The sequence below is a fragment of the Argiope bruennichi genome, chromosome X2 (assembly GCF_947563725.1).
Source record: "Argiope bruennichi chromosome X2, qqArgBrue1.1, whole genome shotgun sequence".
In the NCBI taxonomy this organism is placed as follows: Eukaryota; Metazoa; Arthropoda; class Arachnida; order Araneae; family Araneidae; genus Argiope; species Argiope bruennichi.
In genome coordinates, this window is record NC_079163.1 from 136,644,206 (window position 1) to 136,705,153 (window position 60,948).

Here is a 60,948-nt window from a genome sequence, read left to right on the forward strand (position 1 = left end):
GAATTCATTCCTATTCAAAACATTGTGCTTTTAGACCAGAATGACACCACGTTGAAACTTTTATTGGATAATCATAATGAGAGTCTTAGACCTTTCAGACGCGCTGCGGGTACGAAACTTCGTGGCCAGATCGGCAGCACGAGCTATCTAGTTTTTCTGATCTTCAGTTCGAGTCTCGAAACTGAGAACTTTTTCAATATATTTTTCTTTTCTTTTTTTTAAGTTTTATTTTAGATATTTTTATCCTTTATTCCCACACTTACTACGAACTTTTCCAAATCTTATACTACTAAAATAAAATTTTATGTCAAAATATTTCTATATTCAAGAGAAATTTTAGGAGTCGAGTTCACGCACATGCGCAGAATTCATTCCTATTCAAAACATTGTGCTTTTAGACCAGAATGTGCTTTTAGTTAGACCAGAATGTTAACACTTTTAGTGGATAATCATAATGAGAGTCTTAGACCATTCAGACGCGCTGCGGGTACGAAGCTTCGTGGCCAGATCGGCAGCACGAGACATCTAGTTTTGCTGGTCTTGAGTTCGAGTCTCGAAACTGAGAACTTTTCCAATATATTTTTCTTTTCTTTTTTTTAAGTTTTATTTTAGATATTTTTATCCTTTATTCCCACACTTACTACGAACTTTTTCAAATCTTATACTACTAAAATAAAATTTTATGTCAAAATATTTCTATATTCAAGAGAAATTTTAGGAGTCGAGTTCACGCACATGCGCAGAATTCTTTCCTATTCAAAACATTGTGCTTTTAGACCAGAATGACACCATGTTAAAACTTTTTGTGGATAATCATAATGAGAGTCTTAGACCATTCAGAATCGCTGCGGGTACGAAGCTTCGTGGCCAGATCGGCAGCACGAGCTATCTAGTTTTGCTGGTCTTCAGTTCGAGTCTCGAAACTGAGAACTTTTTAAATATATTTTTCTTTTCTTTTTTTTACATTTTTTTTAGATATTTTTATCCTTTATTCCCACACTTACTACGAACATTTCCAAATCTTATACTATTAAAATAAAATTTGATGTCAAAATATTTCTATATTCAAGAGAAATTTTAGGAGTCGAGTTCACGCACATGCGCAGAATTCTTTCCTATTCAAAACATTGTGCTTTTAGACCAGAATGACACCACGTTAAAACTTTTAGTGGATAATCATAATGAGAGTCTTAGACCATTCAGACGCGCTGCGGGTACGAAGCTTCGTGGGCAGATCGGCTGCACGAGCCATCTAGTTTTGCTGGTCTTCAGTTCGAGTCTCGAAACTGAGAACTTTTTAAATATATTTTTCTTTTCTTTTTTTTACATTTTTTTAGATATTTTTATCCTTTATTCCCACACTTACTACGAACTTTTCCAAATCTTATACTACTAAAATAAAATTTTATGTCAAAATATTTCTATATTCAAGAGAAATTTTAGGAGTCGAGTTCACGCACATGCGCAGAATTCATTCCTATTCAAAACATTGTGCTTTTAGACCAGAATGACACCGCGTTAAAACTTTTAGTGGATAATCATAATGAGAGTCTTAGACCATTCAGACGCGCGGCGGGTACGAAGCTTCGTGGCCAGATCGGCAGCACGAGGCATCTAGTTTTGCTGGTCTTCAGTTCGAGTCTCGAAACTGAGAACTTTTTCAATATATTTTTCTTTTCTTTTTTTTAAGTTTAATTTTGATATTTTTATCCTTTATTCCCACACTTACTACGAACTTTTCCAAATCTTATACTACTAAAATAAAATTTTATGTCAAAATATTTCTATATTCAATAGAAATTTTAGGAGTCGAGTTCACGCACATGCGCAGAATTCATTCCTATTCAAAACATTGTGCTTTTAGACCAGAATGACACCACGTTAAAACTTTTTGTGGATAATCATAATGAGAGTCTTAGACCATTCAGAATCGCTGCGGGTACGAAGCTTCGTGGCCAGATCGGCAGCACGAGCCATCTAGTTTTGCTGGTCTTCAGTTCGAGTCCCGAAACTGAGAACTTTTTAAATATATTTTTCTTTTCTTTTTTTTTATATTTTTTTAGATATTTTTATCCTTTATTCCGACTTTTACTACGAACTTTTCCAAATCTTATACTACTAAAATAAAATTTTATGTCAAAATATTTCTATATTCAAGAGAAATTTTAGGAGTCGAGTTCAGGCACATGCGCAGAATTCATTCCTATTCAAAACATTGTGCTTTTAGACCAGAATGACACACTTTAACACTTTTAGTGGATAATCATAATGAGAGTCTTAGACCATTTAGACGCTCTGGGGGTACGAAGCTTCGTGGCCAGAGCGGCAGCACGAGCCATCTAGTTATTCTGGTCATCAGTTCGAGTCTCGAAACTAAGAACTTTTTCAATATATTTTTCTTTTCTTTTTTTTTAAGTTTTATGTTAGATATTTTTATCCTTTATTCCCACACTTACTACGAACTTTTAAAAACCTTATACTAGTAAAATAAAATTTTATGTCAAAATATTTCTATATTCAAGAGAAATTTTAGGAGTCGAGTTCACGCACATGCGCAGAATTCATTCCTATTCAAAACATTGTGCTTTTAGACCAGAATGACACCACGTTGAAACTTTTATTGGATAATCATAATGAGAGTCTTAGACCTTTCAGACGCGCTGCGGGTACGAAACTTCGTGGCCAGATCGGCAGCACGAGCTATCTAGTTTTTCTGATCTTCAGTTCGAGTCTCGAAACTGAGAACTTTTTCAATATATTTTTCTTTTCTTTTTTTTAAGTTTTATTTTAGATATTTTTATCCTTTATTCCCACACTTAATACGAACTTTTCCAAATCTTATACTACTAAAATAAAATTTTATGTCAAAATATTTCTATATTCAATAGAAATTTTAGGAGTCGAGTTCACGCACATGCGCAGAATTCATTCCTATTCAAAACATTGTGCTTTTAGACCAGAATGTGCTTTTAGTTAGACCAGAATGTTAACACTTTTAGTGGATAATCATAATGAGAGTCTTAGACCATTCAGACGCGCTGCGGGTACGAAGCTTCGTGGCCAGATCGGCAGCACGAGACATCTAGTTTTGCTGGTCTTCAGTTCGAGTCTCGAAACTGAGAACTTTTTCAATATATTTTTCTTTTCTTTTTTTTAAGTTTTATTTTAGATATTTTTATCATTTATTCCCACACTTACTACGAACTTTTTCAAATCTTATACTACTAAAATAAAATTTCATGTCAAAATATTTCTATATTCAAGAGAAATTTTAGGAGTCGAGTTCACGCACATGCGCAGAATTCATTCCTATTCAAAACAGTGTGCTTTTAGACCAGAATGACACCACGTTAAAACTTTTAGTGGATAATCATAATGAGAGTCTTAGACCATTCAGACGCGCTGCGGGTACGAAGCTTCGTGGGCAGATCGGCTGCACGAGCCATCTAGTTTTGCTGGTCTTCAGTTCGAGTCTCGAAACTGAGAACTTTTTAAATATATTTTTCTTTTCTTTTTTTTACAATTTTTTTAGATATTTTTATCCTTTATTCCCACACTTACTACGAACTTTTCCAAATCTTATACTACTAAAATAAAATTTTATGTCAAAATATTTCTATATTCAAAAGAAATTTTAGGAGTCGAGTTCACGGACATGCGCAGAATTCATTCCTATTCAAAACATTGTGCTTTTAGACCAGAATGACACCATGTTAAAACTTTTTGTGGATAATCATAATGAGAGTCTTAGACCATTCAGAATCGCTGCGGGTACGAAGCTTCGTGGCCAGATCGGCAGCACGAGCCATCTAGTTTTGCTGGTCTTCAGTTCGAGTCTCGAAACTGAGAACTTTTTAAATATATTTTTCTTTTCTTTTTTTTTATATTTTTTTAGATATTTTTATCCTTTATTCAGACTTTTACTACGAACTTTTCTAAATCTTATACTACTAAAATAAAATTTTATGTCAAAATATTTCTATATTCAAGAGAAATTTTAGGAGTCGAGTTCACGCACATGCGCAGAATTCATTCCTATTCAAAACATTGTGCTTTTAGACCAGAATGACACCACGTTAAAACTTTTAGTGGATAATCATAATGAGAGTCTTAGACCATTCAGACTCGGTGCGGGTACGAAGCGTCGTGGCGAGATCGGCAGCACGAGACATCTAGTTTTGCTGGTCTTCAGTTCGAGTCTCGAAACTGAGAACTTTTTAAATATATTTTTCTTTTCTTTTTTTTACATTTTTTTTAGATATTTTTATCCTTTATTCCCACACTTACTACGAACTTTTCCAAATCTTATACTACTAAAATAAAATTTTATGTCAAAATATTTCTATATTCAAGAGAAATTTTAGGAGTCGAGTTCACGCACATGCGCAGAATTCATTCCTATTCAAAACATTGTGCTTTTAGACCAGAATGACACCACGTTAAAACTTTAATGGATAATTATAATGACAGTCTTAGACCATTCAGAATCGCTGCGGGTACTAAGCTCCGTGGCCAGATCGGCAGCACGAGCCATCTAGTTTTGCTGGTCTTCAGTTCGAGTCTCGAAACTGAGAACTTTTTAATTATATTTTTCTTTTCTTTTTTTACATTTTTTTTAGATATTTTTATCCTTTATTCCCACACTTACTACGAACTTTTCCAAATCTTATACTACTAAAATAAAATTTTATGTCAAAATATTTCTATATTCAAGAGAAATTTTAGGAGTCGAGTTCACGCATATGCGCAAAATTCATTCCTATTCAAAACATTGTGCTTTTAGACCAGAATGACACCACGTTAACACTTTTAGTGGATAATCATAATCAGAGTCTTAGACCTTTCAGACGCACTGTGGGTACGAAGCTTCGTGGCCAGATCGGCATCACGAGCCATCTAGTTTTTCTGATCTTCAGTTCGAGTCTCGAAACTGAGAACTTTTTCAATATATTTTTCTTTTCTTTTTTTTACATTTTTTTTAGATATTTTTATACTTTATTCGCACACTTACTACGAACTTTTCCAAATCTTATACTACTAAAATAAAATTTTATGTCAAAATATTTCTATATGCAAGAGAAATTTTAGTCGTCGAGTTCACGCACATGCGCAGAATTCATTCCTATTCAAAACATTGTGCTTTTAGACCTGAATGACACCACGTTAAAACGTTTAGTGGATAATCATAATAACAGTCTTAGACCATACAGAATCGCTGCGGGTACGAAGCTTCATGGCCAGATCGGCAGCACGAGCCATCTAGTTTTGCTGGTCTTCAGTTCGAGTCTCGAAACTGAGAACTTTTTAAATATATTTTTCTTTTCTTTTTTTTTACATTTTTTTTTAGATATTTTTATCCTTTATTCCCACACTTACTACGAACTTTTCCAAATCTTATACTACTAAAATAAAAATTTATGTCAAAATATTTCTATATTCAATAGAAATTTTAGTAGTCGAGTTCACGCACATGCGCAGAATTCATTCCTATTCAAAACATTGTGCTTTTAGACCAGAATGACACCACGTTAAAACTTTTAGTGGATAATCATAATGAGAGTCTTAGACCATTCAGACGCGCTGCGGGTACGAAGCTTCGTGGGCAGATCGGCTGCACGAGCCATCTAGTTTTGCTGGTCTTCAGTTCGAGTCTCGAAACTGAGAACTTTTTAAATATATTTTTCTTTTCTTTTTTTTACATTTTTTTTAGATATTTTTATCCTTTATTCCCACACTTACTACGAACATTTCCAAATCTTATACTACTAAAATAAAATTTTATGTCAAAATATTTCTATATTGAAGAGAAATTTTAGGAGTCGAGTTCACGCACATGCGCAGAATTCATTCCTATTCAAAACATTGTGCTTTTAGACCAGAATGACACCGCGTTAAAACTTTTAGTGGATAATCATAATGAGAGTCTTAGACCATTCAGACGCGCGGCGGGTACGAAGCTTCGTGGCCAGATCGGCAGCACGAGACATCTAGTTTCGCTGGTCTTCAGTTCGAGTCTCGAAACTGAGAACATTTTCAATATATTTTTCTTTTCTTTTTTTTAAGTTTAATTTTGATATTTTTATCCTTTATTCCCACACTTACTACGAACTTTTCCAAATCTTATAATACTAAAATAAAATTTTATGTCAAAATATTTCTATATTCAAGAGAAATTTTAGGAGTCGAGTTCACGCACATGCGCAGAATTCATTCCTATTCAAAACATTGTGCTTTTAGACCAGAATGTGCTTTTAGTTAGACCAGAATGTTAACACTTTTAGTGGATAATCATAATGAGAGTCTTAGACCATTCAGACTCGCTGCGGGTACGAAGCTTCGTGGCCAGATCGGCAGCACGAGACATCTAGTTTTGCTGGTCTTCAGTTCGAGTCTCGAAACTGAGAAGTTTTTCAATATATTTTTCTTTTCTTTTTTTAACATTTTTTTTAGATATTTTTATCCTTTATTCCCACACTTACTACGAACTTTTCCAAATCTTATACTACTAAAATAAAATTTTATGTCAAAATATTTCTATATTCAAGAGAAATTTTAGGAGTCGAGTTCACGCACATGCGCAGAATTCATTCCTATTCAAAACATTGTGATTTTAGACCAGAATGACACCACGTTAAAACTTTTAGTGGATAATCATAATGAGAGTCTTAGACCATTCAGGCGCGCTGCGGGTACGAAGCTTCGTGGCCAGATCGGCAGCACGAGACATCTAGTTTTGCTGGTCTTCAGTTCGAGTCTCGAAACTGAGAACTTTTTAAATATATTTTTCTTTTCTTTTTTTTACATTTTTTTTAGATATTTTTATCCTTTATTCCCACACTTACTACGAACTTTTCCAAATCTTGTACTACTAAAATAAAATTTTATGTCAAAATATTTCTATATTCAAGAGAAATTTTAGGAGTCGAGTTCACGCACATGCGCAGAATTCATTCCTATTCAAAACATTGTGCTTTTAGACCAGAATGACACCACGTTAAAACTTTTAGTGGATAATCATAATGAGAGTCTTAGACCATTCAGACGCGCTGCGGGTACGAAGCTTCGTGGTCAGATCGGCTGCACGAGCCATCTAGTTTTGCTGGTCTTCAGTTCGAGTCTCGAAACTGAGAACTTTTTAAATATATTTTTCTTTTCTTTTTTTTTTTACATTTTTTTTAGATATTTTTATCCTTTATTCCCACACTTACTACGAACTTTTCCAAATCTTATACTACTAAAATAAAGTTTTATGTCAAAATATTTCTATATTCAAGAGAAATTTTAGGAGTCGAGTTCACGCACATGCGCAGAATTCAGTCGTATTCAAAACATTGTGCTTTTAGACCAGAATGACACCACGTTAAAACTTTTAGTGGATAATCATAATAAGAGTCTTAGACCATTCAGACGCGCGGCGGGTACGAAGCTTCGTGGCCAGATCGGCAGCACGAGACATCAAGTTTTGCTGGTCTTCAGTTAGAGTCTCGAAACTGAGAACTTTTTAAATATATTTTTCTTTTCTTTTTTTTACATTTTTTTTAGATATTTTTATCCTTTATTCCCACACTTACTACGAAGTTTTCCAAATCTTATACTACTAAAATAAAATTTTATGTCAAAATATTTCTATATTCAAGAGAAATTTTAGGAATCGAGTTCACGCACATGCGCAGAATTCTTTCCTATTCAAAACATTGTGCTTTTAGACCAGAATGACACCATGTTAAAACTTTTTGTCGATAATCATAATGAGAGTCTTAGACCATTGAGAATCGCTGCGGGTACGAAGCTTCGTGGCCAGATCGGCAGCACGAGCCATCTGGTTTTGCTGGTCTTCAGTTCGAGTCCCGAAACTGAGAACTTTTTAAATATATTTTTCTTTTCTTTTTTTTTATATTTTTTTAGATATTTTTATCCTTTATTCCGACTTTTATTACGAACTTTTCCAAATCTTATACTACTAAAATAAAATTTTATGTCAAAATATTTCTATATTCAAGAGAAATTTTAGGAGTCGAGTTCACGCACATGCGCAGAATTCATTCCTATTCAAAACATTGTGCTTTTAGACCAGAATGACACCATGTTAAAACTTTTTGTGGATAATCATAATGAGAGTCTTAGACCATTCAGAATCGCTGCGGGTACGAAGCTTCGTGGCCAGATCGGCAGCACGAGCCATCTAGTTTTGCTGGTCTTCAGTTCGAGTCTCGAAACTGAGAACTTTTTAAATATATTTTTCTTTTCTTTTTTTTACATTTTTTTTTAGATATTTTTATCCTTTATTCCCACACTTACTACGAACTTTTCCAAATCTTATACTACTAAAATAAAATTTTATGTCAAAATATTTCTATATTCAAGAGAAATTTTAGGAGTCGAGTTCACGCACATGCGCAGAATTCATTCCTATTCAAAACATTGTGCTTTTAGACCAGAATGACACCACGTTAAAACTTTTAGTGGATAATCATAATGAGAGTCTTAGACCATTCAGACGCGCTGCGGGTACGAAGCGTCGTGGTCAGATCGGCTGCACGAGCCATCTAGTTTTGCTGGTCTTCAGTTCGAGTCTCGAAACTGAGAACTTTTTAAATATATTTTTCTTTTCTTTTTTTTTTTTTTACATTTTTTTAGATATTTTTATCCTTTATTCCCACACTTACTACGAACTTTTCCAAATCTTATACCTCTAAAATAAAATTTTATGTCGAAATATTTTTATATTCAAGAGAAATTTTAGGAGTCGAGTTCACGCATATGCGCAGAATTCATTCCTATTCAATACATTGTGCTTTTAGACCAGAATGACACCACGTTAACACTTTTAGTAGATAATCATAATGAGAGTCTTAGACCTTTCAGACGCACTGCGGGTACGAAGCTTCGTGGCCAGATCGGCATCACGAGCCATCTAGTTTTTCTGATCTTCAGTTCGAGTCTCGAAACTGAGAAATTTTTCAATATATTTTTCTTTTCTTTTTTTTAAGTTTTATTTTAGATATTTTTATCCTTTATTCCCACACTTAATACGAACTTTTCCAAATCTTATACTACTAAAATAAAATTGTATGTCAAAATATTTCTATATTCAAGAGAAATTTTAGGAGTCGAGTTCACGCACATGCGCAGAATTTATTCCCATTCAAAACATTGTGCTTTTAGACCAGAATGTGCTTTTAGTTAGACCAGAATGTTAACACTTTTAGTGGATAATCATAATGAGAGTCTTAGACCATTCAGACGCGCTGCGGGTACGAAGCTTCGTGGCTAGATCGGCAGCACGAGACATCTAGTTTTGCTGGTCTTCAGTTCGAGTCTCGAAACTGAGAACTTTTTAAATATATTTTTCTTTTCTTTCTATTACATTTTTTTTAGATATTTTTATCCTTTATTCCCACACTTACTACGAACTTTTCCAAATCTTATACTACTAAAATAAAATTTTATGTCAAAATATTTCTATATTCAAGAGAAATTTTAGGAGTCGAGTTCACGCACATGCGCAGAATTCATTCCTATTCAAAACATTGTGCTTTTAGACCAGAATGACACCACGTTAAAACTTTTAGTGGATAATCATAATGAGAGTCTCAGACCATTCAGACTCGCGGCGGGTACGAAGCTTCGTGGCCAGATCGGCAGCACGAGCCATCTAGTTTTTCTGATCTTCAGTTCGAGTCTCGAAACTGAGAACTTTTTCAATATATTTTTCTTTTCTTTTTTTTAAGTTTTATTTTAGATATTTTTATCCTTTATTCCCACACTTAATACGAACTTTTCCAAATCTTATACTACTAAAATAAAATTTTATTTCAAAATATTTCTATATTCAAGAGAAATTTTAGGAGTCGAGTTCACGCACATGCGCAGAATTCATTCCTATTCAAAACATTGTGCTTTTAGACCAGAATGTGCTTTTAGTTAGACCAGAATGTTAACACTTTTAGTGGATAATCATAATGAGAGTCTTAGACCATTCAGACGCGCTGCGGGTACGAAGCTTCGTGGTCAGATCGGCTGCACGAGCCATCTAGTTTTACTGGTCTTCAGTTCGAGTCTCGAAACTGAGAACTTTTTAAATATATTTTTCTTTTCTTTTTTTTACATTTTTTTTAGATATTTTTATCCTTTATTCCCACACTTACTACGAACTTTTCCAAATCTTATACTACTAAAATAAGGTTTTATGTCAAAATATTTCTATATTCAAGAGAAATTTTAGGAGTCGAGTTCACGCACATGCGCAGAATTCATTCCTATTGAAAACATTGTGCTTTTAGACCAGAATGACACCACGTTAAAACTTTTAGTGGATAATCATAATGAGAGTCTTAGACCATTCAGACGCGCGGCGGGTACGAAGCTTCGTGGCCAGATCGGCAGCACGAGACATCAAGTTTTTCTGGTCTTCAGTTAGAGTCTCGAAACTGAGAACTTTTTAAATATATTTATCTTTTCTTTTTTTTACATTTTTTTTAGATATTTTTATCCTTTATTCCCACACTTACTACGAACTTTTCCAAATCCTATACTACTAAAATAAAATTTTATGTCAAAATATTTCTATATTCAAGAGAAATTTTAGGAGTCGAGTTCACGCACATGCGCAGAATTCATTCCTATTCAAAACATTGTGCTTTTAGACCACAATGAGACCACGTTAAAACTTTTAGTGGATAATCATAATGAGAGTCTTAGACCATTCAGACTCGCTGCGGGTACGAAGCGTCGTGGCCAGATCGGCAGCACGAGACATCTAGTTTTGCTGGTCTTCAGTTCGAGTCTCGAAACTGAGAACTTTTTAAATATATTTTTCTTTTCTTTTTTTTTTTACATTTTTTTAGATATTTTTATCCTTTATTCCCACACTTACTACGAACTTTTCCAAATCTTATACTACTAAAATAAAATTTTATGTCAAAATATTTTTATATTCAAGAGAAATTTTAGGAGTCGAGTTCACGCATATGCGCAGAATTCATTCCTATTCAATACATTGTGCTTTTAGACCAGAATGACACCACGTTAACACTTTTAGTAGATAATCATAATGAGAGTCTTAGACCTTTCAGACGCACTGCGGGTACGAAGCTTCGTGGCCAGATCGGCAGCACGAGCCATCTAGTTTTTCTGATATTCAGTTCGAGTCTCGAAACTGAGAACTTTTTCAATATATTTTTCTTTTCGTTTTTTTAAGTTTTATTTTAGATATTTTTATCCTTTATTCCCACACTTAATACGAACTTTTCCAAATCTTATACTACTAAAATAAAATTTTATGTCAAAATATTTCTATATTCAAGAGAAATTTTAGGAGTCGAGTTCACGCACATGCGCAGAATTTATTCCTATTCAAAACATTGTGCTTTTAGACCAGAATGTGCTTTTAGTTAGACCAGAATGTTAACACTTTTAGTGGATAATCATAATGAGAGTCTTAGACCATTCAGACGCGCTGCGGGTACGAAGCTTCGTGGCTAGATCGGCAGCACGAGACATCTAGTTTTGCTGGTCTTCAGTTCGAGTCTCGAAACTGAGAACTTTTTAAATATATTTTTCTTTTCTTTCTATTACATTTTTTTTAGATATTTTTATCCTTTAATCCCACACTTACTACGAACTTTTCCAAATCTTATACTACTAAAATAAAATTTTATGTCAAAATATTTCTATATTCAAGAGAAATTTTAGGAGTCGAGTTCACGCACATGCGCAGAATTCATTCCTATTCAAAACATTGTGCTTTTAGACCAGAATGACACCACGTTAAATCTTTTAGTGGATAATCATAATGAGAGTCTTAGACCATTCAGACTCGCGGCGGGTACGAAGCTTCGTGGCCAGATTGGCAGCACGAGCCATCTAGTTTTTCTGATCTTCAGTTCGAGTCTCGAAACTGAGAACTTTTTAAATATATTTTTCTTTTCTTTTTTTTAAGTTTTATTTTAGATATTTTTATCCTTTATTCCCACACTTAATACGAACTTTTCCAAATCTTATACTACTAAAATAAAATTTTATGTCAAAATATTTCTATATTCAAGAGAAATTTTAGGAGTCGAGTTCACGCACATGCGCAGAATTCATTCCTATTCAAAACATTGTGCTTTTAGACCAGAATGTGCTTTTAGTTAGACAAGAATGTTAACACTTTTAGTGGATAATCATAATGAGAGTCTTAGACCATTCAGACGCGCTGCGGGTACGAAGCTTCGTGGTCAGATCGGCTGCACGAGCCATCTAGTTTTGCTGGTCTTCAGTTCGAGTCTCGAAACTGAGAACTTTTGAAATATATTTTTCTTTTCTTTTTTTACATTTTTTTTAGATATTTTTATCCTTTATTCCCACACTTACTACGAACTTTTCCAAATCTTATACTACTAAAATAAAGTTTTATGTCAAAATATTTCTATATTCAAGAGAAATTTTAGGAGTCGAGTTCACGCACATGCGCAGAATTCATTCCTATTCAAAACATTGTGCTTTTAGACCAGAATGACACCACGTTAAAACTTTTAGTGGATAATCATAATGAGAGTCTTAGACCATTCAGACGCGCGGCGGGTACGAAGCTTCGTGGCCAGATCGGCAGCACGAGACATCAAGTTTTGCTGGTCTTCAGTTAGAGTCTCGAAACTGAGAACTTTTTAAATATATTTTTCTTTTCTTTTTTTTACATTTTTTTTAGATATTTTTATCCTTTATTCCCACACTTACTACGAACTTTTCCAAATCTTATACTACTAAAATAAAATTTTATGTCAAAATATTTCTATATTCAAGAGAAATTTTAGGAGTCGAGTTCACGCACATGCGCAGAATTCATTCCTATTAAAAACATTGTGCTTTTAGACCAGAATGAGACCACGTTAAAACTTTTAGTGGATAATCATAATGAGAGTCTTAGACCATTCAGACTCGCTGCGGGTACGAAGCGTCGTGGCCAGATCGGCAGCACGAGACATCTAGTTTTGCTGGTCTTCAGTTCGAGTCACGAAACTGAGAACTTTTTCAATATATTTTTCTTTTCTTTTTTTAAGTTTAATTTTGATATTTTTATCCTTTATTCCCACACTTACTACGAACTTTTCCAAATCTTATACTACTAAAATAAAATTTTATGTCAAAATATTTCTATATTCAAGAGAAATTTTAGGAGTCGAGTTCACGCACATGCGCAGAATTCTTTCCTATTCAAAACATTGTGCTTTTAGACCAGAATGACACCATGTTAAAACTTTTTGTCGATAATCATAATGAGAGTCTTAGACCATTGAGAATCGCTGCGGGTACGAAGCTTCTTGGCCAGATCGGCAGCACGAGCCATCTGGTTTTGCTGGTCTTCAGTTCGAGTCCCGAAACTGAGAACATTTTAAATATATTTTTCTTTTCTTTTTTTTATATTTTTTTAGATATTTTTATCCTTTATTCAGACTTTTATTACGAACTTTTCCAAATCTTATACTACTAAAATAAAATTTTATGTCAAAATATTTCTATATTCAAGAGAAATTTTAGGAGTCGAGTTCACGCACATGCGCAGAATTCATTCCTATTCAAAACATTGTGCTTTTAGACCAGAATGACACCACGTTAAAACTTTTAGTGGATAATCATAATGAGAGTCTTAGACCATTCAGACGCGCTGCGGGTACGAAGCGTCGTGGCCAGATCGACAGCACGAGCCATCTAGTTTTGCTGGTCTTCAGTTCGAGTCTCGAAACTGAGAACTTTTTAAAAATATTTTTCTTTTCTTTCTTTTACATTTTTTTTAGATATTATTATAATTTATTCCCACTGTTACTACGAACTTTTCCAAATCTTATACTACTAAAATAAAATTTTATGTCAAAATATTTCTATATTCAAGAGAAATTTTAGGAGTCGAGTTCACGCACATGCGCAGAATTCTTTCCTATTCAAAACATTGTGCTTTTAGACCAGAATGACACCACGTTAAAACTTTTTGTGGATAATCATAATGAGAGTCTTAGACCATTCAGAATCGCTGCAAGTACGAGGCTTCGTGGCCAGATCGGCTGCACGAGCCATCTAGTTTTGCTGGTCTTCAGTTCGAGTCTCGAAACTGAGAACTTTTTAAATATATTTTTCTTTTCTTTTTTTTACATTTTTTTAGATATTTTTATCCTTTATTCCGACTCTTACTACGAACTTTTCCAAATCTTATACTACTAAAATAAAATTTTATGTCAAAATATTTCTATATTCAAGAGAAATTTTAGGAGTCGAGTTCACGCATATGCGCAAAATTCATTCCTATTCAAAACATTGTGCTTTTAGACCAGAATGACACCACGTTAACACTTTTAGTGGATAATCATAATGAGAGTCTTAGACCATTCAGACGCACTGCGGATACGAAGCTTCGTGGCCTGATCGGCAGCACGAGCCATCTAGTTTTTCTGATCTTCAGTTCGAGTCTCGAAACTGAGAACTTTTTCAATATATTTTTCTTTTCTTTTTTTAAGTTTTATTTTAGATATTTTTATCCTTTATTCCCACACTTAATACGAACTTTTCCAAATCTTATACTACTAAAATAAAGTTTTATGTCAAAATATTTCTATATTCAAGAGAAATTTTAGGAGTCGAGTTCACGCACATGCGCAGAATTCATTCCTATTCAAAACATTGTGCTTTTAGACCAGAATGACACCACGTTAAAACTTTTAGTGGATAATCATAATGAGAGTCTTAGACCATTCAGACGCGCGGCGGGTACGAAGCTTCGTGGCCAGATCGGCAGCACGAGACATCAAGTTTTGCTGGTCTTCAGTTAGAGTCTCGAAACTGAGAACTTTTTAAATATATTTTTCTTTTCTTTTTTTTACATTTTTTTTAGATATTTTTATCCTTTATTCCCACACTTACTACGAACTTTTCCAAATCTTATACTACTAAAATAAAATTTTATGTCAAAATATTTCTATATTCAAGAGAAATTTTAGGAGTCGAGTTCACGCACATGCGCAGAATTCATTCCTATTCAAAACATTGTGCTTTTAGACCAGAATGACACCACGTTAAAACTTTTAGTGGATAATCATAATGAGAGTCTTAGACCATTCAGACGCGCTGCGGGTACGAAGCGTCGTGGCCAGATCGACAGCACGAGCCATCTAGTTTTGCTGGTCTTCAGTTCGATTCTCGAAACTGAGAACTTTTTAAAAATATTTTTCTTTTCTTTCTTTTACATTTTTTTTAGATATTATTATAATTTATTCCCACTGTTACTACGAACTTTTCCAAATCTTATACTACTAAAATAAAATTTTATGTCAAAATATTTCTATATTCAAGAGAAATTTTAGGAGTCGAGTTCACGCACATGCGCAGAATTCTTTCCTATTCAAAACATTGTGCTTTTAGACCAGAATGACACCACGTTAAAACTTTTTGTGGATAATCATAATGAGAGTCTTAGACCATTCAGAATCGCTGCAAGTACGAGGCTTCGTGGCCAGATCGGCTGCACGAGCCATCTAGTTTTGCTGGTCTTCAGTTCGAGTCTCGAAACTGAGAACTTTTTAAATATATTTTTCTTTTCTTTTTTTTACATTTTTTTAGATATTTTTATCCTTTATTCCGACTCTTACTACGAACTTTTCCAAATCTTATACTACTAAAATAAAATTTTATGTCAAAATATTTCTATATTCAAGAGAAATTTTAGGAGTCGAGTTCACGCATATGCGCAAAATTCATTCCTATTCAAAACATTGTGCTTTTAGACCAGAATGACACCACGTTAACACTTTTAGTGGATAATCATAATGAGAGTCTTAGACCATTCAGACGCACTGCGGATACGAAGCTTCGTGGCCTGATCGGCAGCACGAGCCATCTAGTTTTTCTGATCTTCAGTTCGAGTCTCGAAACTGAGAACTTTTTCAATATATTTTTCTTTTCTTTTTTTAAGTTTTATTTTAGATATTTTTATCCTTTATTCCCACACTTAATACGAACTTTTCCAAATCTTATACTACTAAAATAAAATTTTATGTCAAAATATTTCTATATTCAAGAGAAATTTTAGGAGTCGAGTTCACGCACATGCGCAGAATTCATTCCTATTCAAAACATTGTGCTTTTAGACCAGAATGACACCACGTTAACACTTTTAGTGGATAATAATAATGAGAGTCTTAGACCATTCAGACGCACTGCGGGTACGAAGCTTCGTGGGCAGATCGGAAGCACGAGCCATCTAGTTTTGCTGGTCTTCAGTTCGAGTCTCGAAATTGAGAACTTTTTCAATATATTTTTCTTTTCTTTGTTTAAAATTTGTTTTAGATATTTTTATCCATTATTACCACACTTACTACGAACTTTTCCAAATCTTATATTACTAATATAAAATTTATTGTGAAAATATTTCTATATTCAAGAGAAATTTTAGGAGTCAAGTTCAAACACATGCGCAGAATTCATTCCTATTCAAAACGTGCTTTTAGACCAGAATGACACCACGTTAACACTTTTAGTGGATAATAATAATGAGAGTCTTAGACCATTCAGACGCACTGCAGGTACGAAGCGTCGTGGCCAGATCGACAGCACGAGCCATCTAGTTTTGCTGGTCTTCAGTTCGAGTCTCGAAACTGAGAACTTTTTAAAAATATTTTTCTTTTCTTTCTTTTACATTTTTTTTAAATATTTTTATAATTTATTCCCACACTTACTACGAACTTTTCCAAATCTTATACTACTAAAATAAAATTTTATGTCAAACTATTTCTATATTCAAGAGAAATTTTAGGAGTCGAGTTCACGCACATGCGCAGAATTCATTCCTATTCAAAACATTGTGCTTTTAGACCAGAATGACACCACGTTAACACTTTTAGTGGATAATAATAATGAGAGTCTTAGACCATTCAGACGCACTGCGGGTACGAAGCTTCGTGGGCAGATCGGAAGCACGAGCCATCTAGTTTTGCTGGTCTTCAGTTCGAGTCTCGAAATTGAGAACTTTTTCAATATATTTTTCTTTTCTTTGTTTAAAATTTGTTTTAGATATTTTTATCCATTATTACCACACTTACTACGAACTTTTCCAAATCGTATATTACTAATATAAAATTTATTGTGAAAATATTTCTATATTCAAGAGAAATTTTAGGAGTCAAGTTCAAACACATGCGCAGAATTCATTCCTATTCAAAACGTGCTTTTAGACCAGAATGACACCACGTTAACACTTTTAGTGGATAATAATAATGAGAGTCTTAGACCATTCAGACGCACTGCAGGTACGAAGCGTCGTGGCCAGATCGACAGCACGAGCCATCTAGTTTTGCTGGTCTTCAGTTCGAGTCTCGAAACTGAGAACTTTTTAAAAATATTTTTCTTTTCTTTCTTTTACATTTTTTTTAAATATTTTTATAATTTATTCCCACACTTACTACGAACTTTTCCAAATCTTATACTACTAAAATAAAATTTTATGTCAAACTATTTCTATATTCAAGAGAAATTTTAGGAGTCGAGTTCACGCACATGCGCAGAATTCATTCCTATTCAAAACATTGTGCTTTTAGACCAGAATGACACCACGTTAACACTTTTAGTGGATAATAATAATGAGAGTCTTAGACCATTCAGACGCACTGCGGGTACGAAGCTTCGTGGCCAGATCGGCAGCAGGAGCCATCTAGTTTTGCTGGTCTTCAGTTCGAGTCTCGAAACTGAGAACTTTTTAAATAAATTTTTCTTTTCTTTTTTTTACATTTTTTTAAAATATTTTTATCCTTTATTCCCACACTTACTACGAACTTTTCCAAATCTTATACTACTAAAATAAAATTTTATGTCAAAATATTTCTATATTCAAGAGAAATTTTAGGAGCCGAGTTCGCGCACATGCGCAGAATTCATTCCTATTCAAAACATTGTGCTTTTAGACCAGATTGACACCACGTTAAAACTTTTAGTTGATAATCATAATGAGAGTCTTAGACCATTCAGACGCGCTGCGGGCACGAAGCTTCGTGGGCAGATCGGCAGCACGAGCCATCTAGTTTTGCTGGTCTTCAGTTCGAGTCTCGAAACTGAGAACTTTTTAAATATATTTTTCTTTTCTTTTTTTTTAAATTTGTTTTAGATATTTTTATCCATTATTCCCACACTTACTACGAACTTTTCCAAATCTTATATTACTAATATAAAATTTATTGTGAAAATATTTCTATATTCAAGAGAAATTTTAGGAGTCAAGTTCATGCACATGCGCAGAATTCATTCCTATTCAAAACATTGTGCTCTTAGACCAGATTGACACCATGTTAAAACTTTTAGTTTATAATCATGATGAGAGTTTTACACCATTCAGAAGCTCTGCGTGTACGAAGCTTCGTGGCCAGATCGGCAGCACGAGCTACCTAGTTTTGCTGGTTTTCAGTTCGAGTCTCGAAATTGAGACCTTTTTAAATATATTTTTCTTTTCTTTTTTTTACATTTTTTTTTTAGATATTTTTATCCTTTATTCCCACACTTACTACGAACTTTTACAAATCTTATACTACTAAAATAAAATTTTATGTCAAAATATTTCTATATTCAAGAGAAATTTTAGGAGTCGAGTTCACGCACATGCGCAGAATTCATTCCTATTCAAAACATTGTGCTTTTAGACCAGAATGACACCACGTTAACACTTTTAGTGGATAATAATAATGAGAGTCTTAGACCATTCAGACGCACTGCAGGTACGAAGCGTCGTGGCCAGATCGACAGCACGAGCCATCTAGTTTTGCTGGTCTTCAGTTCGAGTCTCGAAACTGAGAACTTTTTAAAAATATTTTTCTTTTCTTTCTTTTACATTTTTTTTAAATATTTTTATAATTTATTCCCACACTTACTACGAACTTTTCCAAATCTTATACTACTAAAATAAAATTTTATGTCAAAATATTTCTATATTCAAGAGAAATTTTAGGAGTCGAGTTCACGCACATGCGCAGAATTCATTCCTATTCAAAACATTGTGCTTTTAGACCAGAATGACACCACGTTAACACTTTTAGTGGATAATAATAATGAGAGTCTTAGACCATTCAGACGCACTGCGGGTACGAAGCTTCGTGGCCAGATCGGCAGCAGGAGCCATCTAGTTTTGCTGGTCTTCAGTTCGAGTCTCGAAACTGAGAACTTTTTAAATAAATTTTTGTTTTCTTTTTTTTACATTTTTTTAAAATATTTTTATCCTTTATTCCCACACTTACTACGAACTTTTCCAAATCTTATACTACTAAAATAAAATTTTATGTCAAAATATTTCTATATTCAAGAGAAATTTTAGGAGCCGAGTTCGCGCACATGCGCAGAATTCATTCCTATTCAAAACATTGTGCTTTTAGACCAGATTGACACCACGTTAAAACTTTTAGTTGATAATCATAATGAGAGTCTTAGACCATTCAGACGCGCTGCGGGCACGAAGCTTCGTGGGCAGATCGGCAGCACGAGCCATCTAGTTTTGCTGGTCTTCAGTTCGAGTCTCGAAACTGAGAACTTTTTAAATATATTTTTCTTTTCTTTTTTTTAAAATTTGTTTTAGATATTTTTATCCATTATTCCCACACTTACTACGAACTTTTCCAAATCTTATATTACTAATATAAAATTTATTGTGAAAATATTTCTATATTCAAGAGAAATTTTAGGAGTCAAGTTCATGCACATGCGCAGAATTCATTCCTATTCAAAACATTGTGCTCTTAGACCAGATTGACACCATGTTAAAACTTTTAGTTTATAATCATGATGAGAGTTTTACACCATTCAGAAGCTCTGCGTGTACGAAGCTTCGTGGCCAGATCGGCAGCACGAGCTACCTAGTTTTGCTGGTCTTCAGTTCGAGTCTCGAAATTGAGACCTTTTTAAATATATTTTTCTTTTCTTTTTTTTACATTTTTTTTTAGATATTTTTATCCTTTATTCCCACACTTACTACGAACTTTTACAAATCTTATACTACTAAAATAAAATTTTATGTCAAAATATTTCTATATTCAAGAGAAATTTTAGGAGTCGAGTTCACGCACATGCGCAGAATTCATTCCTATTCAAAACATTGTGCTTTTAGACCAGAATGACACCACGTTAACACTTTTAGTGGATAATAATAATGAGAGTCTTAGACCATTCAGACGCACTGCGGGTACGAAGCTTCGTGGCCAGATCGGCAGCACGAGCCATCTAGTTTTGCTGGTCTTCAGTTCGAGTCTCGAAACTGAGAACTTTTTAAATATATTTTTCTTTTCTTTTTTTTAAGTTTTATTTTAGATATTTTTATCCTTTATTCCCACACTTACTACGAACTTTTCCAAATCTTATACTACTAAAATAAAATTTTATGTCAAAATATTTCTATATTCAAGAGAAATTTTAGGAGCCGAGTTCCCGCACATGCGCAGAATTCATGCCTATTCAAAACATTGTGCTTTTAGACCAGAATGACACCACGTTAAATCTTTTAGTTGATAATCATAATGAGAGTCTTAGACCATTCAGGCGCGCTGCGGGTACGAAGCTTCGTGGCCAGATCTGCAGCACGAGCCATCTCGATTTGCTGGTCTTCAGTTCGAGTCTTGAAACTGAGAACTTTTTAAATATATTTTTCTTTTCTTTTTTTTACATTTTTAAAAAATATTTTTATCCTTTATTCCCACACTTACTACGAACTTTTCCAAATGTTGAACTACTAAAATAAAATGTATTGTCAAAATATTTCTATATTCAAGAGAAATTTTAAGAGTCAAGTTCAAGCACATGCGCAGAATTCATTCCTATTCAAAACATTGTGCTTTTAGACTAGATTGACACCATGTTAAAACTTTTAGTGGATAATCATAATGAGAGTCTTAGACCATTCAGACGCTATACATGTCCGAAACTTCGTGGCCAGATCGGCAGCACGAGCCATCTAGTTTAGCTGGTCTTCAGTTCGAGTCTCGAAACTGAGAACTTTTTAAATATATTTTTCTTTTCTTTTTTTTACATTTTTTTGAGATATTTTTATCCTTTATTCCCACGCTTACTACGAACTTTTCCAAATCTTATACTACTAAAATAAAATTTTATGTCAAAATATTTCTATATTCAAGAGAAATTTTAGGAGTCGAGTTCACGCACATGCGCAGAATTCATTCCTATTCAAAACATTGTGCTTTTAGACCAGATTGACACCATGTTAAAACTTTTAGTTTATAATAATAATGAGAGTCTTAGACCATTCAGACGCTATGTGTGTACGAAGCTTCGTGGCCAGATCAGCAGCACGAGCCATCTAGTTTTGCTGGTCTTCAGTTCGAGTCTCGAAACTGAGAACTTTTTTAATATGTTTTTCTTTTCTTTTTTTTACATTTATTTTAGATATTTTTATCCTTTATTCCCACACATACTACGAACTTTTCCAAATCTTATTCTACTAAAATAAAATTTATTGTCAAAATATTTCTATATTCAAGAGAAATTTTAAGAGTCAAGTTCAAGCACATGCGCAGAATTCATTCCTATTCAAAACATTGTGCTTTTAGACCAGATTGACACCACGTTAAAACTTTTAGTTGATAATCATAATGAGAGTCTTAGACCATTCAGACGCGCTGCGGGCACGAAGCTTCGTGGGCAGATCGGCAGCACGAGCCATCTAGTTTTGCTGGTCTTCAGTTCGAGTCTCGAAACTGAGAACTTTTTAAATATATTTTTCTTTTCTTTTTTTTAAAATTTGTTTTAGATATTTTTATCCATTATTCCCACACTTACTACGAACTTTTCCAAATCTTATATTACTAATATAAAATTTATTGTGAAAATATTTCTATATTCAAGAGAAATTTTAGGAGTCAAGTTCATGCACATGCGCAGAATTCATTCCTATTCAAAACATTGTGCTCTTAGACCAGATTGACACCATGTTAAAACTTTTAGTTTATAATCATGATGAGAGTCTTACACCATTCAGAAGCTCTGCGTGTACGAAGCTTCGTGGCCAGATCGGCAGCACGAGCTACCTAGTTTTGCTGGTCTTCAGTTCGAGTCTCGAAATTGAGACCTTTTTAAATATATTTTTCTTTTCTTTTTTTTACATTTTTTTTTAGATATTTTTATCCTTTATTCCCACACTTACTACGAACTTTTACAAATCTTATACTACTAAAATAAAATTTTATGTCAAAATATTTCTATATTCAAGAGAAATTTTAGGAGTCGAGTTCACGCACATGCGCAGAATTCATTCCTATTCAAAACATTGTGCTTTTAGACCAGAATGACACCACGTTAACACTTTTAGTGGATAATAATAATGAGAGTCTTAGACCATTCAGACGCACTGCGGGTACGAAGCTTCGTGGCCAGATCGGCAGCACGAGCCATCTAGTTTTGCTGGTCTTCAGTTCGAGTCTCGAAACTGAGAACTTTTTAAATATATTTTTCTTTTCTTTTTTTTAAGTTTTATTTTAGATGTTTTTATCCTTTATTCCCACACTTACTACGAACTTTTCCAAATCTTATACTACTAAAATAAAATTTTATGTCAAAATATTTCTATATTCAAGAGAAATTTTAGGAGCCGAGTTCCCGCACATGCGCAGAATTCATGCCTATTCAAAACATTGTGCTTTTAGACCAGAATGACACCACGTTAAATCTTTTAGTTGATAATCATAATGAGAGTCTTAGACCATTCAGGCGCGCTGCGGGTACGAAGCTTCGTGGCCAGATCTGCAGCACGAGCCATCTCGATTTGCTGGTCTTCAGTTCGAGTCTCGAAACTGAGAACTTTTTAAATATATTTTTCTTTTCTTTTTTTTACATTTTTAAAAAATATTTTTATCCTTTATTCCCACACTTACTACGAACTTTTCCAAATGTTGAACTACTAAAATAAAATGTATTGTCAAAATATTTCTATATTCAAGAGAAATTTTAAGAGTCAAGTTCAAGCACATGCGCAGAATTTATTCCTATTCAAAACATTGTGCTTTTAGACTAGATTGACACCATGTTAAAACTTTTAGTGGATAATCATAATGAGAGTCTTAGACCATTCAGACGCTATATATGTCCGAAACTTCGTGGCCAGATCGGCAGCACGAGCCATCTAGTTTAGCTGGTCTTCAGTTCGAGTCTCGAAACTGAGAACTTTTTAAATATATATTTTCTTTTCTTTTTTTTTACATTTTTTTGAGATATTTTCATCCTTTATTCCCACGCTTACTACGAACTTTTCCAAATCTTATACTACTAAAATAAAATTTTATGTCAAAATATTTCTATATTCAAGAGAAATTTTAGGAGTCGAGTTCACGCACATGCGCAGAATTCATTCCTATTCAAAACATTGTGCTTTTAGACCAGATTGACACCATGTTAAAACTTTTAGTTTATAATAATAATGAGAGTCTTAGACCATTCAGACGCTATGTGTGTACGAAGCTTCGTGGCCAGATCAGCAGCACGAGCCATCTAGTTTTGCTGGTCTTCAGTTCGAGTCTCGAAACTGAGAACTTTTTTAATATGTTTTTCTTTTCTTTTTTTTACATTTATTTTAGATATTTTTATCCTTTATTCCCACACATACTACGAACTTTTCCAAATCTTATTCTACTAAAATAAAATTTATTGTCAAAATATTTCTATATTCAAGAGAAATTTTAAGAGTCAAGTTCAAGCACATGCGCAGAATTCATTCCTATTCAAAACATTGTGCTTTTAGACTAGATTGACACCATGTTAAAACTTTTAGTGGATAATCATAATGAGAGTCTTAGACCATTCAGACGCTATACATGTCCGAAACTTCGTGGCCAGATCGGCAGCAGGAGCCATCTAGTTTTGCTGGTCTTCAGTTCGAGTCTCGAAACTGAGAACTTTTTAAATATATTTTTCTTTTCTTTTTTTTACATTTTTTTTAGATATTTTTATAATTTATTCCCACACTTACTACGAACTTTTCCAAATCTTATACTACTAAAATAAAATTTTATGTCAAAATATTTCTATAATCAAGAGAAATTTTAGGAGTCGAGTTCACGCACATGCGCAGAATTCATTACTATTCAAAACATTGTGCTTTTAGACCAGAATGACACCACGTTAAAACTTTTAGTGGATAATCATAATGAGAGTCTTAGACCATTCAGACGCGCTGCGGGTACGAAGCTTCGTGGCCAGATCGGCAGCACGAGCCATCTATTTTTTCTGGTCTTCAGTTCGAGTATAGAAACTGAGAACTTTTTAAATATATTTTTCATTTCTTTTTTTTTACATTTTTTTAGATATTTTTATCCTTTATTCCCACACTTACTACGAACTTTTCCAAATCTTATACTACTAAAATAAAATTTTATGTCAAAATATTTCTATATTCAAGAGAAATTTTAGGAGCCGAGTTCACGCACATGCGCAGAATTCATTCCTATTCAAAACATTGTGCTTTTAGACCAGAATGACACCATGTTAAAACTTTTAGTGGATAATCCTAATGAGAGTCTTAGACCATTCAGACGCGCTGCAGGTACGAAGCTTCGTGGCCATATAGGCAGCGAGCCATCTAGTTTTGCTGGTCTTCAGTTCGAGTCTCGAAACTGAGAACTTTTTAAATATATTTTTCTTTTCTTTTTTTTACATTTTTTAAAAATATTTTTATCCTTTATTCCCACACTTACTATGAACTTTTCCAAATCTTATACTACTAAAATAAAATTTTATGTCAAAATATTTCTATATTCAAGAGAAATTTTAGGAGCCGAGTTCGCGCACATGCGCAGAATTCGTTCCTATTCAAATCATTGTGCTTTTAGACCAGAATGACACCACGTTAAAACTTTTAGTTGATAATCATAATGAGTCTTAGACCATTCAGACGCGCTGCGGGTACGAAGCTTCGTGGCCAGATCGGCAGCACGAGCCATCTAGTTTTGCTTGTCTTCAGTTCGAGTCTCGAAACTGAGAACTTTTTAAATATATTTTTCTTTTCTTTTTTTTACATTTTTTAAAAATATTTTTATCCTTTATTCCCAAACTTACTACGAACTTTTCCAAATCTTATACTACTAAAATAAAATTTTATGTCAAAATATTTCTATATTCAAGAGAAATTTTAGGAGTCGAGTTCACGCACATGCGCAGAATTCATTCCTATTCAAAACATTGTGCTTTTAGACCAGATTGACACCATGTTAAAACTTTTAGTGGAAAATCATTAAAGAGTCTTAGACCATTCAGACGCTGTGCTAGTACGAAGCTTCGTGGTCAGATCGGCAGCACGAGCCACCTAGTTTTGCTGGTCTTCAATTCGAGTCTCGAAACTGAGAACTTTTTTAATATTTTTTTCTTTTCTTTTCTTTTTTTTTAAATTTATTTTAGATATTTTTATCCATTATTCCCACACTTACTTCGAACTTTTCCAAATCTTATACTATTAAAAAAAATTTTTATTGTCAAAATATTTCTATATTCAAGAGAAATTTTAGGAGTCAAGTTCACGCACATGCGCAGAATTCATTCCTATTCAAAACATTGTGCTTTTAGACCAGAATGACAACACGTTAAAACTTTTAGTGGATAATCATAATGAGAGTCTTAGACCATTCAGACGCTCTATGTGTACGAAGCTTCGTTGCCAGATCAGCAGAACGAGCCACTTAGTTTTGCTGGTCTTCAGTTTGAGTCTCGAAAATGAGAACTTTTTAAATATATTTTTCTTTTCTTTTTTTTTAAAATTTATTTTAGTAATTTTTGTCCATTATTCCCACACTTACTATGAACTATTCCAAATATTATACTTCTAAAATAAAATTAAAGCATAAATTTACGGAAAATACAGAAATGTTGTAACCGAAAAATGTTAACCCTAGCCTCATTAGAGTGGGGGAAAAAACTTGGCGACCAACCGGTTCACTAATATTAATGCTCGTTAAAATTTTAATAGTTAAATATTTTATGTAACTCGTATTTTAATAGTTTCTTCATGGAAATATTTTAAAGTTACAAATTTTGATAGTCATATAATTCATTCATAATATTATAAAGACTTCAACTATAACGTAATATGTATCTTCCTAATGTTCTTTTAGCCCCCGTAGAATTTATGCTTTAAATTAAAGTGGAAATGGTTAAATTGCAATTTAAATAAGGAAATTTTTTACTGAAACAATGAATTTTTTCTCTTTTAAAATATGAGTACTGAAAACACAGTCGCTTTGCATTTAAGCTAAACCTTATGCAAAATTAAGAATATCTTTCTTAATTTATGTAATATCTTAAGAAGGTTTCTACAAAATTTTCTGAGATTCATCATGAACAGATCGATTAATTAACATTGTTTAGTTTTAAATTCATCAAACACTAAGAAAATAAACAGAATCCTTTGAAATAATCTGTCGAAAACATATTAAACCTTCAAAACGAAGTCCGTATCCATTGTCGACAATCAGAACACAATACGCATGCGTGAATTTTCAACGCCAATTATGGTAACGCAAATGCTTGAAATTTCTACGCCAGTTGGGGTAACGCTATGCCGATTAGAAAATTTTAATTTCCTTTAATCGGAGTTATTTTAATTCAAAAGTACTTCAGAATGAATCTGAAAGATCGATTAATTAATAATCTTTAATCTTAAATGCATAAAACATTAAGAAAATGAATAGAATCGTTTGAATTAATCGGCAGGAAAATGTTACGCCTAAGCCTCATTGCTGTTGGGAAAAAATGTTGAAGCCTTACTCATTTGGCGGTGGGGAAAGAAATAATTTGTTTGGCGGGAAAGTTAGTTTTTAATTAAAAGTTAAAATTCTAATTAAAAATTCAAAAAAAAGAACCCCAGGTGCACATTCCCGACCTCCAAGGTATACATGTACCAAATTTGATAGGTGTAGGTGAAATGGTCTGGCCTGTAGAGCACCCACCCACCCACCCACCCACACACACACACACACACACGCACACGCACACACACACATTGAGCTTTATATAAGTATAGATAATGATACATGTTAATTTTTTGCAAAATAATTTAAATCTAATAAAAAGAAAAAAAAGAAAAAAAGAAAAAAAAAAAGAAAAAAAGAAAAAAAAAAAAAGAAAAAAAGAAAGAAACTTGGTACTGCGAACAGGAAAATTATTCCATTTTCAATAAGCTTTGTGAATAATCAGAATAAAACCATTTAACACAAACCACAATTTTTAAAAATAAAAGTTTTTTCTCAAAAACTCAACTGAACACATAAATAAATTTCCACATACAAATCAGACAAATCTGCCTAGTATTAACAGAGACTAAGCATAATACAGTGAAAAAATATTCTCAAGAAAATAATCCATATATCCTAGAAAGAGAGGAAAGTGAGTTCAAAGAAAATATATTTTAATTTCAAGATTTTCAGAAAATTAATATCACAACAGCGGTACATTTTAGAATAAAGATTTTTTTGCTTAGAAATTCATCATATTGTAAAAAAAAGTGACAAATAAGTTTTTATCCAATAGCAAAAAATCGGTTCTAAAGAAAATGTATTTTTTAGTTGAATTATCTTTCTTTAATAATTATTAATCAGATATAACTGATTTAAAATATTTTTAAAAAGATTTAGTAAACCTGAAAGCTTCCATTTCTGTAAAAGTTTCTAGAATTCTACATCTACAGTAGTAAGACATACTTAATTTCATCGATTTAAAAGTTTGTTTATAATTAAAGAAAGTGAGATACACTCTTAATGATATTCAAATAAGTTTGGACATATTCGAAAATTTATAATTTACAATATTACTTAAATAAGTCTCCCAAAATTAGAGGCACTCTATTTCCAAATACATGTTAAACATATATCTAAAATTAAATTTTCAGTGGATTGTCCGGAATTCTATTTATTTAGAATACAGGTCGAGTTAGATTGTTATATTTTTACTAAAAAGCTTTTTAACTAAACTTTTACGCTAAACTGGGAAAGATATCACATTGCAATGGAGAAACCGAGGAACTGCATAGTCTAGCCAAGAATCCTGTAAAGGAAATTAAAAATAATAAATTATTCATTATTGAGGAACATGATATTGTATAAAGTAATCTATCACAATTAATCTTATTATATCCATCATTTTAGTTTGGAATCTTTGGAAATCAGAAATATATTTAATACAACTCAAAATTTTTTACGCATCTAAAGCAGAAAGTTTATGCTAATTAGTATATTACTACGAACCTACTGTCAATGCGAGCATGATTTTTTTTTAAATATAATTATTTCTAAATCTGAAATGAATTTCATCATAATATATATTTTAAAAAAAATTATATGTGATCCATTTTTAAAAGAACTCGTAGAAAGAAAAGAAGGGGAAAAAAAAAAAAAAAAAATTGAAATCTGCTATCGCAAATTTCAAGTAATCATATGATAACATTATTTGTTTTAAATTAAGTGGTATCGATCCGATAGAAAAACATGTTCTCACATGACTCATATCTCGCAATCACCAACATTTAGGAAAGCGATGGTTTTTGACCATATTAAAATCAATAAATAAATCTTAAAATCAATAAAAAATTTTTCGCGAGGCCAGATTTTTTTCTTGCAAAGCCAGTTTAAACCGGTTTTAAACAATTACGTAAATATCAGATTACGCATATACGTCGATATTTAGAAAACGACTTTTTTTTAACTCTCAAAATCGTTCGAGCTCCAAAAATTTTTGCTAGCCAGGAAAATTGAAAACTAAGAAAAACAACAAAAAAAACATATATTATATAGCTTTCGATACTTCTCTCACTGTTCCGCGTTCATTTCCCGTTTCTTCTGTGCGCTTTTCCGGACGATAACTTCCAACGTCCCTCAACTTTATTGGCCAGACCGGAGAATCGGGTGCATGGCAAACATTCGTGCTATTTTATACCTTTTGTTGGCTATAAGTCACCAAATGTGACAATCTTCTTTATCATTTTCTAACAACCCTAAAAGCAAAAAACTGGTGCCTCAAAGCAATAAATCGCCGATTTTCTGCCCGTGCATTTCGAGGCTTCAAACACCCCAAACCAAAACAACATAATTTTATCACAAGATAAAATGCTAAGTGATAAATTGAAAGTGATAGAAAGACATTGAGTGATAGTGAAAATAATCATGCTAAGTGATAAAAAAAACTCCATTTTTTCTAGATATTTATTTATAAAGGAAAAAAGTTACAAGGATGCAACAGTGCATGTCATTAACATTGAGGTCTGAGATGTGGATGCGTTATACCCCAACTTTCAAATAACGGAAGTATCATCTCAACAATCTAATATATTGCGTTCTGTGCTTAGTTCCGTCTCGTAAAGAAAAGAATCGAGCACTTCTTTTGCAAGTCAACTTCCAGTAGAGCAATTAGATTCTTTAATTTATACAGATTTGCAAGTTTGATCGCAAATTAGCTTAAAGCATTTATAAATTTTCGAATTCACATACGAGCAAACGGATACACCAACAAGCTTTTCATTCTTTGATAGATTTAATCTAAAAAATGTGATATAGATTTGTGATTATGATAATAAACCCATAAATCAAATTTCAGTCCTTCAGATTTTTGGGATTTTGAATTCTGTTTAAATGCAATTGGAAAGATAGAGAATAGATATTAGACAATGATTACGAAAGAGCATGCGATTTTTGGCGATTAATCGCCAGGATTTGGTTAGTACAAAGTACCAGAAAATCGAATGTATATACTTTTTTCCCGTCCAATTAAAAATGAAATTTGACATAAAACTTCAATGATAGTTTCAAAATCACATATCATATTTAAAATCTTTTAGTCATCACGTTAAAGTGTAGAAAAAAGTAAAGAAAAGCTTGTGAAAGATGGTTAAGCCCTGCACGGATTTGGTTCTAAATTAAATGCAGGTCTACACTTTAAATTTTAAATTTGGGTACCAAATTTTATCCATCCAGCTTTTTTGTTTGATATTTATCGTGTTAAGATATACTGGAACAATTGAAGGGACAGACCTTCGTTTGAAATGATCTTGTTCAAACTTTGACAGAAATCTTCAAATTTGTTGTAAAAACCATACAACAAATTTCGCTCGGCTAGCTCAAACCATTTTTTAGTTATCGTGTTCACAGACAGACAAGTATACTTCCAGAAACGTGTTTTTCGGATTCAGGCAGTTCTGAAACGTTGAGTTTCAACGAAGTCTCGACTTGCAATTTTTTGACGTGTATAATATTTTCTCTTTCTATACTTCGTGTGTAGGAAGTAAAACTAAATTAAAGGAGGAAAAACCTACTAAAATCCTCAGGCAGTTGATCCTGGCAGACATTTCCAAAGAGTAGAAAACTAGTAAAAGTCCATATCCTAGCAACAAAGTAAACCAAAGGAAAAAGTTCCAGAAGTTTGAGGTTCTTCTTCGAGTCATAAAAATGAATATAACTGAAAAAAAAATGTTGGATTTTTATTAATAGTTTGGTGCAAATTTAAAAAAAAAAATTAAGATCGAGACAGTTACAAAAGAATACAAAAATTGGAAAAATTTGAATAAATTAAAACTAGATATTTATGTAACTTTGATTTAGATATAACATGCCAAAATTTAATAAATTATGATTATTCATATAATAAGGGTTAAAAGAGAGGCTAAATCATTCTTATGCCTATAAAAAAGAGTATTTAATAATATGAGCTTAAATAAAGCATACTGGAGCTAATATTTCTTAAATAGTAGAGCAATGTATCGGTTGATTATAATTAAAATTGCACTTTCAAAAGGCTGTTAATAAAGAACTACTGGTCAGAATGACACAATATTTCATATTGAAAAATTCGTTTTATGAATGAAAAAATTCAAAAGTTTACCGATATATGGGGCTGTATTCTTCACAGTATGTTGAAATCTGTTGCTTTAAAAGATGTGTTAATTTAAAGGTGCAAATTCAGAGACATGATATGCGCAGCTCACATTATTCTTGTGATAAAAATAAGGAACAAGCAGTTTCTGCGTTTCAGAAGATAGTCGTGTCTCTACTATGAATATTTTTACAAGAATGGTGACTATGCGAAAATTACCTTCAAGTAATCCCGGACGTTACGGGATTTTAGAAGCGGTTCCGGTAAAATAACAGCATTCGGTCTGAAGAAGATGATTGATAAAGCTGAAGAGACGGGCTCATTTGAAGTGAAATGTGGCATAGAGAGGAAAGCAATTGCTTCGACATCAGGGGAGGATGTGGCTACACCACTATAGAAAGTGCCAAGTACTGCTCTGGTAATGCGCAGTATATAGGGAATTTTCCAGACTTCAGACATATCTGTGTGCATGATTTTGTCATTCTTGCAATACTACCCATTCAAAATTACACATTTTCAGGAGTTACTTCCTATTGATCTGTCAAAACGAGGAGCTATTACTGAAGCCGGTTCTTTTTTTTTTTTTTTTTTTTTTTGCTTCAAAGGAAATGGACAATGCATAGCCATAAATCATTTTGTAGACAAAAAAGCCCATTTAATTCTCCAAAGTTCTATGAACATTCACAATTCCAAAACACTGGTAAGAGAGAATATGTTCCAAATGCAACCATTACCTCTTCATTTTCAAAAGGGCACCGTGTGGTGAGAGTTTACGGCAACCTTTATTATTGATTGCTTAATTTTTGAACAGATTGATATTTTGAATCCTATAACCGGTACAGTCAATAGGATACGTTATGAATCTCTTTTGCGCAACAACTCATTTCAACACTGCAACAGAGTGGATGTGGACATCACAATTTTTATGCTGGGTAGCACTCCCCAGGACATTTCAACACAGCAAAGCAGATCTTGATTCTTCACTTTGGAAATGACAAAATTATCAGTCGCCATTTTCCAACAGCTTGGCCGTTACGATCAACATACTTGAACCCTGTGGAGTTACCTATAAATGTTATGTACAGACGTCCGAATGCGGTCTTAGGTGAATTGCAAACATGCATTATGCAACACATTTATATTATCACCACTGAAACACTCCGATATGTTGTGAAACATGCAGTTTTGCTCCTTCAGCTGGCAGGAGGAAACGGTGGACAGTATACTGAAACTTTCTCAAGCAAATCATCCCCAAACTTCCTTTTCTTGAAGGTTTTACCAGTTTTGATTTAGAAAGAGTTAAAAATCGATTTCATTTTTGCTTTTTTACGGTTTTTAGTCTAAGGACAGCTAAAAATCGATTTTTCCCACCTTATCGGGAAGGTGTCACACCGGATAAGGAACAAAGAGTACCTCGACAACATGTCAGGATTTTTAATTAGCACTTTATGACGAATAGAAGGACTTTCAGGGCCGAATCAGTCAACTTTTGAACTTTATTTTTTATTTTTCAAAGTCAATTTTCATTGTCCTACTTATACTCAGATCTCACTGTAAAAATATCCCAAATTTAATATAGGAAATCTTTATTATAAATTTCCACTCCAAAGGAAAAAAGAAGTTTAATCCATATCTGTTATTATTCGATATGATATAAATGTTATTTTTCAATTTAATATTTCTACTGAATTTAGATAATTTAATATTTTTATTCATAAAGTTTAATGTTCAGTATTAATGTTTTTTAATTTAAATTAATTAAAATACTTTCAACTTTTATATTGATATTTTAAAATCCATTTTGAGGAATCCCAAAATAATTTCACTTATAAACGGTTTAAATAAGGCGTATTCAAAAATATTCAATTCTACAAAAAAAAGCATTCTTAGTTTTGTTAAAACAGGCCAAAGCAGTTTTAAATACTTGTATTAGCTTTATTTGATTCCTTCTATAAACGTGAAATTTATAATCACTTTTATACTCAGTTATACTTGTATACAATAGTTTTGACTCCATATGCATGGCTCAATTTATATATTGAATCTGGAAGAAAAAAGGATTTTCAGATTTCGTAATTGTCGTGGCTGGTTCGTGAGTGCTTTGAAAAAATTAGGCAAATAGAAAACTTAACAAATTTATTGCAGATTCGTTCGTGTTACTCTGCTCAGTAACTCCTTCTCCTCCAAGAGCAAACACTCGAATGACCTCACTCCTTTAATTACACTCGCGCAAGTGGTCTAGCGCCATCTATGAACGTTTATTTCCTAACGCTTCGAAATCCAATCACTACAGTAATATTTACAATAGCTAATTACAAAATATTTATTAAAAGGTTAATTAAAAATTTTCTAAATACGCTTTTATTAGTGTGTTGAAAATTTGAAAATAATTTTAAAATGTGAAGGTGAAAACAAAATCGTGTTATCATGAAGTAGTGAAAACAATACTATAAAGAAACTGAAGCAAAATTAAAATTATAAGAAAAAGAAATTGCAAATTAATATGAAGAAAATTTCTAGGTATTCATTAATGATTTAAAAAATTATGTATATGACATATAATCGGTTACGGTTATTATATCTTGTATTCTGATGTTCTTATAATAAAACGTGCTTTAAGCAGTACAGTACACAGATATAAACGTGCTTTAAATATGTTTTTATTTAGAATAATTAAAAAGTAATTCATGAAAGGATACTTACTACCAGCTATGTAAAATAATGTGAATAAAGGAGGGAATATAAATCTGAGAGAAATGGCTACGATATATTCGTGAACAATTGCAGATAGCATAAAAACTGACAACATAGCAACAGTTCTGCTTTTCAAAATCTAAACAAAAGAGAAGCAGCGAGAAATAATCAAATACCTTTAAAAAGCAAAATATTCTGATGCTTTTAAAAACGATTTAATACAATTAATTAGATTATATTAAAGATTTAATACAATCTAAAAATTATACAGCGTTATATTTTATGTAGAAAGAAATTAATATTTACTATTGTTTCTTCACTAAATTTTTTATTAATAGGCTTTTTTTTAATTATGAATTTGGATAGAAATATCCACTTCAATTCTTTTTTAACTTATAATATCTAAGATTTTTGTTAAGTTTATAAATAGAATAATATATGTGAATTTCAGCTTAAAACTTAACACTGAATTCTTAAAACGCTTATTAAAGATTTCTTTTCTTTTCTTTGATATAAATATTTAAATACCATCAGTGTGGTGCATATTAAATTTAGATGGATATTTTCCCTAAAATACAAACACAAACGCATCATTCAACTTGTCTTCCAAATGAACTAACGCTGTTCTCGAAACAGAGAACTTATAGCATTTTTGCATTATGTGGTTCATTTAAATATGCAAATAAATTTGTTACTTACAGCGTACATATCACAATAGATGTAGGAGTACAGCCAATCATGTACAAGTATATTCAAAGATCGGTAAAATTTTGTATAGGAAGTACAGTTCCACCAATCCTTTAAATAAAAATACACGAGGTATCATCTTTTCTGGGTGCAAGTGACTTTCAGAAATACATTATTTTTTCAGTTCTTTCAGTTATTAGTAGCAGAGTAAAATAGATAAAGACAAGCATCAAAGAAAACAAAATTTAATTTGAAAAAGCAAGTTCTTTTTCACAGGCATACACGCTTGTAGTTTACTGCCTCAATAAGAAACGTTCTCCTAAAGCAAACGTGCATTCATAAGATTTAACTTCATAGAAATGTTCCGAGCCAAACTTTGAAGATATCACTTTCAATTCCAGGAAAAATTGCACAATACTAGAATCTAGATTTCAAACAGTGTAGTTTTAATAGTCTTACATAAGTTCTGTTCATCATGTATGAGAACCTTTTTAATGGAGTTCAGCTCCATGACGTCAGAGCTCTATTATGTCCAGTTCATTCACCTTCTAAATAACGCGATTTTCATTTTTTATTCGTCTATAAACTACTCAGCTATTAATTAGAATCCTTCTTCTCTAGCATGAAACAATGAACGAAAATCATGCGATTACGTATTGGAAGAAACAATGAAACCGATTTCCGTTTCATTCACAGCAATGAAAATATTATTGTGAAATATTCTCCAAAATACATTTAAAACCTAATTATATATATATATAGGTCTAAAAATCTTACAGGAATTAAATTCTGAATCATTGAAAAGATGAAAAAGATAATTGTCTGGTTATTAAAACGATGCAAAAAAAATATTTTTCATATAAATAATTTCATTCATTTTCATATAAAAATATAAATATTTTTTCAGAAGTTACCTCAAAAATCTAAATTATTTTAATTAATTTAAATTTAAATTAAAATTTCATAGAAATCACTCTGAAATGCCCATTCATACTTCTCAAAATCTGAGCAAAATTTAGTAACTCGAGGTCATTTAGAGCGCGCCCACATTCATACATATCAATAGTAGAGATGGGATTCACATGAGAAATAAACCGAAATGACTAGGATATCACTGTGAAATACGATGTACATTAGAAGGTCCATTACACTAACAGCTCTGTTTTCAGCGAGGAAGCCTTGAGACTTTATTAGAAAATTTCACTTATACAACATACAAAAAACCTTGGAGGGGTATTAAAGAAAGCTTTAATATCTCTCACAATTTGAAGTTAACAAATTATTTTTGAGAAAATCATAAATATAATTATTATAAGATATTTAATTGAAGTTAAATACAACCAACATACTGAACGAAACATCTAATCGCCGAAGGCGGGTAATTGTCAATTAAATGAACACTCCAATCTATTATAATTTTAAAAATTGTAAACATTTATTGTAAATATATCAAAAAAATATTGGAAAAGAAAAGATATCTACATATAACAATTATAAATGAAATTATAAAATTTGTATGTATAAAAATAGTCCTTGCAATTAAATTTAATAAAAAAATTCGCTTAAATTTAATAAAGTAATCTTGTTTTTTAGAAGTTCTAACCACCACAACAAAAAAATGGAGTTTAATATTTAAGGAAATCAATCAAGTTATTCAGAATTTTATGGGAAAGAAATATACAATCAATATCTGTATTTGATTTCTAGCAATGAAAATTTAAATTGTTCGCTAATATTAGGATGTATCTATAGGATGTATCTATAGAAAACGGTATTTAATCTTATACAATATCGATGTTTAAAACTAGGACAGCTAATGTAAGTAAGAATTTTTTTGTTCATCCTCAAAAATTCTATGAAGCTTCCAGTAAGATGGTTCTTTTTTTTTGTTTGTTTGTTTCATTTACTGCATTAGAATAAACTCAAAAAGGAAGCAAGTAACTAATTGTTTTCAGCTATATTACTTTTTTGGTGGTGAATCATAGACTAATTACTCTGACCCGTTCGAAGGCATACGGAAAAGAATGATTGGACTGCCGTGACAGCAACACTGCCGGGAACTGGGGTTGTTTCCTAAGGGCCATCACCGGCTACGGTACAACCCTTCCCTAAGAAGCACGTCCCATCATCGATGGGAACTAGCCACCCCAACATTTTGTATACCTACAAGGGTGGCGAGAACCAACCACCATGCCAAACGCTTCTCACTTTCAATTACGAGGTGCTCCCCCGTGGGACTTCCTGGTTGTGAAAGCAGAAAATCTCGTTACATTAACAAAACTAATCATGATAAAACTGAATACTGAAATTCAAACAAAGGCATGAGAAATACCAGACTCATCTAACTGAGATTGATTTTTTTTAAAGAATTTTGAAAATTACATTTATCACTCACATAAAGCAAAAAAAAAAAAGAAAAAAAAACGTGTTTAAAATCTACATAACAAAAAATCTTAGAAAAGGTCACTCCATCAGCAGTTATTCTGAACATTTATAAACATATGAAATCAGCACGCAACTAGAAAGATACTTACGTCATAAAACAACCTGTCGCCAAACCTCAGCATTTCAGCAAAAGCATTCTGCAAACAGTGTAATATGCGATAAAACGTTAAGAACGAGATCATATTACCTGCGAAGATTGCAATAGCCAACAAACCCACAAAATGAGTGATGGGTATGGGTTCAATGCCCGACTTGTTGAAGCTATTCGCTAAAAAACAAATGTAGACAATATAGTCACCCAATACAATAAGAAATGATTGCAAAAGATTCCAGGCAACGAAACCCCAGCGAATACCAGATGTTCTGAAAATAAAAGAAAAAGTGAAACACTTTTACAAACTTTTATTTAACGTGACTTTTCCATATTTTTAACCAGAGGGAGTAGTCTTTCAAAAATTTTCACTCACAGTCCCTAATAAAGCTGTTAACCCAGAGAGCACCCTGCATGGTATTGACCTATTTTAATTATGATATATTCAACTTTGTCGTGAATTTACCATTTTTACTGAATGCATCGTGTCATTCTTGGCGAGTTTTTTTGGCGACCCATCTCTGACTTGTGTAAAAAGTATCCGAAAATCGAATTAGTATTTTTGACACGTTTTTCTCAACTGATTCAAACAAAAATTTGCTTAAAACTGCTTTTTGTAGTTACAAAATCCCATGCTAAATTTGATATTTTTAAGTCACTGCGTTTTTAAGTTTATCGCGTTTATTTGTTTCTGAAAATACAAACCAATAAGTAGTCAACCTCTTGTTGAATTTCTCTCTAAACTAGATACGTAATTACAATACAGTTGCTAAATTTATGTACTGAGTTTTATACATCTCTCTTCGTTTTGTAGTTATCGTGTTAGCTTGTGCTCTAACAGCCGTACAGACAGACTTCCTCAGAACGGATTTTACAGAAAAGTTGACAGATGGCCAGATATTTTTTAATTGTATTAGTCGAACTAGAATTCTTCGAACGTATTTTGAAGAAAAAAATCCGTTCGAAAAAATGCACAAATTTTGTGCAAACACTATATACTAAATTTCAACCCTTTAGCTCAAAGCTTTTTTGAGTTATATTTGTCACAGACAGACGTAATGTCAAAAATGTGTTTTCCAAACTCAAGAATTTAAGTTTAACATATATTCATTTAAATCTAGAGTAAAATTTTTTTTAACGATTGCAATACTTTTTCTACGTGAGGAAATAAAAATGGAACTTTATAATCAATTTTTAACGCACTATAGAGTTTTCAAATTAAGTATACTTGTAAATTAGTAAATTATGCAATATTTAAATATTTCAGAATATAATTATCATACTGCATTTTTTTTCTGCAATAGTATCACTATCTCATAGTGAATTTGAGAAAAAAATTTGTCTCAAAATTCACTGATGTTTGTGTTAATGAATTATAAAATAATTAAAATAAGAAAATTCCTTTTTTAGTACATTCACACAAGATCGCTTCTGAAATAATTTTTTTAATTAAATTTATTTTAAATCTAAGTTTGTTTGTTTTTAAAAAAAAAGAAATCAATTTACATCGATGCTTCCTAAAAGAACTATTCACCACTGATGAACTTGACTCAATAGTTAAAGTTTTAACATCTCATTTGATATGCAGATGAATTTTATTTCAGTATCGAATGAATTTATGAATAATTAAAATATTTAGAATTTTAAAACATTTATCAAATTAAGGAAATGATTTTTTAATACTATTTCTACTACGATTTCGTGTATTTTTATTTCTTATATTGAATAAAGGAAAATGAATGAATGTGTTCATGCTATTTTAAAATCTCATCTATGCAACAGAAAAATTCTCACAAATTCATATATATTGTTTGTAAACAACATACCATTGCATAGCAAGTAATATCGTCCTTTATTTCTGTTTTCCAAATATTAAAACTGGAGGAAATAATTGAATTTTTCGCAATTAGTAGCGAATATGGTATGATTTTCATTACATAGACATAGCATGTAGGTCTCATGTTCATACTAAATAGGAAAAGGGAAAAAAAAAAGAATCCCCCACAATCACTCATGCTTGCAAAAAATAAAAATCAGTTTTTTTATTCCATGATGAAATTTGGAAAACAGAGGTGTGTGGTTATTATCTTGTAAGTCGCAGTACATTGCACGTAAATTAACGAATGTAATTTTTTTCTATTATAGAGATGATATTTTAAAGCGACAGAAATATATTAAAGCATTTTTCAAGAATTTGTCTAATTTTATTGATGATATATATATATATAAACATATGCATAACTGACTTGCAAAATTCGTAGCTGCAAATTCGTAAAATATCATAAATGAAAGAACGAATGCAAGAATTTTTCCTTCTTTTACCTTGGATAGCTATCCCTGTAAATTAATGTCGGTGCAAATAAAAAATATATCAGTTTTCCTACTTCTGGACAAGGAGGTGAGTTTGATTCCTCATCATCATCTGAAAAAAAATCTTAAACGTAGCTTTTTAATTTTTTAATATGAAAAAAAAACAGTACAAATAACAGTACTTATAAAAAGTGAAGAAAAAAGTAGAGATCATTAAAAGCTACCAAAATTGCGAAATTTCTTTAATAATTACTTTTAGGCATGATTATTTTAACTTCTTAACGTATATAAAACATTAAAAAATGATAAAATTAAAAAAAACTGGAAAGCTTTTCTAACATTAGGCATAATTGCTTGTTACGATTCATACGCAGTACTAAAGATTTAATTACTTTTAACCTGATAGTGATTGTTGGTTGCATATTCTCTGTATATTATTTGGTGCAGCATGCAAATTTAAAAATTATTCAAAACTCATGATAAGGCAAATTATTTGACCCTCAAAAATCAGATCTAGTATGTTTTTCGGTAGTACTCAGAAAGAGGTTTATCAAACTTTTAATTCTATTTTTAAATAAAAATTGATTAATAAATTTGTTTTTTTTTCCTAGGCAGCTTTGGCGCATGCTATAGCCAAAAAACCACTTTTACAATACTCTTAATTTCGAAAAGTTGATTTTTCAGTAATACCAATTTTAATTAACGAAGTAATTGCATAAAGTAAAGATGCTTAAAGTATTATCACAATACCATTGTTTGATTCTAGATTTATTTATTGTTTATTAATGGAAGGCTTTTTAATAAATCGCTATCAATATTTTAAATAAGTAAAAAAAAAAATTAACTGTCATATTCATACTGCGCATGATAAGAGCGGATTTACACTAAAGAAACTTTAACGTTTAGTTTGATTAAGTTGAATTTATTTTCTGTAGGTGTTTAAAATAAGTGCTTTTGCAGATTCTATCAAAAGAACATTATGTGCAATGACTACACTGAGAAAGGATCTCATTGTTTTGAATCGTAATTAGATGATTAGGAAAACATCAGAGCCACACTCCACACTTTAATTCGAGAATGTCTTGAATATCGACGGCGAGTTTTACATAAAGCTAGCCAACACACACAGTGAATATTCAGAAAAATCGAGTCTTATATTTATAATCTTTTCTTCTCAAAGCCGAGATATCACAATAGGATTAAAAGTCTTGGGAATTCCTATAATCATCTTATTTGTAGTATTAAAATTTTCAGTGGGACACATTTTTGCTACTGAAATACTAAATAGTGCAATATTCGAACGCAATTAAGATTTGCGCACTGGGAAAGCAACTGAATGAATCATCGTCATCCTTGTAACCTGTAGTAAGTGAAATATTTTATCAAGATTTGACATTAAATATCAGCTATTGGTGTTCTAAGCAGATTTTTATCGAAAAACGCAGGTAGAAATGTGTAGCTAGTGTTACACATACATAAAGTAGAAATGACTGATTAAAAAGTGAAATCAAAATAGACATTGGTGATTCAATTCTTTATGATAGGTACTCTTAAAGGCAAGCATCAACAATATCAGAAGATTTATATTGCTTTGAATGAATTGATTCTGCTAGAGATCCTGAGCATTTCAAGCATATTTCCGGCAGCAACTGACATATTAGAAACTGGATTATCAATCTTGGATTAGACTGCGCTGGCTTGGGGAAAGGTTTAAGATCTGGATTCGTGGCAAAGAATTCCAGATGCAAGTGGACTTGGTTACGTTGAATCTGACATCGAGGACCGAACATCCTCCGAATACTATGGTGACATTTGGAGCAGGTAAGTACCAAATCTTTTAAGTATTCTGCATCCCAAATAACCCTCGTGATGCTCCTGTCAATACTCCTTCGTACAGTGGTTGGCGGGGTGGCCGGCTGTGTACACAAGAGGACCTCGTAATGCATTAAAAGAAAGCGTCAATATAACTTATTCAAACTAAATCTAACCAAACCTTATGTTATAAAAACTGAAATTTGAATTAATAATGCGAGACCTGTGGATTAGGAGAGGGCCACATTTTTTGCCAGTCTGTACTTTATTCTGATTTTCTTTTAAATCTTTTGATGTTAATGATGGTTGCACACGATAATTTATACATGAATTACAGTCGTATAGCTATTTTCTTATATCGTATATGCAATCTAACTTTATTAAAATTGTCATTCTAACGATAAACACCAGAAACGAAAATTTTCTTAATTTTTAACGGCATTGTATAATTTTATGGCTTTAGCAGGATTGAATCACGAAAAATACGAATCAATTGAGATTTCACAATACCTTCATGGAGCTTATACTTTAAAACTCTGGTAATGTTTTCTCGAACAAATGCATAACTCTTCATAAAAAGTCTAGACTGAAATGGAAGAAATACAAAACATATGTTAATATAGATATAAAGCGAAATAAAATATATATAAGTAAAAATTGATACAAAAAATGCTAATATTTTTCCTTTCCAATTTAATATCAATGACAATGAATGAAACGATGAAAATGAAATTTGCAGATAAAATATAAAAAAGATATTTCAAAACTATGAAAGATCAAATAATTTGAAAATCATAATTGTCTTAACTATATTTTTACTTGACAAAATGCTTTTTATCCAGGCATCAGTATGTTATAATAAGAAATAGATCTGTCTTATCAATCAATATCTGCTATCAACGCTGTAGTCTATGTTGCTCTATATTTTACGTCGTCATTATTGGCTTATCTTCATCAGATAGTTCCAAAATGTTGAATATTTCTTACTATACATCAAGGGATATAAACCATTTTTAATTGGACGTCAATAAACATTACGAGAATTAAAAATTTAGAGAGCATAAGGAAAATAAAGTTCGTTTTCCTTAGATTTCTAAAACATTTTTGAATGAATAAATGCATTATAAAAAGGCAGATGATATTATTAGCTTGTATTAAAAAACTGTGATGACTACGAATAATCTATCACTATATGTTCCAAAAAGACTTGTTTTGGATTAATTTGCATAACTTTTCCACTCTATTTCCAAGAATTTTTTTTTCGTCGTTCATGATTCTGCAAATTTTTTATCTAATTCAATTGCACAGACTTTCTCTTTTATTGAGCTAACGAAAATGAGAATTCGTTTTAAATTAAGAAAATATAAAACATTTTTCAACTCACTGGAATACAATCCCTTTCATCAAATGCTCTGTTTTGAAAATTATCTCTGCCAAAAGCATCTATTGTATTTCCAATACAATCTTTATTTTTATAAGACTTAGCATTCCTTTATAAATCAATGCTTTGTCATATATCATGTGCTGACTAACCACAGAATTTAGACCAATAAAAATGAAATGCCAACTTCTTTTACTTTCATTTTTCAACAGCTAAACAATACTGATGAAATCTTATATTTTTTCTTTTGGTTAAATTATTCTTTGCTTGTAGGCGAGAATTGGCCTTTGTCAAAAGTTTTGGCTCTATAATTTGCTTCCTACATATAAAACATAACTTTAAATCAAAGTCTTTGAAAAGCACTTTTTGATAGATATTACAGCTTGCATTCATTTTGCTCATATTGCTTCTTTTTCTATAACTTCTTACTTATGAAAGCATTTCCTTATTGAGTCTGTGCATTTTCAATCTTTTTTTATCTATCAATTGATAATCTATTAATAAAGTCATTAATACCTTGTTTATCAGGAGGTACATATTCACAGACACTAAGGAAATACTGATTGTTGGATACCAGGCCTTAACTGTAACCAGTTTTAACTGTGAAGAACTTTCCCTTCTCACCACCAGGGGTTTGTTGACTTCCTCTCGATTTGGCGGCAACCAACGAACGCGTTTTATACTCTTTTAACTTGTAAATATATTCTTAATCATGTAACATATAATCAAGTAACTATTAAAATAATATTCTTAAAGAGAAGTTCCCCATGTTAATGAGTCATACAGTCACTGAACCTGCCACTAATTAGATATTTGAGATTTTCAGTTGCAGATGGAGACAACAACACCAGTATGAAAACAAAAAGAGATTCCAACCAACAAAACAAAGGTAAGCGCATTTACTTGCCTTTAATTTAGAGATTGTTTGTGTTGGAATATTATTTGGCATCCCTGTCGGCATAATTGGTGTGGTTTATTCCAATTTAGAGCTGAAAAATATATATTAGAATTTTGAACTGATTTATTATTATTATTGAATTTATATATGATTGAATCTTACTGAATATAAATTTCGAACTGTTCAATTCTAAAAATGGATGATAAAAGTGGCAGGTTAAGAAAGAAACGGGGAGTATTGAGAACATCTGTTACCAAAATTTGTAAAACTATTGAAACAGAACCAACTTAGTGGGTACTTCTAATGAGCTGAAATCTGTTGATTGGGTGAAAATACAAGAATATGCCTCAGTAAAGAAAATCCTATGGAAATTCAACCCCCCATCAGCCCCATGGTGGGGCGGATTTTGGGAAAGGCTTATAGGTATGTTGAAATCTATCTTAAGAAAAATTCTTGGAAAGGCCTCCTTACAATTTGAAGAATTGTACACTGTACTATGTGATGCTGAGGGCATTATAAATTCAAGACCTTTGACATACTTAAGTGAAGACAATGAGGACCTTATAGCATTAACACCTGCTATGTTTTTACAAGATGTAAAAGAAATAGGAGTTCCAGATATAGATCAAATAGATGCTAAGAGAATGAATAAAAGATTCTTCTACAGGCAAAAAGTGTGTCAAGATCTCAGAAAACGTTTCAGAATCGAATATCTTGGACATCTTAGAGAATTTTCAAAGATTCGTAATGAATCTAAAATTAAAGAAGGAGACATTGTTCTCATCGGTGATAGTAACGTCAAGCGAATAAATTGGCCTTTGGGAAGAGTCATCAAATTATATCTTGGAAAAGACAAGAAAGTTCGTCTCGTGGAAGTCCAGACCAAATCTGGGTCTTTCCTACGTCCAATCCAGAGACTTTTTCCTCTTGAGGTCAGCCAAAGTGAAAAATCTGCTATCCCGTGTCTCCCAAAGAGTGATTCTTCATCCACAATGATGATTCCTGATGGTACACCTACCTCTAGTGACTCTCATGCTGTTTCAGATGTGAGACAACCAAGAAGATCCCGTTATGGCCGGCTTTTAAAGCCCAATGCTCTCCTAGACTCATTGGTTTGAGTTTCTAAAGTCTTTACGAAACTCAAAGGTGGGAGAGTGTTGGATACCAGGCCTTAACTGTAACCAGTTTTAACTGTGAAGAACTTTCCCTTCTCACCACCAGGGGTTTGTTGACTTCCTCTCGATTTGGCGGCAACCAACGAACGCGTTTTATACTCTTTTAACTTGTAAATATATTCTTAATCATGTAACATATAATCAAGTAACTATTAAAATAATATTCTTAAAGAGAAGTTCCCCATGTTAATGAGTCATACAGTCACTGAACCTGCCACTAATTAGATATTTGAGATTTTCAGTTGCAGATGGAGACAACAACACCAGTATGAAAACAAAAAGAGATTCCAACCAACAAAACAAAGGTAAGCGCATTTACTTGCCTTTAATTTAGAGATTGTTTGTGTTGGAATACTGATAATCTGGAAGCAAATCATCGAAAACTTCAGTGATGAGCATATGGTCACGTATATGTCCCGTAGATTGCTTTAGTTTTAAGTTCTAATTTCTTTTAAACTGGAAATACATTCCGGCATTTGTTTTCCATCGCAAGTAGCATTAAAAATCTTTTTGTAACATACACATACTCACTTTGGATTTGTGCTGATACAAAAAACATATTACTTTAGCAATATTACAGGTCCATTTTCATTCCAGCTAGCTGTGATATCTTATGAATTTAAATAACTTTTCTTGCATTCAGTTAGCTGTTTTATGTCTTCCTCTAAATCGTCATTTATTGCTGGAGCAGTTTTTTTAAATATTCTAAAATAATTCTTCGCTCTGTAAAATTACTTTTGCTTGGAATTTCCATAAATTTCAGTTCTGAGCTCCTTTAGAAAGCAATAATTCAGTACTATTACTTGATTCAATCTCACTATTGTTGTTTCAATCTTAAGTTCAACTATCTACTAAACCTAACGTTTTATTCCTCTGTTTAATTTCAACAAATTTATTTATAACTATAGCAGATATATGGTACCTGAATCCATTATCTGTTAAACTTTTAACCATTTTACTAGATAAGCGATTTTTACTGGATTTCAGATTTGTAAAAAAAAACTACTTTCTTATAACCATAAATAATTAACTTGAAAAAGAAATTTATAATCTACAAACTATATACATAAATGTTTTTTTTTTATGATCTTGATATTTAAACTGGTTCCATGTAATAATTAATGACCCTTACAATTGAATATTGAACACTTGTAGTTTAGTTACCACATTATATTGCCTATTATGTACACTATCAGCGAAATAAAAATAAATAAGGCCTCCGAAGGCATAATTCAATTACTATCAAGTATCATATCAAGATACCACTGAGCTAAATAATACAGAAGCGAAAAAAGAATTCTTTAAAACCACATAAAAATATGAAAAGAACTCGTATGCAATAATAATTCATTTACTCTCAATTGTTATTTTTATTGAATGGCAACACGTGGAACTCAAATATTGCGCGAAATGCTAATGCATAAGCCTGGTGTTTAATTAATAATTAAGTCCCGTAGGTCAACTTGGAAAAAAAAGTTTATTCAGTAAAATAAATAAATAGAAAACACACTAAAATTAGAAAAGTTGCACAGATCAATTTTCAGTTACAAACTTCAAGTTACGATAATTAGAAAGGTACTGAACTCTAGAATGATACAAAAATTATAGATCTCCAACTGCAAACAAAATTATGACGATTCCTAAAATTTCCCAACTATTAATTCTAATTTATCATTTAGAATCAAGTTAATAAAAATTAATTCGAATTTTAAAATAGCTTTAAAAAAATTCCATTTGGGATAATCCATCTGTGACCCATATTTCATCTCGATATACAATATAAAACGATCCAAGATTGCAAAGCGACGATTAAAACGAACATAAAGATAAACCAGATCTTTTATATATTTAGAATATCATCCCTAAATGGTTTTGCAATTTATTAATTAATAGATTTCTGATGTTTCACCGAATGAGAGAAGTATTAATTATAACATAACGTAAATGTAAGAGAAATAAAGACAACATTAAATTCTTATTTAACTTTTAACTTGTATACTCTATTAACTCTTATTTATGTATACTTGGTTTATAAAAAAGAATACAATACCGACCTGTTCCATTACTAACGCGCAAGATGATGCGGGTGGTATATTGCAGTCTATGATTATTTTTGGTGGAATTATCAGCAAAGCCGCTTCATACAAAACGAATAAAATGCAAAACATCAAATCATAAAGGCCTATAAAGAGATTAAAATATCCATTAATTTCATATCTACTCATGTTTATCCATTGTTTTTGTTTCATACGAAGTGAATAAAGTGCAAAATATTGAATCACAAAATCTATAAAGAGATTAAAGTATCCATCGTTATACATACAGAGCTCTAAATATTGAGCGATCATAAATTCTTTAATTCAGAAACGTTCTTTAATTTAATTTAAAATTAATTCTTTAATTTAAACGTAAGCCACTTTATACCAATTTTCCAGAAAAATGAAAAATAAAAATGGAAAAACTTTAATTCGTTGTTTGAGGATTTATATTCATATTAACCAGAATAAATTATAAAAAGTGTATTCTTAATAAATTTACCTAGTTATGACTTGATGTAAAATCAGATTTTGTATATAAAATTGTTGTAACTGGAAAATCGTCTTTTTTAAATTTCATTCCTTTGGTACTGAAAAGCAGAATTATAAAACACCTTTCAGGATTGAATAAAGGATGAGTAAATTATAGTACTGGTGTAAACTTGATATCTTCTTTGCGAAGAAATTGCGAGTTATTTCCTTTATATCAAATAATGAGTTTAAGAAAGTTAGATATGCGCTACATTGGTGATACGTAAAATATCCAATGGCTATTCAGTCTCAAATCTAGTGTTATGGGGCACGCATTTCAGACATTATTCCTCCAAGGATCTTGTAGCGAATGCCTATCATCTTTCCATATGAATCTGTAAACTACAGTCTCCGTCGAGGCTGTGTGTGACGTAATGGCGCGCTGCACATCATCCGGGTATTGACACGCACGATGCTTCTAAAAAGCTATTCTCTCCGTTTTCTTCGGAATGTTCGCGCACTCGCCTCGGTGAAGCTTGTAGTGAATCAAAATTATTTGTTTCATTTCTTAACTTTAAAAGTAAATAAAATTATTTTTCTAACATGTTGCAATAATTGGAGTCAACCACAACTGCACGTAACCCTAATTACGACATCCTCAAAGCTTATTCATTTTTGGTCTTAAAAGAAATTCATAATTCAAGAGGTTATACTCTGAATTAGATGACACATTTTTTAGGAGGGAGGATATGGTCATTTCCATTCACATGACAACTGAGAAATTTAAAGTCACATTCAGGCGTTCTTTTTTAAATCTTTTAAATGAATTGCTATTTTAACTGAATCCTTTAACGACGTATCATGCATTAAATACAGAATTTACGTTCTTTAATTCTGTATACGCTTATTTAAAATTAATAAAAATATTAATTTAAAAAACAAAAATCAATTAAATTCTCTTAAGAATATGAGATGCTCTTTTCTTTTTTGAAGCAATAGCAATAGAAGTAAAAAATAAAACGTAGCATTTAATTGAAAGCTAGAATAAATTTATGGTTAAATACAGATTTAAAAATGAGAAATTCCCTAAGATTACTATGCTACCCTATCGGTTTAATTCCACCAGGAATTAAAACCGGTAGGGTAGCAAAAAACTGTTTATTCTATTCATTCATTAAAAACAAAATATTAAAAAAAATCTGCACTGTTATGTTTTTGCATTCAACTTTTAAATAATTTCAATAAAAGCGTTATCAAATTGCATGAGTACATAACCAATAACTGAGATTTTCAGCTTTTTTCAAAATAACGACCCGTTTTGAAACTATATTGGAGCTCTTTTAGGATTCAACTTTCAATTTAGAACGCGATTAAAAAATGCAGGTGAAAAGTGAACCACCATATCCTCTTCAAACCTCCGTCCAACTCTAGCAGGAGGATGCTCAATGGATTTGCCATACAACAGACCAGCATTCAATCGAATCTCTATCCAGCAACCTTTTCAATCTTTAAGCCAAATATGACTCTTGCGCCAAATAAACTACAGAAAAACAACAACAATCAATCTTTAAACTGAACTCTTGGCCATAAACGACGATTCGGTATGAAGGAAATATTGGAATGTAATTTAGTTAGTTTTTCCAGAGTTTATTTATTTATTTTTATAATTTCAAAGAAAAATTTATTTTTGTCATGGAAAGTTCACACATAACAACAACAACAAAAAAAATACACTAAAAAATCCAAGTAGAATTTAAAGGATTAAAAAAAATCCAATTAGAATTTTAGGGAATTAAAAAAAATTCAAATAGAATAGGGAAAGCTTTAGAGAGAAATACAGCGCATCTTGGCATACAAATCCTGTAAAGATGAATGAAGTAGCATAAGTATATTTGCTGAATCAAGTCCTAAAAATGATTTATTCAAATGATCATTTTTGGAAAGATGTACTTGAAGTCTGAGTCTGAATTTTGTAGTGCTAACATGGTCTTTTGCATTTCTTTATACACAAAGCGAGACTAACTGGAAGGAATAAGTTTTAGTTATGGTATTTGAGATCATTTTAAAGACCTGAATCTCATAACTAAAAATAAATATCTTAAGGTTCTCTAAAGTCTTATTTGATTAGTTAAAAATTACTTCCAAAAGCAAAATATAAAATGTAAATCACAGTTCAAAGAAATTAGTGCGTTTTAATATTAAAAATATGACACCAAAGTATCTGGAAATTTAAATTTCATATTTCATAAAAATTATGTCTAAATGTTCCGAGCAGAAAACACATTCAGCTCTCGATTCTACCAGTTTCACAAGCATATGAAAAATTCTATCATCATATGAAGCCTTTGTCTTTTGTGCACAACGTTCTCTTTCGTTATAGAAATTTTAAATATAAGATCTTAATCACAAAATAATTAAATTATATATTTTCTAAGGAACTATATAACAATCAGTTTTTCCATTTGCAACTTAACACTAAACTTTGAATTTGAAAGTCATAAAATATGCTGATTTTTTCCTTTTAAATGTAACATGCTTTGAAAAATGATCAAAGATCTAGCAAAGCAACACTGACTTCAAAATTAAATATGTTTATTTCAAAATGTTTTTGAACATTTTGGAAAATATTTCTTTTTAGAAAGCTTAAAAATATAAAATAATAACGAAAATACAAATTAACTTTTTATAAAGAGGATGAATAGTATCACTTGAATCATATGAATATTATCTTACTATCATCATATCTTTCACTTGAGACAACACAAATCATTTCATTTCTACTTTATCCCATATTTTTCTGGACTATTCATTATTTCAATGGCATATTTATTTAAGATACCCAAAAATACTTAATACTTACCCTTCTTCTTCGCAAATGCTCTAGAAGAAGCCCAGAATCGAAAGACAGGATGTAAAAAGAAAACAATCGATAAGTTGATGCCAATCCATACGGCAGTAACAATGTGAAACTGACCAAATGACCATGAAACCAATGCTAAATCTCTTGTTAACCTAAAATTTAAATCACAATAAAATAAAATAACGAATAGAATGCAACAATTATTCATAAAATCATTATTTAAATTAAAAAAAAACTTTATTTGAATTGGATTATGGACTTAAAAAACTAAGGGATATATTCGATCATGTTGCGTAAATAATTTTTAAGTATCAACTATTTTTAAAATATATTTTTGTATTAAGGTAGTTGGGTCGACCTAAAAGCCTCAATGGGAGTAAAGGTTTATATAAAAAAACAAATGAAAAATTAAAACATAGTTCAATTTAGCTTTGTTCGAATAATGTTACTATAAGAAATTATTTGGAACAGATTTCTCAATTTTTAGCAAATAAAAGAACAAATGAAAAATTAAAAAATAGTTCAATTTAGTTTTGTTCGCATAATGCTACTACAAGATATTATTTGGAACAGATTTCTCAATTTTGAACCATGATCAAATGAATAAAAAGGAGCAAAATATATAATTTTAAAGGTGGAAATATGTTTAACTATAAACAATTTACTAACATATTTTTAAAATAAGATTAAATTTAATTATAATTATAAAAACTGCACCTGACTGGAACACAAATATCTTCTTGAAGTGGAATAGCACAGAAAATAGTTATAATGCAGTTATAATAAATAGTATTCCTCAAAAGCTAGACTGAGAAGAAGGCAAAACATGAACACACTATTTCAATTAAAAATTTCAAATGTTTATCCAAAGAGAACATAAAAAAATGTGGTTATGTGATTTTAGAAAATAATTCGAGAAAGAAATAAAAAAAATGATATAGAACATATGACATTGTATTAATGTAATATGTTTTATAAAAAGTTAATTATGTATATTATTGTGCTTAAATATAAATAATCAACAATAAAATCTGCGTTCAGTGAATTTATTTCGTCAACTCTGTACAGTTAAAATGTTTAGATTATCCAAATATCATAATAAAATTCACATAAAAATTTGCGTCACAAAAGTGTAAAAATCCATCACATATATGAAGACATAAAATAAAGTATATGTCATAAAGAGTGAAGAAATATGAGCGAATAGAAATTTTCATCAAATCAGTAAAAATAAAAAAGGGATTATTCCAAATATTTTAAATAAATGGAAGCAGAGTAATAAAAAAGAAGAAAAAAAAACGATTAAAATTCAATTTATAAGAATTTATCGTCCAATTAATAATAGAAAAAATATTGTCAATGAACGAATAAAATAATGCAAATGATAATTTGCCCTGAACAAAAGGGAGGAAAATATGGATATCATGCTGTATAGTTTTCTTTAAATTGTTAATCAGTGAATACCTTTCAAAATTGAATTAGGTTTATAACAATATTAAAATTTTTACATGCGGATTATCATCATTAGGCTTTATATGATATTTAAAAGTAAAAACCTTTATTATAAATTGATCAGTGATCCAGTTTAAATTTGTGCATATCATAAATGATCAACTGGGGCATTTCTATATTCTGCGGCATGATTCAGATCACATTGTTTACTGATTTTCAACCCTCCTTTGTATGTTTTTTTTTTGTGAAATAAATCAGGATAATTCCTGCTCTAGATTAAAGGAAATCTTCAATGTCCCTCTCTTCTAAATTCCTCCACTCATTATCGTATTTATTAGGAAAAAAGAAAAGAAAAGAAAAAGAAATCAGATGTGTTATAAAAAATATTCAAGAAATAGAAAGTTTCTTCCAACCACAACAAGCAGCGAAATGACAAATTCAAACCTCCTATAATGATTGTGACATTTAATTTCTTTGACAGCTACGTTCCTTATTACACAATAGTTGTGAAAAAAGTCAATAAATTTACAGTACACCTGTTTTCAGTACATTTTTTGTTCACTAGATGTTATGATGGAAATTTCTATCATCATGCAAAGAAGGGTTAAGTAATGGTATGCTTACGTATTGTGGTTAATAAACAAGTCTATGGTAGGCGAATAAAATAAAAGAATTGTATGTTTATATATACATTTTTTTCAAATGAAGATTACAGCATAGTAACTTCTAGAAACTGAATGCAAACGGAATCTAAGAAAGAAAAAAAAAATCTGGTACTTACCGTTCGACATTAAAGTAATAGAAGATAGCGATGTGCAGGTACAGGAATACAAAAAAAGCAAGAATTAAGTTGTATAAAGAGCGTACGTTAGGACTTCTCCAAAGATTTCTGAATAGAAACGGAAAATCAATAATAATAATAATAAAAACTTTTTTTAAATGCTTAATATTTTTAATTTTTGACATTTAAGCATAAAATCAGTTAGAGATTCTTAAGAATTTCTTGATACATTTTATTCGAAATCAAAATTATTTAAAATTGCATACTTTGAAAAAACCATGTTTAAATTTCAGGTGGTATCAACATGCTTGCAATTTTATTTCTTCGTATGCGCAAGTGCATATATAGACATTTTTATTAAAAATTAAACGACACTAAGATTCTCTAAAAATTTGCCATTTTAGATATCGCCGAATTCAAAATAAATCTAATGAAACTATTCATTGAAGCTACTTTTATTAATATGCTTAAACTCAGAATAACTTTAATTTTAATTTTTCTACTCTTTCAATTAATCTTTAATTTATAATTAAAATTATCGTGTAATACGGTAATTATTTTTCTGAAATTATTTACAACGCAAAATTAAATTTATCAAGCCACATACTCCGAATTTTAACACACATTTAAATTCTAGTCAAATTTAGTTAAATTGATTGATAAAATAATAAATTAAGTTTTGAAATATTAGAATATTGCTTTTTTATCGAAAGTACGCAGGTATAAAAATTTTCTAATTTCCAGCATATCAAATGCATGTTAAAATGGAATAACAATCGTCAGTCCTTCTGAACATGAAATAAATCAAATTTAAATTGAATAAAAATTCGTTTTTGAAACTATTTCTGCAGACATTTTCGTATTTGTAAAATAGCATATGTTTTATCGTGTACTATAAATGAGAATTAAGAAAATAATATAAACACAACGAAACTGCATGCATCCATAAAATATATATTATGATTTTGCAGGAATTTCGTAAAAGAAAAAAGTCCCTGTTTTGAAACCTGACTCAGTCTACTTTACTCTGTTATGAAGTTAGGATAACTTAGCGATATTCACAATTTTTTTAAAATCTCTATTGACACTCACGTTAAATAAAAAACATCGCAAATATTTTCAATTATCGCAGTTAATTAGCTTCGAAATGACCTCGAATTCAGTAAAAAATGGGAAAAAAATTGCAAAGGAATACAGAATACAATTTAAAGATAAAATAAAACTTATTATTCTGGAGCATATCGTAACATACAAGAATAGAAAAACTGTCCACAACTTGTAGGGCATTTCAAAATTCTTCTATGTATTCGAAGAATATTTGAGAATAATTATTCAGAAATGTAAAGAAAGATCTATTATTCTTTAGAAACATAAATTAGTAATAAACAACATTTAAAATGAAACATTGAATCAAGCCACCATCAAAAAGATTTGAACCATGGTTAATCACATCGAGTTCAATATTCAACTAAGACAAGATGGCTGGTGACTTATAAACAAATCTAGGAATCGTGAGCTTTCATTTGAAATTATATATATTAAGTGGTTGTAGTCAAAGAACTATTCTTTGGTTTTCCTCGTAATTTTAAATATTTTGAAACAATAGTATTTATTAAACTTAAAAGTTATCAGAATTAATGATACTTTAGCAAAAATATTTAATGGCATGCCATCTAAAATAAAACATTATTTTCATGGTTATCTGAATGGAGAAAAATATATTTAAATTAAAGTAATAATCTTATGACTTACGTTAAAGTTGAATTTCTTAAAACAAATTCTTTTCTTCGTAATTCCCTCAGAGCTTCAGAATATCTGAAAAATATTTTAGATGAATAAATGTGGATGGAAAACTACAGGCTGAATATGGCGTCGTTCCCTGGTTATGAAAATTCATTCAGCAAAAAAATATATTTAAACAAACAACTATTTTTTGTAAATTATTAATAATTTTATAGGCTGATTGTCAGTTAATTGCAACATAATTTTTATTGCTAGTGTAAAAGTGAAACTCTGCCACATATCTTTCGTTACGCAATAAATTTCTTAGCGCTATATACTTTTATCTATGGAACTACCTATGGATTCTCTAATTCTCACACTCGACTTGCATTTTTACCCCTTCCGACGCCATGAAAGGATGATTTATAAGAACAAATCCAATTTAAGTGATTATTGTCGTCACTTATTCCACCGAGAATCTCAATTTCAAATTCTTGTCTCAGGAACAATGTTTGAAAAGTCTGAAAAGTTTGTTCTGTATAGGCATACAATTCAGGTCTCCTTGAAACGTTTCTGTCCTAGATGCCTGACATGTTTCCCTTGGTGCAATACGAATTCATTTTGCAGAAATGCGCTAAAAAATAATAAACGAGATACAGAAATGTATTACTTCTTTTAACCTGCCACTTGTTGGAAAGTCATCAACAGAACCAGATTTTTAAACTTATTTAATCAATTTTTGATATTAGCTGTTTAAAATAGAGTTCACGACTCATTCCAGTTCTATAGAAATGGCTAATTTCTTTCATGAAACCATATCGTGCTTTATGTCTCACTAATGAAATTTCTTGAAGAATTAATTTTCGATTTAATGCTTTTTGCTCGGCATTTCTATGAAGAGACATTGCCTACAGATGGCGCTACTAATTTATCGTTTTGTTTCCTAATTAAGACCTTCATATAGCGGTACTAGTTCACTGCTTGGTTTCTTACTTTTAATTAATTAATTTCGCCTCTCAGAGAATCACTTATCGTTGGAATTTTAGAACTTTTTATGTTTTTAAATCACATTTGTGTAATACAACTTATATTTATTCTTTTAACCTTTTGTATACTTTATATCCGCATTTTTACGACTTTAACTGCATGTTATGACCTGTAAATGCCTCTAAAAGAAAATGTAAATATGTGGTAAATATTAAAATATATTTTAAAATCAAGCTACATTATATTCATTGGATTTTACCAAACATGCAACAGCTTTATTGCAGTATTCTGTTTGTATGACGGATTTGAATGTTTGAGGTACTTAGTTGGTTTTGAAATGATACCGATTCCCTTTACAGTATTATAATCCTCGTCAAATAAGGCAAAAGAGAACAATAGTGTATTTCACATATAGTATATTAATAAGAGATATAATTACTGTTTTGAGACATAGGAAAAAACCTTATCTGTGATTGAAAGATTTGATGCTGTAGAATTAATATGTATTGAATTTTTAAATAATTTTGTTGTCATCCTGTAACTCATTTATTTTGCCAAAAATATGCTAATTGAAATCATGTATTGTTTTTACTAAAAAATTTAATGCAGAAAATGTTAAGAAAAATTGACTTTTAATACTATTTACATTATGAATCTGACAGCAAGGCATTTAATTATATATTAAATGTCTATTAAAGTTTTAAAATTTAAGTTTGATCAGATTTTAAAGATTTACCTTAAGCTGAAATTAATCAGAGATAAAATATTTCATGAAAAGATAGAAATAGAATACAATTATAGACATTCATAGTTGTTAGTTGTCGTTATCAATAATTTCTTTAAAGTTTTGCCAGAAAATATCTCTACATTTCTTGCATCCTTAAACTAAAAATAATAGTAAATATTCCTTAAAATTCACTAAATTGCATCAATTAGGTGCATCATTATAAATATACCCACATTAAATCTATCGAGTCAGAAAATTACAGCGTGAAGTTTGGCTTGCAATGATAAGGACTGTTATTGCTTTCGCCTGACCCTTGATAGAGTGGAGTTCGCTGAAGACACGGAACTATAATACTAAAACGTTTTTGAGACACTTTGTATACTAAAAAGATATTGAGAGGAAAAGCACGAAGGACATAAAAATTCACAAGGAAAAGCGATATAAATAGAAATAAAAATGCAAACAAAATATGATAAATGTAAAATTTATTTATTAATGGGAGATTTCTAGATTAACATTGTCTATTTCGTTCTTTGCATTTTAGAGGCATTTTTCTTCACTATTAATGAACTATAAAAATCCGGCATATTACAAGATATTAAATCAAAAAGAAAGTATCTAAACGCTCCATTGATATTATAAGTCACTAAAACATACATAATATTACATTATAACGAAATAATGTAGCAAAAAATGCTCCAATTTCTAATTACATTTTAAAATACATCTCCGCTTTTTTAAGAATTAACTTATTTCTTACATGTGTTTTGAAAATTTTTTCAAAATTCAGATGTATAAAAAGTTTTGATTTTCTTGGAGACAAAATTGTGTTGAATAAATATAAAAATAATTTTCTGTTTTAAGAGCCATAAAAAAAAACTAAAAATAATAAAAATGCTTACTTGGGTAACGATGGCTTATTTATAAAATCGTTTTGAGGTTTTTTATGTTTTAATTCAAGTTCCACGATTATTCTATTATGGCCTTTCTGGAGCTTGGCGTCGACATCATCCAAAATATCACTACTCGGATCCTAATAAAGCAATGTATATATTAAGAATATTCAAATGAAAAAAAAATCAATTTTTCATTCAATAAATGAAATTGACAGAATATCTCTCTCTATCTATCTCCTCGTCATCTGACCGCGGTTCAAAATGACGAGGTCCGACCCAAAGTAACCCTAGTGTTGCTTTACAACGGGACGTTAATATAACTAAACTAAGATCCGAACTAGAAGAGACAGCATTCCTTCAATGCATTATAATGGAACAGGAGACAGTGGAAGCGAACAGTAATAGCACCCATTTATTGACATTCAGTAGATGAGAATTAAAAAAATAAACGCAAACAACAAATCTGGATTTATATCTTTTATACCAATGAGAAGCCAACCACGTAAATACTCTCCAGTTTGACTCGATGCCATTCGCATTCATGGAGCAAATGCAAGTAAAAAGAAGTTGCAAAAGAATTTTAAAAAGTTTTAGAATCACTAATGTATGCATATTCTGCAAATAAGACCGCTGGCCGGAATTAATTAGTTTTTTCAAAAGAATATGGAACATCTCGGTACATTGAAAGTTTCGAACCATAAAAAGAGCATAGAAACAAAGATTTCAGAAAAACATCAGGAATAATTCAGTGTATTTTTTATTAATATAAAAAGGCCTTGAGAAACTAGCGCATTGTTGAAATATTTAATGATATTTAAAAGGAATTTATAGCGCAGGATATTATTTTACATATTTATTGATCATTATAAGGGAATATTATGTAAACAAAATTGAACTTATGCTACTTGCATGCCATCCAGTTTGTTGAAAGCACCAAAACTACTAACAAGATTTGTAAAGAATCTGAAAAATGACTATTGCCTAAAATTACTCTCCACCGATAGCTTCCGTATTTCCGAAACGGAAATTTTCAGATAAAACTTTTAATTCGAGTCATTCCACCTCAAACAGAAAAGATATATTTTTAAAGAATAAATTTGAAAATTTTTAATCAATTGGAAAACACTCATGAAATATTCCTCAGTCCAGAAAGTATAGTAATTAATTGATTCATTTACCTGCAGCATTTGCCTTAGTTCCCAAGGCTCTATATCTCGAGCCTTCTTTCCGATCTCCACCCTGCTAGACATGATCCTCAACCCTCTACTCTTGAACACCAACCCTGAATGTGATAAATTTCATACAGAAAGATCAACATAAAAGCAAATACAAGAAGTGCACAACAGGTGCGCGCTCGACGGCAGTAAGCAAACAATTTTAGACAGAACACGTGTCCGGTTAAAATCCTTTTCACTACGAAACAATCGTCTGCTCCTAAATAGCAAATATCTGTGTTTAGTTTTACGTTTATTCCTTTCAGTAATTATAATAAAGCTAAGGTCCTATGTTTTGATTTTGTTATTTGCATTTTCAAATAAATATGCATTAAAAATTTATAAGGCATATTTTTGCAACTTGAGCAATTTATTATTCAATGATAAAAGATTTTGAATAGATGATAATGGCAATTGCAAATATCACTGCATTCCCAGATTTTCAAAACTTTAAAGCTTAATATTAAAAGACCCCTTTAAATAAGCAATTTCAAAACAATCACATAGTTCTTATCTGGATATAAATGCCTTTTTGGCAATTTGAAAGTTTATGAAGGCAATTAAGATGCGATGTTATTTCCAAACACTTTTGTGAACAAACTAAAATTAAATCAACGCCAAGGAAGAGAGATAAAAATTTAACTACGAGATTGATGAAACAGAACAATACTTAAAAGATGCAAATCAACGTTCCCATTTATTTTTTTGATTTAAAAAAAATTAGATTCTATGTGTGTGTGTGTGGGGGGGGGGGGGTATCTATCAAACAATACGTTTCGTAGTCTTTCGATCGGAATAATGTTATTAAAAGAAGATCCCATCACCTTCATCTCTTTTTTTTTTTTTAAGAAAGAAAGTTTTGATTACTTATTCATTTGCAAGCCTGCTTGCTTTTATGAATGTATGAAGCTACACTGAGGAAGTGTTTTCTACTCACCAACAAATCCTCTCAAGTTTTAGTATTTTTCTACAATGGAGAACAAAGAGAATGAATTATTGATTACAATTTATGGAAGCAAAACACAAAATTTGTGTTCTTATAAAGCTTACCATGTAATGAAATGCAATGCAATTTTGCTTTTTAAATGGAATAAATATATAAAATTTTGTTTTTCAGATCAAATTTCTTTTAACATTGGAGATAATAATTTAGAAATCACTATATTAATATATTGCTATTCATAAGAACACAAAATTCTTTTCATAAATGCATAAAATTATAAATAATGGCGCTCATACCGATTTCGGGATTATTTTTATTTTAATCCATGGAAATTTCTATTTTAAGCTTTACAAGAGACTTAAATTTTGATGCTAATATATATATATATATATATATATATATATATATATATATATATATATATATATATATATATATATATATATATATATATGTAATGATATCTAGTTGAAACATGATTTCCTAATTTTAATTTCATTCAGCCCATCTTATTTTTCTTCCGAAACATTCTCTTGCATCCTGATTTAATTCTTACTTTTTGTTTTGTTTATTGAATTATAACACATTCGAAGTAAAACTGCCGATTCCATAACAACGAAGGGATAAAAATATTAAAATTCTTTTCAAAACACTCCTTTCCAAGTCTGCTCGTGTCCAAGAAATCCCTACCAAAATCTCATAGTAAAATCAATGAACAGAAAAATTTTGCTCTTATGTCGCGATGTAGATAGACGAATTTCTATCACATTTTCGATGTCCATAATACAACTCTCGTGGTAAAATAAATCAAAGTTAAAATTTCAAATATACGTATATATATTCTTATAATTAAATGAACGTAAATTGATATGTAGGAACCTGACCAAATGATAATTTTATCTTAACATTTTAGCTTTTGAAGTTGCAAAATAGTTACACACATATAAATATTCCAAAATTCGAAGTGAATACGGTACTGAAAATTAAATCGATCCCTCCCCCCCCCCCTACCGATCAAGACAGAACATAAAAATTAATGCAACATCAGAAATTACCTTTTTACATGATATATACCTAGCCTCTGTTTTTATCGACTCTGAATCAATTAACGAATAAATGATCGAGGAAAATTCAGCTGGAAGTAATGGAAGACATTTTCCATTTTATCACTTCAGGTTATTTAGCATTTAGATGGTAATAAAAGAGAAAATGCAGAACTCCAAAGAGCGAATTCTACGCTATGAACGGATGACTCAAACCTCGTATTGAATATTAACTTCGAACCTCCATTACATCTAACTTTAAATTAAATTATCTAAATGCAGTTTTAATGGTCATTCAAACTGTCCATAAAGAGAAATTATTCAATTCTCCAAGTTTTTAATTAATTGAATTACCAGCTTATCGCAGAAAAATCCACATAAATACGGAAGCCTGGTTAGCAAACTGGATGTCAACTGAAAGACGAATCGGCTCCAACAGAAATTCAAGAATGTGTTACAATTTAAATTAAAGTTCTAAATTATTCCTTTTTTTCCCCACCTTGCAGTTTTACTTGGAACGTATATTAATTTCGCGCGATAAGGAAAAGTAATGCACACAATTTCGAATTTCTGCCGATTCTTAACATTCCAGCGGGAGCGCGTATAACAGAATTTATAATAAAGTATAATTTCATTTAACTTTTAACCTTAGGGCAGTAAGAAATCACAATTTCGACTATTCTTCCTGCCTTTAATTGAAGTTTAGAATTCGAGAATTTTAAAAAAAGTTTTATATTACATATACACACGACCCTTAAATCAAGTTCGTGCTCAAGTAGTGCAGTAATTTTTTAAAAATTTACTTACAATCAATTGCCATATTATTCTAAAAGATCTGCGATTACTGCCAAGTGATTTTATAGATGGTATATTTTGAACTATTTATAAAATGACCTTAAACAGATTAATTAAAAAGAAAAGCACAACCAAGCTTCGAATAAGTAAACGATGTACCAGCAAAGAGAAAAAGTGCAAACCTCCAAAAATGACTCGAATAAAAAAGTTTAGCTACGAGTTTTCCCAGAATTTTATGTTTTGAGCATTCGAAACGCATTTACTTGAATTGCAATAAATTGAATACTGAAATCCAATCTTGACCCTTTATCATATCTAAATGTTAATCGTTTTCTTATTCCCATAGCCGTTATTTTGCTAATGAGAATATTTGAAATTTATCAAACCCGAACTTTTTCTAAAAAAATTCTCCTTCTAATGATTTTTACTACAAGAGGCCACATTCCGTTACTATACCGTCGGTCATTTAGGATATATGGAATATATTTGAAAATTCAAATATTTTCAGATTATTTTATTACATTGTTTCCGTCCTTTTTAATAAATTATTAAACTTAACCTTACTACAACCTACAGTTGATGATCAAACCAGTTAAATCTTACAAGTTTATGTGCCAAACGCTCCGCTCCTTTCTTGTTGGTATAGATGACGCCTAACTGAGAGAAAAAGTTACCA

General features: G+C 31.1%; 1 protein-coding gene and 1 long non-coding RNA gene across 2 annotated transcripts; both read right to left on the reverse strand.

The window, feature by feature from the left end:
- Positions 1 to 30,306: 30,306 nt before the first annotated feature.
- LOC129959943 (uncharacterized) lies at positions 30,307 to 34,583 on the reverse strand. The gene is made up of 3 exons (XR_008783484.1): positions 34,246 to 34,583; positions 33,556 to 33,685; positions 30,307 to 30,438 (listed from the first exon to the last, which is right to left on the reverse strand). It is a non-coding gene; the product is annotated as an uncharacterized LOC129959943 (long non-coding RNA).
- A 1,775-nt stretch (positions 34,584 to 36,358) lies between these two features.
- LOC129959912 (sterol O-acyltransferase 1-like) lies at positions 36,359 to 57,560 on the reverse strand. Its single transcript, XM_056072810.1, has 10 exons — positions 57,456 to 57,560; positions 56,284 to 56,414; positions 53,698 to 53,760; positions 51,946 to 52,053; positions 49,713 to 49,864; positions 46,400 to 46,527; positions 41,402 to 41,477; positions 39,092 to 39,191; positions 36,866 to 37,041; positions 36,359 to 36,474 (listed from the first exon to the last, which is right to left on the reverse strand). The coding sequence occupies exons 1-10, from the start codon at positions 57,525 to 57,527 to the stop codon at positions 36,359 to 36,361; spliced, it is 1,122 nt and encodes a 373-aa protein (XP_055928785.1). The 5' UTR covers positions 57,528 to 57,560.
- Positions 57,561 to 60,948: the final 3,388 nt, after the last annotated feature.

What these genes read in the sequence shown, in the direction of transcription:
- LOC129959912 (XM_056072810.1), bottom strand. Translation starts at nt 57,527, where the DNA reads ATGTCTAGCAGGGTGGAGATCGGAAAGAAGGCTCGAGATATAGAGCCT. An exon ending in TTAAGAAATTCAACTTTAAC is followed by an intron (nt 52,054 to 53,697) that starts GTAAGTCATAAG and finishes GTTTCTATTCAG; the next exon opens with AAATCTTTGGAGAAGTCCTA. An exon ending in AAAGTATAAGCTCCATGAAG is followed by an intron (nt 39,192 to 41,401) that starts GTATTGTGAAAT and finishes ATTTTTTTTCAG; the next exon opens with ATGATGATGAGGAATCAAAC.